Source organism: Dipteris shenzhenensis, chromosome 11 (assembly GCF_047967505.1).
Source record: "Dipteris shenzhenensis isolate YYH24624 ecotype China chromosome 11, Dip_SZ_1.0, whole genome shotgun sequence".
In the NCBI taxonomy this organism is placed as follows: Eukaryota; Viridiplantae; Streptophyta; class Polypodiopsida; order Gleicheniales; family Dipteridaceae; genus Dipteris; species Dipteris shenzhenensis.
In genome coordinates this window covers 54696775-54768863 of record NC_141606.1, presented here as the reverse complement: position 1 = coordinate 54768863, position 72089 = coordinate 54696775, and the positions used below count along the sequence as shown (strand labels likewise).

The window sequence follows — 72089 nt, the reverse complement described above, 5'->3', positions numbered from 1 at the left end:
CCCTCCCAACTTGCGATGCGCACAATAGGTTGGGAGGGGGGGGGCCCTTTAATTTAACTAAATCTTTATCCCCCATCGCCCATGCAACCGTCACCACCCTCATTGCCCTTGCCACTCCTCATGTCGTGCCACTCCAAGTAGCTACCTACCACTGCTACAAGGAGGGAGGAGAAGGAGAAGGAGGGAGAGGAAAAGGAGGAGAAGGGAGAGGAGGAAGCGGCAGCCTGTGGTGACAAAGGAGGGGTGGCAAAGGAGGGGTGATTGTAGCCCGAAGGATGGGTGGTGGATGGAAGGGAGCAGGAGGGGAGGCGGGAGGAGAGGATTAGAGGGGAGTGGAGTAGGCGGCGGCTTGAAGGAGGAGGGGGAGGAGAGAAAGAAAGAAGAGAAGGGAGGAGGAGGGGAGGCAAGAGAGGAGGAGCAAGGGAGGGAGAGAGGGAAGAGGAGGGAGGGAGAGAGTACGAAGAAGGAGGAGGAGATTGTTGTCCGTGGAGATTTGAAAAAGTGAAGAGAATAAGGAAGGAGGAGTATTATATAGAACAAGATATGAGATAATTAGGGTTAGGACACGTTTGGGGATTTTTTGAGGATAAGTATAAGTATCATAATCTTCATTAGTTTTCCTCATTCCTCAACTCTTCATTGTTCTCTCTTCATTTCAACCTACTGCTCAAATTCACAAAATTTTCCAAATGTCACAACAGGTGAATGTCTTCCCAACCTTTGCGTAGGCAGCACCTTCCAACCTATTGCACCTTTTCCTTGTATTTTAAATTATGAACTCTCTTCTAACCTATTACAACCTATTGCCCTTTCTCTCTCTCTCTTTCAAGTTTCAAAGAAAAGAGGGAGATGGATGCATTGGTTTAGGAAAATATTTTCTCATTGAGTAAAGGTGCTACTTAGGCTTCATTGAAATTTGAGTTTTTGTAAATTCAGTAAAAAGCATATCAATGTTTATATATATACATACATACACACACACACACACACACACACACACACACATATATACATATATAGAGAGAGAGAGAGCAATGTTACAAAACATGTTTTTTCCATTTGAAAGAAATGTTAAGTCTTAATTGAGATCCGATTTGAAAGAAGTTGAAGGTCGCCTTGAGTCTTGAGGCAAGTTCTAACCCATCGTACGTCGTAGATGAGTCATGCTACTTGTTATTGTAAAGTATAATAATATTTTAGTATACTAAACAATATTATATATTTTTTAAAAAGTAAAATTTTTTTTTATTCATATTCATAGACTATTTATTTTATTTAAAAAATATAAATATTCTTTTTATTAAAAAATGATAATAATCAAACCCCCAATTGGGGTGCACCTAGCCTATTGCTCAAATCAGTATTTTTAGTAATTTGAGTAGTAGGATGGGTTCACCCCCAACAACACTAGGTTGTGTGCACTCCAACCTATTACTCAAATTAGTATTTTTTACTAATTTGAGAAACAGGTGGGATGCACCCCCAACCTGTTGCTCAAGAAATAGGTTGTGTGCACTCCAACTTGTTCCTCAAATTAGTATTTTTTATTGATTTGAGAAATGGGTGGGATGCACCCCCAACTTGTTGCTCAAGCAACAGGTTGGGCATGCACCCAACCTATTGCTCAAGCAATAGGTTGTGTGCACTCTAACCTGTTGCTCAAATCATTATTTTTTATTGATTTGAGTAGCAGGTTGGGTGCACCCCCAACACCCCTTGACAACTAATCTTGCCTTGTTCACAGAACCATCTACATTGTGTTTCACCTTATTAACCCACTTGCATCCAATTGCATTCTTGTCTTTAGGCAAAGGCACCGATTCCCATGTAGCATTTGCTTCCAAGGCATCCATTTCTTCATCCATGGCTTTCTCCCTTTTTTTTTTTCCCCATGGCTTGCTCAAAAGAACTGGGTTTTGGTTCATGTATCACTTTGACCGTGTAGGCATAGTGAATGGCTGTAAATCCATCATATTCCAGCCTATCCACAGGATATCTAGCTCTAGTAGAACTGCACAAAATAGGCTCACTACCAAGTGCTCTCAAAACATCCCTTGTCTTCCTTACTCCAGGTGTAACAACAAAAGGAATACCCAACTCATCATCAAGGCTCTGTTCTGGCTCTGTTCTGAGCCACTGGATTCACCATCTGCATAAGAGTGACCTACATTCACATCAACCATGGGCTGATCTACTTTCTCTTTTCCTCTTCATGATACTTGCATACCACTATCTACATTGCTTTGAGGAGATTCTCCTGATCTCAATTTGCTTGTCCATGGTGAAATATGTGAACCACTACTAGAGGACACTACAGGTCCACTAATATTTTTTTTATTGCTACTGTGAATTCTGTGTAGCATTACCATTTTGTGCATCTACATCATCAATCACATTTACTGGTTTATACCAGTTGCTCATCTCATCAAAAACATCTCTGCTCACTGTAAACTTACGAGTAGAAGGGTTGTAGCATCTATAGCATTTCTGCTGCAGAGAATAACCAATAAAGATGCACTTCTCAGCTTTTGGATCCAACTTTGATCTCAACTCATCTGGCACATGAACACAGGCAATGCAACCGAAAACTTTCAAATGAGAAATATCTGGATTCCTAGCAGTATACCTCTCCTCTAGCATCATGCCATGTATTGCTGCTGCCTGTTCATTATGTAGACTACTGTAGCAACTTCTTCAGCCCAATAATAATCGGGCAGGACTTTTTTGTTAAGCATGGCACAAGATACTCTCCAATATGCCTGTTTTTCCTTTCTGCAAGTCCATTTTGCTGTGGGGTATGACTACATGAATATTGCTGCTTTATGCCATGCTCCTACAAGAACCTTGCAAACTCATTTGAGAGGTACTCTCTCCCTCCATTTGACCTTAGGCATTTTATTTGCAGGCCTATCTGTTTCTCAACCATAGCTTTAAAAGCTTTGAAATGCCGAAACACTGCACTTTTCTTTTTCATAAAATACACCCAAACTTTTCTACTGTAGTCATCAATAAGAGTGACAAAATGATGACAGCCTCCAATAGATGCAACTTTAGTAGTCCACACATCAGAGTGGATTAATTCCAATGGCCTCTTACTCTCTTAAACATGTCTAGGAAATGGTTTCCTTGCCTGTTTTCCGAATTGATAGGCTTCACATACCTTATGAATTTCTGTAACCTTGAACTTAGGCCATCCTGCAACAATATTTTGGGCCTACATTAATTTAAGTCGTTGTACATTAACATAACCAATGTGTTTATGCCAGATATCAATATCTACAACTACACCAATCCCATGTACACACATTGCTGCACTAAATTTAGGCATGTCCACATCCAATGTAAACATCCTGCCCTTCTTGTTCCCTTTTGCTATCAAGCGACCGTTATTTTTCTTTTCCTCAACAAAGCATCCATGAGGATTAAATTTGACCTACAAGCCCTGCTCAACCATTTGACCAATAGAAACCAGGTTCTTGGTGATATTCGGGACATGAAATACATCAGACTGGTATTTCTTTTTTCCATCCTCAATAGACAAAGAAATTTTACCAATCTGCATAATAGGATGTGCAGTATCATCGCTAGTCTCCACCAATCCTGGTCTTTCCATTTTCATTGCATCTTGTATCCATTGTGCATGACCTATCATGTGGTTTGATGCACCTGAGTCTACATACCACACATCATTGCTTTCTTCTACACTTGTCACAGAATTGGTCATGTGCTGCACCATAAACAGATAGTCATTTCTGTCATCACCCTATCTACTAGAGGATGCATAATTGCCTTGTTGCAATTTTCTAGTCATGATGTCATTCTACTTTTTATAGCAGTCTTTAACCATATGACCCAATGTTTTACCACAGTAGTAGCATTCAACATTGTTGTTTGCAATTTGGCCTCTCTGCCATCCACCGTGACCTCTTTGGCTCCCCTTGCCTCTAATGTTACCAGATCCTCCTCCATAGGACTAGATTTCTTGAATATGCTGCATATTCTAATTTCTGCCACGGCCTCCAAATTGGCTTGCTCTACCTTTGCCTCTACCTCTTCCAACATTTGAATAGAAAATAGCTACTTTTGAAGTTCCTCCTAAAGAAGATGCACCACCATTTCTCTGCTCTTCAGAAATTAGAAGAGCAATCAACTCCTCAAAATCAGGAAAATTCTCACGGATGGCAATGCATGTCCAAAATTGTGCATAATCCTTTCCTAGACCATTCAAGGTCACAGAAACTAAATCATCATCTTCCACTGGTGACCCAATAAAAGCAAGTGCATCTACAATCTTCTTCACCTTCATGTGGTAGTCATTGATGCTCATATTTTCTCTCTGCACATTATGCAACTCCTGCTTGAGCTGCATTTTCCTGGCTTGCGTATTTGTGCTATACATTTTTGTCAAAGTATCCGGCGTGCTTGGATCATGAATATGCACAATCATAGAATCTGAAATAATGATAGATAGCCAGTACATAACTTTTCTGGCTCTATCATGCTAGCCTTTAAATGCTTGCAACTCCTGTTCATTGGGAACATTAGGAATAACTAGTTCTTGTTCAGCTCTAGTAATGAACTCCCAATAGCCTTTTCCTTTAAGGAAATTTATCATTCTAAACTTCCATGCTTGGAAGTTTTTCTCATCAAGCTTTTCAGTGACAATCTGTGAAAGAGCATCAGGCGCCATTACAGAACATTGCAAATATTCTGTCACTGCAAAAAAACACAACTTTTGCCTCACAAGGGCAAATCTGCAAAACTGACGAAAGTGGTATTTGACCACATAGTCATGTCCTAGTGACGATTATGCATCAACAGGCAATAAGAATGATTTTGTCACTCCCAATATCTCTACGCACAAGCATACGATGTAATTTCTATGATAACTTTTCATCGACCTGCAAAACACTGGTCGCACAGCAAAAAACAGGGCACTTTTTTGAGTGCTTGCGGAAACTTCTGCCACCAAAACGGGCACTTTCTTGAGTGCCTGTGGAAAACTCCCGTAGCATATACTACCCTCTCACCATACTGTGAAGGGCATCCCAATTTGAGACAGTGCACTCTTGCACTTTCTGGCTGTGCTACCTGCAAAGATTTGCTCCCAAACTCGAAAAAGGAAAGGAACACTGATCCTCTTACCAAGACACCGCGAACTTGGTTTGCTCTTTTGAGATCCTTACCACGAACCGGGCTCTGATACCATGTAAAGAGAGTGGGAGAGAAGTAAGGAGTCTCACTTGCAGCTTTCTTACATACACAATGGGGGAATACACACAAAGGCAGAGGCTAAAAATAGTTTTCTTCTTCTTAGTTGTGAAAACCGAAAGAACTCTCTAAGTACGAAAGGAATAGATGAACCCTATATGTGGGTCTCAAACCAAACTCAGCTAACCTAAGTGGCATACTAACTATGCCACTAACTAGAGTACATAAAGATAGCTGTCATCCAACTATTATTCATGGGTAGTGTACCAACCACATTTTGCAGCTAACAAGTCAGTGACATAAATGCACAACGGTCACCCTGGCATATCATGAGTGGAGCTCGATATCTCAACACCAATGGGCACCTTCTCTAGAAGCACTTTATTGGGGGCAGAATGCTCCATCAATGCCAAGCTGACATCCTTTCTTAAGTGGAAGATGCTTTTGGACCCACTTATTGACAACTCCAAGAAAGCACACATGGAGCCAACAGTTTAGTTTTTCTTGGTGGTAGATCTCTCTTGACTAATTACTGAAGTGGTACCCTAGAGCCCCCCACCAAAAGTCTCCACTCTACAGTAGCCAAAAGTACATGTGGAGATCCCAACTCTCTAGTAGTAGGACAATGTCCTACTACTAGAGATTTGAGGACGAATGGGCACCTTCTTTGGAAGCACTTTATTGGGCAGAATGCTGCATCAACACCAAGCTAACATCCTTCCTTAAATGGAAGATGATTTTGGACCCACTTATTGACAACTCCAAGAAAGCACACATGGAACCAAGAGTTTAGTTTTTCTTGGTGGTAGATCCCTACCAACTAATTACTGGAGTGGTACCCCAGAACCCCCCACCAAAAGTCTCCACTCTCCAGCAACCAAAAGCATATGATTTGAATGGTGCCTAGCAATGCACTCATCAATACCTCTCTGAATTCCTCCAAATTGAAGTAGATCTCCTAGTTAGTTTTAGTTTTAGGGTGTGAATGTTTCTTGAGTATTCGTTGTTGAGAGAGAGTCTACTCATCTTCTTCCCTTGGATAAATATAGTGAGAGACATAGGTCTCTTCTATGCAAACAATCGACTCCTAGCAGTGTGAAGCTCTCCAATGTGCAATGAGCAGCAATTCTAGCAGCATCAATAGCATAGCAAAGACCTCCTACTCTTTCCTTGCTCTAACTACATCAAAGATGACCTACAATAACCTCGAGCTCACGGGCTTCATCTTTGATCGCCCAAGATGCTTAGCAATGCTCCTACCCATTCGGTATTATGAGCTCCTGACTCCTCTTCCCTACACCCATACCTCATGACTCTCTATAGTATAATAGCCTGGTTGAGCCTTCGGTGGATGTAGGAGGAGCAGTCGCCGCTGTTGCTACTCATTTTGATAGAGGTGCCCCTCAATTCCTCGATCACTTGATCACTTGTGCCATCTTCGGCCTCTGATTGGGCACCATTGCCACACATGCCATAGCTATTTGCAGCATCTGCACCATCTCCTCCTCGATGTTTTGATAATGCATCAGCTCCACATTGAACAACACCGCAGTCCATTCCTCATGCAACATTGATTGCACCCACAGTGGTAGATCGATCCCCTCCTCATTGGATGTTTGTGTGGGAGTTTTTCCAATAAGAAGCTCCAGAAGTGACCTCTTCCACCAGTCGCAACTCAGTCTCCTCCAATACCTTGCTCCACAAAATAGCAAAGCCGCCATAGCCTCTCAAAGCTCCACTGTCATACTACCCACTTCGATGGCTCCAACGATCAGTGCCTCCCGCATCAAGCTACAACCCTTTGCATCATGATGCTATCCCACTGCCATTGTAGACCTCCAGAAGCTTAAGGTTTGATAACCTTAGGCCAAGTGGAAATGCCACATGGTAGAGAGGATAGTTATCTTTAACTGTGGTTAGTTTAGATCTTATCACTTGGTTAGAAGATTGACACATGGCATAGTGCCACCTTAGCATAGTGTCTCCTAAGCACAAACACCCTTGCTAAGCACAATTTTTTATGCAGCATGTGAATCCCTGTGCCACATCATTCAGGTCCATTTCTTCATAAAGACTTTGACAAATCATAACTTTCAATCCAAAAATAATTTGCACTCTCTCCAAAAAGGAAAAGCGATCATCTTTTAGAGCTTTACACGCCTGTCAAGTTAGAATCATTGTATGCAATTAGACACTACCAAATTTGAAATTTTATTTAACTGGCAAGACCTTTGCAAGGGCAATACACACCCCAACTATTGAGAAGTTCACTGGGGAAGGATTTCACACCTGGATCTACACAAATGAGGTATCTCTTGATGCATCAGAAGCTTTGGAAGGCTGTAAAAGGAGACATACCCACTGCACAAAAAGAAGCCTAGAAGGAAAAATATGAAGCAACACTATCACTCATTGGTTTGCACTTGGGTCCAAACATAATTCATCATATAGACTCTAAGGATCATGCCAAAGATGCATGGAATGAGTTGAACACAGTGTTTGGTGCCTCAAGAGTACAACTCACTGACAATCACTTTGAAGGATCTTCCAGATCCAAAGTTTGAGGAATGTGTATCCTCTCTTATTGAGAAAGAAAGAGAGTTGAAGGCATTGACATCGACATCTACATCAACATCCAATAGCAATAATGAAGAACAAGCATTCTTTAGTAAAACATCAATGAAGTGTTACCATTGCGGAAGGATGGGTCACTATCAAAGTGATTGCAGACTGAAGAACAAACCAAAGTGCCACCATTGCAAGAAGCTGGGACACAAGAAAGAAGATTGCAGATTGAACAACCAGCAGGTCAACTACGTGGATTCATCATCAAGTCATGAGCAGAATGACAAGAACAACATGTATTGAGAAACAAAAGCCTTGCCACCTTTAGCCCACATGTTTGTAAAACAAACCTGACGAACTGAGAGTAGCTATGAAAGCACCTAGGGGAGGATTTGATCTTGTAACTCACATCTGACCACCTTGTAGTAGCCAAAGGATCATGGCACCAAGGGGAGGTATTGAGATATGGTGCCATATCCTAACCATCCAACTAACTATAGTTAGGTTAGTATTAACCTAGGTTAGTTTTAACTTAGGCTAGGTTAGATTTAACCTAGGTTAGCTAGTCTAACTCTAGGTTAGTTACTTGCAGTTAGGTTAGTTTAATTGTTAGTTAGTTACACTAATTGGATAGTTAGGTTAGTTTAATTGTACTACAATTAGTTCAACTAATTGTGATTAGTTTAATTAGAGGCTAAGGTATGGCATAGGAATGTATTAAAGTAGACACCATTATTAGATATCAATGCTCCACTCTCATGTAACTACGCAGGAACCAGCTAACTCTACTTGTAAGCCACCCATATGAGGAGAAAGCATTTGAGTAGCTCGGTTATCCGGTAGGTCCTCGTTTGGACACCAGATGGGGGCCATGTGTGGCCTGATGGCTGGACAGCTTCAGACATAGTTGGCACACTGCCAACCAGGCTACATGCAAGTGCGAGAAGGCATCCCTTGACTGACCACACTGAGGGTAGACGGAGCATTTCCTAGGGTAGCCCCCACTCTCGGGTTGCGGGGCCCATTTGGAGCCTCAGATGATCCCGGATGGCTCCAAGTCGAATGGTAACCGTAGGTTAGTTGCTCTGTTTTGCGCACCAGTTCTATCGTATGGTCAATGGCCTATTTCGGGACTGACCCCCAGTCGACCGTTTTGGGCGGACTGGGTCGGCCACCCAATTGAGCCTAACCGACTACAACTGGTGGCTATATAAGAGCAAGCCCGTGAAGCCCATTTCATTACTGGCTACAGCAACCCTGATTCCTTAGCATCCAGCCTCCATCTTCTACTGTTTCCAGCATGCCATCGAAGCTTCTTTCATAGGAGCATATGGTTGGGAGGCAGTGCCATCTATTGCATCAGTTCTACAGTTATCAAATTTTTGATTCTCCATACTATCTTGTTTTCTCTCTTGCATACGAGATCCTGTTATCTGTTGAGCACAGACGTTGTATTATTTTCTTACATGGTATCAAAGCCTGGACTCTAGCAAGAAGATTTGGTAGTGTGTTTCTATTTGCAAGCAGATTGTGAGAGATGGCCCAGCCCACAAGACTGCGAATCCCAGCGTTCAGCAAAAGCGAAAAGTTGGACAACTCTAACTATCCACTCTAGAAGTTCAAGATGAAGACCATCCTAAGTGCATACAAGCTTTGGGACACTGCTACCAGCATGGATGTGAGGCCGGTTGTGAGACCGGCGGATCCAGCCAATGTAGGACAACAGATAGTACCAACTGTGGATGAGATTCTCATGTGGACAAGAAGAAATACAGATGCGTTGTGTTCTATTGTCTGTAGTGTTAGTGATTCTGTCATGGCATTAATTCAACATGTCACCACAGCGGACGAGGCATGGATGGTCTTGAAAAATTAGTACGAGACCACGAATCAGACACGGATTCAGAATCTGGAGACTCAACTCGCGAACGAGAAGTTGTCTGAGTCTGAAGCGACAGAGAAGTTCATCACCAGGGTGAAGAATCTATGCAATCAGATGACTACAATTGGCATCACCATCACCAATGAGAATCTAGCACGAAGGTACATACGGATTCTCCTACCAAAGTACGACGGTCTTGTGACAGCGCTGAATACACACAACAAAAATTTGCCCCTCAACTTTGAGGATTTCAGCGTGAAGCTTCTGGAGGAGGAGATGCATCAAAAGACGAGGACTGGAGAAGATTCGGCTTTCTGGACCGGATTAAAGAAAGGTAAGGGTAAGGACTCTGGTAACCCATCTTCTTCTGATGATAAAAAAAGAAAGAAGAAGATCAAGTGCTTCTATTGCAACAAGGCAGGGCACAAGTAGAATGAGTGCCACAAGAAGATTGCAGATGAGAAGAATGGAGTAAAGAAAGAGTCCAGCAACAGCGCGCAGGCAGCACCAATAGAGCTTTTCATAGCAATTGAAGAGATTTGCATGGAGGCAGTTCATGTACCTGCAGATGAACCTTGGATCATTGACAGTGGTACATCGCACCACATGAATAGTTGAAAGGATTGGTATACCTCTCTATAGCCGGTATGGAATGACATCCTGGTAGCAGTCGGCAATGATGCAAAATGTCCAGGAAAAGGAAAAGGTACGATTGCTCTCAAGTCAAATGGAGTTGTAAAACAGTTGTTTGATGTTCTTTATGTGCCAGATATCAAGAGGAACTTGTTGTCCATTTCTGCGATCACAGATCGGGATCTCAAAGTTCAATTCGATAAGCATGGTGCACAGATTCTGGATCTTCAAGGGAAGGTCATTGGTAAAGGTACACATCGCAACAACATTTATGAACTCTCACCTTTCAGTGCTCGAGCGGATGTGAAGAACACTAAGCTGTGGCATGAGAGGTTTGGTCATCTAAACCTTAGTTCTTTGAAGGAGACGCATGAAAGTGGAATGATTGCATACCTACCAAAAATTTCAAATCTGCCCAATGTATGTGAAGCTTGCATGATGGGCAAGCAGCATCGGCAACGCTTTCCTAAAGAGGCCAGTAGGGCAAAGGCTCCTCTAGAGCTCGTTCACAAGGACCTCTGCGGAAAGATGGAGATGGAATCTTTGGGTGGATCCTACTACTTCATGACACTGATCGACGACTACAGTAGAAGGATATGGATATAGTTCTTGAAGACGAAAGACGAGGCTTTCAGTAGGTTCAAGAAATGGCATGTAATGGTCAAGAAAGAATCAGAGAGGAAGGTGAAGAAGCTGAGATCAGACAAAGGTGGAGAGTTCACATCGATTGAATTTGAAAGTTACTGCAAAAGTCATGGGATCAAGAGGCAGAAACCCCCGCCACATACATCACAGCAAAATGGAGTAGATAAATGCAAGATGCGCGTCATCTACGAAATGGGCTAGAGTATGATGAAAGGGAAAGATTTGCTAAAGACTTTCTGGGCTTAAGCATGTAACACTGCAGTTTACATCCTCAATCATAGCTACACGAATGCTGTAAATGGGATGACTCCACTGCAAGCCTTTTCTGGTAAGAAACCTTCACCTACACATTTCAGAGTTTTTGAATGTGACTGTTTTGTGCATGTCCCTGATGCTACCAGGACCAAATGGGAACCGAAGAGTCAGAAGTGTATTTTCTTGGGCTACAGTGAAGAGCCGAAGGGTTACCATCTCTATAACCCTGTTACCAAGAAGGTAATTGTAAGTCGCGATGTGGTCTTCTCAGAATAGCCGCATCAATTGCAGGAGGATGCTTCCTTCCCAGACAACCAGGACCAGGATATCCATACAATACCACCACCAACAGCAGACCGAACTCCCCCAATGGTGCTTAGGAGGATTCAAGACAAAGAAGATGAAGAAGAGCCTCCAGAACCACAACGGCAACGGCCATTCCCGAAGTGGGTAAAGTAACTTTTGGATGGCAGAGAACCTCCAGCCATTGAGGAGGAACCATCCGAACACCGCACGGTCGAGATTAGAGGAGCAAAGAAGGGTGCAGGACCATTTCATCACTGGCTACAGCAACCTGATTCCTTAGCATCCAGCCTCCATCTTCTACTGTTTCTAGCATGCCATCGAAGCTTCTTTCATAGGAGCACACGGTTGGGAGGTAGCGCCATCTATTGTATCAGTTCTACAGTAATCAAATTTTTGATTCTCCATACTATCTTGTTTTCTCTCTTGCCTACGAGATCCTGTTATCTGTTGAGCACAGACGACGTATTTTTTTCTTACAACCCTAGGATGTGGACTACATGATGTGAGGATGTGGATCAAGGGCATCCACAAGGAGAGATGTGGATCAGAGGATCCCATAGGTGTTGACTATTCTAAGGGCTCTCTCTATATAAGAAGCCTATCATGTATTGTTGAATACACATTGCAATAGATTGAGTGTTGCATACTTATGTCTCTCTCGTGGTGGTGCTTTGACCCTCCTTGATCATCTTTACTCAATCATCTTTGCTCGATCCTTCACTTTAACAAGTCAGATCTTGACACAATTTTTAAACCACAAGTCCAAGCCTATGTCGAGCTGATAGTTCTCAAAATGATTAATGTCCACACTTTGATGGAGCTGTTGATAGAGACCATCCAAATAGATCTCATCACAATGTGGGAGGAATAAATTGAAAAGTTACAATTAATCTCTACGTGCAAGATGGGGGTGGTCCTCCAAAAAAATGATGACGACACAATGTAGATGTAGGAAGTGCCACAGTGCACCTGTGAGCTCCATCCCACTCACCAGTCCTACAACAGAAACAACAATGGCAAAGGTAGCAAATACCATCAAAAGTATGCAACCGGCCCAACACCCAAATTACTACCATGGTCCAATGGATCCAAAAGCTGGAAACCATGGTACAAAAGGCAAAGTCCAAGGAAAGCATCTTATTATGAATCTAGAGTCAATACCAAAGGATGCCTTCATATTACTAGTGGACTTGACTGAAGGACCCTCAATGGAAGATCCACCAATCCATATCCTGAAAGATAACTTGGTTGCCCTCTAGCAAAGTGATGATGCGATGAAAGAGTAGCTGGTGGAAATGAAATTGGACTACAAGAAGAAGAACAAGGCAAATACCAAGGAGGTTGAGGATCAATGGGCAGTTGGAGATCCCAACTCTCCAATAGTAGGACACTGTCCTACTATTAGAGAGTTTGAGGACCAATGGGCAGTTTGGAGATCCAAACTCTCTAGTAGTAGGACATTGTCCTACAACCTAATATTTGGACCTAACGGAGACAGGCATTGGATGACTCAAAACCTTCAATCGCCCCTTTTGGTCTCAACATTCCACCTCTAGATTTGACTATGACACAGCATCTAAATCATGCTTTCACATCCTTGACTTCTCCAAACCAAAATCAACCTCACTCCCATGGCAAGAATATGGACACCCTAGCACAAGTTATAAATCTAATGGCAAAAAAGGTGGCACCACAAGCAAAGGTCCATGAGTTGCAATAGCACAATATGGATCTGATCACCTCCTTATAGGTGTGGATTGTTTTGGCCTTCCATTATATCAAGGTCATGGTCAATACAATCCCTTTATGTGTTGACTGCACATTGTGTGGTCCTCCCACTCCTTCCCTTGTTAAGCATTATCCTCCACTATGCACACTTCCTAGATTTTGACACCCTCAAACATGATTGGATTTCAAATCTTCTTTATCGATCCTTTGTAATAGGATGGAGCACCACATTTGATATAGTGGTTTTCTTCCATTCTCTTTGTTCCAGGTTTGTAATAGGCTAAGTTAGATGGTAGGTCACTACATCCCATCCTGACCATACTAGTGACTTTGATCCCTCTCTTACCTAAGGAAACTCTACTTGCACAAAAAAGAACATGCAATGAAAGCACAACATGGACAATAACCTAGCAATGCATGCACATAACATGCTCCTTATCTACAAATTGAGATAATCAAATCAAAAAGGTCTTTTTAGAAGGAAAGGGAATTTAGAAAGGTGGTACAAGTAGGGAAGCAAACTTAATAGTAAGCAATGAGCTTGCAACATGAGTTTCCATGATAGGACATACGCAAATGAAAGATAATAAGATTTTAGGTTGATGCATATGCTCCTAATACTATTCATGTTAGACCTTGTAGCCTCTCTCTTATAAACTTCGGAAGTAGAAAAATGAGATGTCTACAATCAAAAGAGAGGACCTTTGAATCAAGCAAACTTAACCGAACTTAATCATTTGATTTTCATTGGAGTTGGTGTTTTATCTATTTTTCAGCCCCTTCTATTCCTTTTGTTCTTTTATATATCAAAAATATTTTATTATGAAGATGGCTTCCTTTCTAGAGCAAATCCATAAGCCCCTCAATAGGTGTTCACAATATTAGGCTTGACATACAATCAGGTGGGAATTAACTGTACTATTGCATGCTACTAAACTTGTGGATTGAGAGATTGGATGATATGGAATAAACATTTCCATCAAAAGATGCATTCATTTTCTCCATGTCATTTGTTGTATGTCACATATAAAATGAAAGAGCATACAAGTGTTTAAATCAAAGAAAAATAGTTTTTCTTCATAGAACTAGCTCAAGAAAACATCATGAAAGTGGATTGGTGAATAATTGGTGGAGAGAGAGAGAGAGAGAGAGAGAGAGAGAGAGAGAGAGAGAGAGAGAGAGAGAGAGAGAGAGAGAGAGAGGGAGGGAGGGAGGGAGGGAGGGAGGGAGAGAGAGAGAGAGAGGGAGAGAGAGGGGGGGGGGCGATAGGGAGAGAGGGGGGGAGACAGGGAGAGAGGGGGGGAGAGAGAGAGAGAGAGAGAGAGAGAGAGAGAGAGAGAGAGAGAGAGAGAGAGAGAGAGAGAGAGAGAGAGGGAGGGAGGGAGGGAGGGAGGGAGGGAGGGAGGGAGAGAGAGGGAGGGAGGAAGGGAGGGAGGGAGCGAGAGAGAGAGAGAGAGAGAGAGAGAGAGAGAGAGAGAGAGAGAGAGAGAGAGAGAGAGAGAGAGAGAGGGACAGGTAGGGAGGGAGGGAGGCAGGGAGGGAGAGAGAGAGAGAGAGAGAGAGAGAGAGAGAGAGAGAGAGAGAGGAGGGAGGGAGAGAGAGAGAGAGAGAGAGAGAGAGAGAGAGAGAGAGAGCAGGGGAGGGAGTAGGGGGGTGAGAGTGAGAGAGAGAGAGAGAGAGAGGGGGGGAGAATAGAATAGAATAGAATGTTGTATTATCGTCCTCTGGGGGCCAAAAAACGACCCATGGGACCTCATTTGATCAGAGAAGATACAAAAAAGGAAGTCTCTATCCTCCAAAAGAGGAAGGGCAATAAAGTAACACAGTATCACTACTTTATAGCCTACGACATCATGCATTGTTCTCTATGCTTAAGAATCCTACCAATATATGTGCCCAAGATAGGAGGATGTACATGCATGAGTAGGCTCACAAGATTTGAGTGCCTCTCTACGACATTCTAAAAATCTTTCCTTATGTGGGCATACTGTGGGCATGTCAATAAAACATGTGCTTCTGTCTCCATGTCCTGCAAATCACACATTTGGCAAATTCGTCAATCTCTTGAAGTATCTCCCCAGGCTCCTCTCTCCACCTTTAGCATATGAGAATGGGTACGCATACTTGCAATATTACGCCTGACATTAATAGGTATGGGCATGCTTATGTATCTTTGAACATTGTCCTTTGCTTGAGCATATGTGCTCCAATAGCTGGGACTAATATGTTGGCAATAGTATTCAAACTTAGCTCTTTTCTTAGCCGATTGCCATTAATGATGCAATGCTTCAAGGAGCGCTTTTTGCAGTGCCTCCTCATCCATTTTGTCTAAGGGGCTATCTAAATATGAGGCAACTTCCCACCTTTGGAACCAGCCATGAATATCTAGCCACCATCCTGAGGATAATATCTTACTCTTATTTGTTTTTTGAAGTCTTCTACTTGCTTCCCATGCCTTTCTTGGTAGTCTGTGTATGTCCATGGCCTTGACCTTCTTGATGTATATGAAAACTCTTTCCAATGCCCTTATTTCAATTGTTTGGTGCCAGTCTCTAGAAGCATGATTGAGTAGGGTGTGGTAATTTTGATTCCCAAGTGCCTTCTGATGAATGATTTTTGCATCTTCTCAATATCATCCCATTTGATGCTGAGATACTTCCTCCTCAAACTTCCACCCCATATAACACTGTCTGTACAACATATACATCAAAAGGATTTGTCTAATACCCCATCTTATAGTGTCACTATTCCTGCAATTATTCTCAAACTGATAGTACTTACCCCCACCCTGCATCAATCCTTCTTTGAACACAATCACTCCACCTATGATTTGCTAGTATATCCACCCCTAGGTATTTGAAAGTTTGCACTCTTTCAATTTGCTGGCCATTGTACATAATATTTGGTGTGTTTGCTGGCTGTACTATTTTGACTATCATCATCTTTGTTTTGTTGACATTAACAGCAAAGCCACTTTCCACACAAAATTTATGAAGTACATGCATCATCCATCCCACCTTTTCTGATGTGTGTGAGAAGAAAACAACATCATCTGCATACAACAGTAGTAATATAGCATATCCCAAGATTTGGGGGCTGTCTATGCTCTTTTCTTGTAGTGTCTCCTCGATCGATTCTTCTAGTCTATCAATGCATTAGCCAAACAATGTAGGTGACAGTGTACATCCCTGTTTCACCCCCATATTGCTATAGAATGCTATTGATAGCCCATTTTTTCTCTTGAGTTGGCATGTTACCTTCTCATATAGCCTGAAAACTGCTATCCTGAGTTGGTGTGGTACTTCCAACTACAACATTCTCTCCCATAAACTATTTCTGGGCGCTTTCTTAAAATCTATAAAGCAACAAAAAAGGGTTTTGCCTTGTAGCCTACTCTCCTCCATTAAACTCGTATAGTGACCAGATGATCCACAGTGCTGTGAGCTTTCCTAAAGCCTACTTGTCCAATGGCCCTTTTTTTATGCAACTCTGCGCATAGGCTGAGTTCTGACTCAATTATTGTGCTAAATAGTTTTTGCCATTCTGGAGCTCACCATTATGGTTCTATAATTGGTAAGTTGATTGCAGTTCCCTCCTTTGTAAAGTGGCTTTATCCAATTCTCTTGCCATTTGGGTGGAAAACCATTGAGCATTGCATCATTGAGTAGCCCTACTAGGCATCTTCGTGTGTATTCATTTGTCCATTTTATAAGTTTCTGCACTCAATTGCACTGTGTCCGATGCTTTTCCATTAGCCATCTTCTTCAGCCCTTCATTCACATCATCCAATGAAAAGATGTTTGGGCCATTATAATGAACTATCTCTACTGTCATAGGTGGGGCTTGGGTGTGCACATACAATTGTTTGACATATTGCAGCATTTCTTCCTCTGTGAAGTCCCCTATTATGTCTCTTGGTCTACCTTTAGTGTGTCTCCATGTCCCCTTTGGGTTTTTAGCAAAATCGATAGCGTCTTCCCATTCCTTTTCCAGTAAATATTTCCTCTTCTTTCTTTGAGTGAGTGTATGGAAGAGCCTTTCTACTTTTTTACGTTCCTCATCATCTGTCATTAGTTTCAACTTTATCCTGGCCACTTTGCAATCCTTATCAAACCATTTATTTTGTGGCAGACCCTTCTTGCATGCTTTACCACTCTTTTTCTTGCCTAACACAATTTCTCCTACTGAGAGCAAAACCCTTCTTGTTTCATCCCAATTTAATTTGCATATATCCTTCATTAATTCGTCAACAACATCAGCATATTTCTCTCTTTGATCTAGGCATAGTCGGAAGGTCCAATGTTCAGCTATTTGCTTTGCAAGTTCTGCTTGATGAGGCATATGCATCTCAACATAGAGGGGGGTGTGATCTGATTCCAGGTAATTAGAACCGATTGTAAAATCAGTCACAAGATGTATTGCATCGAGCGAGATCAATGCATAATCTATTACACTAGATCCTCCACTAGGTGGGAATCATGTTGGTACCCCTGTTTGTGGGTATAAACCCGCCCCATTCATCACGATCAAACAGAGGCCATTGATCATGCTGGTTAATGCGTCACCATGTGCATTGGCCTTCTTATCATGTGAATGATGGCACCAACTATGATCTATATGCATTTCCTCTTCTTTGTTGTACTCATGCTCTGTGAGGGCTGAAATTGTGTGTCCCCTATACGCACATTCATATCACCCAGCACCATCACATGTCCTTCAAGCCTAAAATGTGCCACATCCAAGCATAGGTCTCCATATGGATCTGATGCATCATTATCAAACCTTTGATAAAATGGGGAGTCTTGATGTGGGATATAGCATCCTGCAATAAATAGTGGCATTGACTGCATTTTGACCTTGATCCATATATACCTTTTATGTGGATCATCTTTGCATATACTCACCACGTCTTCTAAGTGCTCTTTGCATAAGCATGCCACCCCTCCTTGCCCACGTTTACCAACATTTGATTGCCATAGAGAGTGCACTTTGTAACCATGAATTAGGGGGAGTTTGCATATGTCCCTTTCCCATGTCTCAGCCAGAAAGATTATATTAGCATTTTCAAGCATGTCATTAAGGCCTGCCCCTTTTTTCCAAGGGAAACCCCTGCAATTCCAAAACATTATCTTGAGACTTTGTTTGGTCCCATGGGTAGTGTACCCCTAGAGATTATTGCCTTCTCTTGCCTCTTGCCTCTTCTTACGAGCCTCATAGAGTTGACGTCTCTCTTCTTGCTGTTTGGGTGTCCTATCCTTAGTCACAAAATAAGAAGTTCCTTTTAGATACACCTTGCTACTATCCAATATAATTGCTCTCTTTCTTGTGTCCATCATTGTACACACTATTGCTCGATGGTAATCCTTGTTTTCCTGCTTCTTTCCTACCCGGTGAGCTCCAAACATAGTCACATCCTGCATAGCAAAATGCTCTTGAAAGAAATCTGTAATTTCTTTGGCTAGTGACAAGGGTGTTTCTGCATCCTTTTTTGTCATACCTCGTATGACTATATTTTGTGCTCTTTTCTCCCTTTCAATGCATTCTTTTGCATCTATCTCTTGCTCAATATGCACCTCTTTGTTATTGATTTCTTGATTGCTTCCATGCCCCTCTGTATTTGCACCCTTGGCTATCTCAGCCCAAGTAACAGAATGCATCCCTTGCTGTCGTATGATCTTGTTTTCTTCCAAGTCATGTACTCTCTGTTGCAGGTGACCAATCTCCTCAGCTTGTGTGCTCACAACTTGATCTAATTGAGCATTTTTATGCTCTAGATCTTGGCATTTTAGTGCTAGACTCTTTAACTCTTTTGCTGTTGCATCATTGCTGCCTGAATGCCTGAATGGATGCTAGAAAATTCCAAAAGTTTCCTTGTGCTGGCATAAAAGGCATTGCATTTCCATCTAAAGTGGTAAGTCCCAATTCTTCCAAAGGAGGTGGCAACATTGATGATTTTTTAGGGGTTTGTTTTACTTCTTTTGTCACCTTCTGCACCTCAATTTGTTGATGTACCATCGTTGCTTCAGTTCCTACTCTTGGCATTGCCTTGATTGGTGTAGAGTGTGAGGAGAGGCCGCTTCTGAGCTCTCTCCTATTGATCTTTGCTTCAGCCAGGTCTGATCGTGTCAACCAATGATTTATGCTCTCATATAAACCAGGCAATGTAGTCTGTTGAACAGCAGTAGAAGAAAGCCCTTTGTCAAGTCTCACCAAAGCTCTGATGGAATCTCTGCCCTTGGTAGATATGTCTCAAGCAGGAGAGCAAATAAATCACGCGACGCGCCACAGAAAAAAGAAGCAACAGTTATTGCAGCTTGGCTGAAGAGTAGTGGGGACTAAGGGATCATTACGGGCAACTGCGTTGAGGTATTACCCCCCTTTCAAAGCTAATGGTGCAATCAAATTTTGAAAAAAAGTTGAGGAACTATCTTGAAACTGTGACATGACTGCCACGCGCGACAGAAAATAGGAGCTACAGTTGAGGTGAGCAAGCCGAAACGCTGGGGGCATGAAGGGATCCTTACGAGCAACCGAGTTGGGGTTTTACCCCCCATTCGGAGCTGTTGGCGTAGTCCAAATCGCCATCTGAGCTGAACTAAGGGAGGTGGCTGAGGCGGGGGTATAGGGAGAGAGAGGGAGGGGGGGGGAGGGGAGCAGAGTTGAGGGGAGGGGGGAGAGAGAGAGAGAGAGAGAGAGAGAGAGAGAGAGAGAGAGAGGGAGGGAGGGACGAAGGGACGGAGAGAGAGAGAGAGAGAGAGAGAGAGAGAGAGAGGGGGGGGGGGGGGGGAGGGGGCCAAGGAGTGTTGAGATATCGAGATCCACTCATGATATGCCAGGGTGACTGATGTGCATTTATGTCACCGACTTGTTAGCTGTAGATGCGGTTGCTACATTGCCCATGAATAATAGTTGGATGACAGCTATCTTTATGTACTCTAATTAGTGGCTCAATTGGTATGCCACCTTAGTTAGCTGAGTTTGTTTTGAGACCCACATATAGGGTTCACCTCTTCTTTTGTACTTAGAGTTCTTTTGGCTTTGACAACTAAGAACAGGAAAACTATTTTTAGCCTCCACCTTTGTGTATATTCCCCCATTGTGTATGTGAGAAAGCCGCAAGTGAGACTCCTTCCTTCTCTCCCACTCTCTTCACATGGTATCAAAGCTCGGTTTGTGGTAAGGAGATTAAGAAAGCAAACCAAGTTCGTGGTGTCCTAGTAAGAGGATCAGTGTTGCTTTCCTTTTTTTTCAAGTTTGGGAGCAAATCTCTGCAGGTAGCACAGTCGAAAAGTGCAAGAGTGCACTGTCTTAGATTGGGACGCCCTTCGCGGTGCGGCGAGAGAGCAGTATATGCTATTTCTTTGATTTGAGGCCATCTCGGGGCCCATTTTAGTGGCAGAAGTTTTTCACAGACACTCAGGAAAGTGCCCTATTTTTGTTGTGCGACCACTGTTCCACACATCAGTGAAAAGATATCACAGAATTGACATCGTATCCCTATGCGTAGAGATATTGGGAGTGACAAAATCATTCTTGTTGCCTGTTGATGCATAATCCTCACTAGGAAGTGATTGTGTGGTCAAATACCACTTTTGTCAGTTTTGCAGATTTGCCCTTGTGAGGCAGAAGTTGTGTTTTTTTACAGTGACAGAATATTTGTAGTCTTCTGTAATGGCGTCTGATGCTCTTTCACACACTGTCACTGAAAAGCTTGATAAGAACAACTTCCAAGCATGGAAGTTTAGAATGATGAATTTTCTTAAGGGAAAAGGCTATTGGGAGTTCATTACTGGAGCTGAACAAGAACTAGTTATTCCTAATGTTCCCAATCAACAGGAGTTGCAGGCATTTAAAGGCTGGCATGAGAGAGCTAGAAAAGTTATGTACTAGCTGTCTATCAGTATTTTAGATTCTATGATCGTGCATATTCAGGATGCAAGAACGCCAAAGGAGGTGTGGGATACTTTGACAAAAATGTATAGCACAAATACGCAAGCCAGGAAAATGTAGCTCAAGCAGGAGTTGCATAATGTACAAAGAGAAAATATGAGCATCAATGACTACCACATGAAGGTGAAGAAGATTGCAGATGCACTTGCTTCTATTGGGTCACCAGTGGAAGATGATGATTTAGTTTCTATGACCTTGAATGGTCTACGAAAGGATTATGCACAAATTTGGACATGCATTGCCGTCCGTGAGAATTTTCTTGATTTTGAGGAGTTGATTGCTCTTCTAATTTTTGAAGAGCAAAGAAATGGTGGTGCATATTCTTCAAGAGGAACTTCAAAAGAAGCTGTCTTCTACTCAAATGCTGGAAAAGGTAGAGGCAGAGGTAGAGCAGGCCGATTTGGAGGCCGTGGCAGAAATCAAAATATGCAGCAAATTCAAGAAAACCAGTCCTATGGAGGAGGACGTGGTAACTTTAGAGGCAGGGCGAGCCAAAGAGGTCGTGGTGGATGCCAGAGAGGCCAAAATGCAAATAGCACTGTAGAATGCTACTACTGTGGTAAAATGGGTGACATAGTTAAAGACTACTATAAAAAGCAGAATGACATCATGACTAGAAAATTGCAGCAAGGCAATTATGCATCCTCTAGTAGACAGGGTGATGACAAAAATGAGCATCTGTTTACGGTGCAACACATGACCAATTCTATGACAAGTGCAGAAGAAAGCAATGATGTGTGGTATGTTGACTCAAGTGCATCAAACCACATGACAGGTCATGCAAAATGGATGTAGGATGCAAGGAAAATGGAGACCAGGATTTTGTGGAGACTGGTGATGATACTACACATCCTATTGTGCAGATTGGTAAGATTCCTTTGTCTATGCAGGATGGAAAAAAGAAATACTTGTCTGATGTATTTCATGTCCTGAATATCACCGAGAACCTGGTTTCTGTTGGTCAAATGGTTGAGCAGGGCTTGGAGGTCAGATTTAATCCTCATGGATGCTTTGTTGAGGATATGAAAAATAAAGGTCGCTTGATAGCAAAAGGGAAGAAGAAGGGCAGGATGTTTATGTTGGATGTGGGCATGCCTGAATTGAGTGCAGCAATGTTTGCACATGGGACCGGTGTAGTTGCAGATATTGATATCTAGCATAAACGCATTGGTCATGTTAATGTACAGCGACTTTAATTAATGCAGGCCCAAAATATTGTTGCAGGATTGCCTAAGTTCAAGGTTGTAGAAATGCTTAAGGTATGTGAAAGTCAATTTGGAAAACAGGCAAGGAAACCATTTCCTAGACATGTTCAAGAGAGTAAGAGGCCATTGGAATTAATCCACTCTGATGTGTGGACTACTAAAGCTGCATCTATTGGAGGCTATCATTTTTATGTCACTTTTATTGATGACTATAGTAGAAAAGTTTGGGTGTATTTTATGAAAAAGAAAAGTGAAGTGTTTGGGCATTTCAAAGCTTTTAAAGCTATGGTTGAAAAAGAAACATGCCTACAAATAAAATGCCTAAGGTCAGATGGAGGGGAAGAAAACCTCTCAAATGAGTTTGCAACTTTCTTGCAGTCATACTTCATAGAAAAATGGACTTGCAGAAAGGAAAAAAAGGCATATTGGAGAGGTATCTTATGCCATGCTCAAGGAAAAAGACCTGCTAGATTATTATTGGGCTGAAGCAATTGCTACAGCAGCCTACATAATGAACAAGACTCCCACTATAGCAATACATGGCATGATGCCAAAGGAGAGGTATACTGGTAGGAAACCAGATATTTCTCATTTGAAAGTTTTTAGATGCATTGCCTATGTTCATGTGCCAGATGAGTTGAGATCCAAGTTGGATCCAAAAGCTGAGAAGTGCATCTTTATCTGTTATTCTCTGCAGCAGAAAGAGTATAGATGCTATAACCTTCTACTCGTAAGTTTACAGTGAGCAGAGATGTTTTTGATGAGATGAGCAACTAGGATAAACCAGTAAATGTGATTGATGATGTAGATGCACAAAATGGTAATGCTGCATAGAATTCATAGCAACAATCACAAAATATTAGTAGACCTGTAGTGTCCTCTAGCAATGGTTCACATACTTTGCCATGGACAAGCAGATTGAGATCAACAGGCTCTCCTCAAAGCAATGCAAATAGTGGTATGCAAGTATCACAAAAAGGAAAAGAGAAAGTAGATCAGCCTATCATTGATGTGAATGCAGGTCACTCTTATGTGGATGGTGAATCCAGTGGCTCAGAACAGAGCCCAATGATGAGTTGGGTATTCCTTTTGTTGTTACACCTGGAGTAAGGAAGACAAGGGATGTTTTGAGAGCACCTGGTAGTGAGCCTATTTTGCAAAAGTCTACCAGAGCTAGGTATCCTATGTATAGGTTGAAATATGATGGATTTACAGCCATTCACTATGCCTATATGGTCAAAGTGATACATGAACTAGAACCCACTTCTTTTGAGCAAGCCATGGGAAAAGAAAAATGGGAGAAAGCCATGGATGAAGAAATGGATGCCTTGGAAGCAAATGCTACCTGGATATTGGTGCCTTTGCCTAAAGATAAGAATGCAATTGGCTGCAAGTGGGTTTATAAGGTGAAGCATGATGCAGATGGTTCTGTGAATAGATACAAGGCAAGATTAGTTGTCAAGGGGTATGCACAGACATATGGCATTGATTATGAAGAAACATTCAGTCCGGTTACAAGGATGGCAATCATAAGAGCAGCCATTTCTATGGCTACATCAAAGGGATGGTCTTTACATCAGATGGATGTAAAGAATGCTTTCTTGCATGGTGATTTGCAAGAAGAGTTCTATATGGAGTAGCCACCAGGTTATGTTGATGCTGTTCATCCTGAGTTTGTTTGCAAGTAAGAAAGCCTTGTATGGCTTGAAGCAAGCACCCAGAGCATGGTCTAACAAGATAGGATAGTATCTTGTCACTATTGGCTTTCAGATTTCCAAGGCAGATTTCTCACTTTATGTGAGAAAAATAGAGAAAGGTATTATGCTGCTTGTCATTTATGTTGATGATTTGATCATCACAGGTGATAGTGATGAAGATATCCTTCATGTCAAAATGCTATTGAAGCAGAAGTTTGAGATGAAGGATTTGGGAGAGCTGCATTACTTCTTGGGCATTGAGCTGATTAGATCCACAAGTGGGATATGGCTCTTGCAGAGGCAATATGGATTGGACATGCTATCCAAATATGGGATGACAAGCTGTAAGCCTATTTTAGTTCCTATGGAGTAGAATGTGAAGTTAAGCGCAGATGCAGGTGAGCTTCTGGAAGACCCTACTATGTACAAATGCATAGTAGGAAGTTTGATTTATATGACTATTACCAGGCCAGATTTGAGCTATGTTGTTGAGTTGGTAAGTCAGTTTATGCAGGCTCCAAGGAAACCGCATTTGGATGCGGCTTGATGCATATTGAGGTATGTGAAGTCCACATTGTAGTATGGACTATTTTATGAGACTGGGGTTCAGATACAGTTGCATGGATACACTGATGTTGATTGGGCTGGTAGTATTTCTGATAGACGATCTACAAGTGGATATGTGTTCTCTTTTGGGAGTGTTGCAGTCACTTGGAGCAGCAAGAAACAGCCTATTGTTGCCTTATCGAGAACAGAGGCTGAGTACAGGGGTGCAGCAATGGCTACATGTGAGGCAGCTTGGTTGCATAAGCTACTTTATGATATGCATCAGTCTACAGATGGGCCAGTTGTCATTTATTGTGACAACATGGGCAGTATACACTTGGCAAATAACCTAGTCTATCATGCTAGAACAAAGCACATTGAGGTGCATTATCACTATGTGTGGGAGAAGGTTCTAGTAGGTTTTATTAATCTGGTTTATGTCAGCACAAAGGATCAAGTAGCTGACATATTCATGAAGGCATTGGGTGCAAAGAAGCTGCACAAGTTCAGAGACCTACTTGGTGTGCAGAAATTGGGATTGAGCTCGAGGGGGAGTGTTGAGATATCGAGCTCCACTCATGATATGCTAGGGTGACCATTGTGCATTTATATAACCGACTTGTTAGACCGACTTGTTAGCTGCAGATGCGGTTGGTACATCGCCCATGAATAATAGCTGGATGACAGCTATCTTTATGTACTCTAGTTAGTGGCTCAATTGGTATGCCACCTGAGTTAGGTGAGTTTGGTTTGAGACCCACATATAGGGTTCACCTATTCTTTTGTACTTTTGGCTTTCACAACTAAGAAGAGGAAAACTATTTTTAGCCTCCACCTTTGTGTATATTCCCCCATTGTGTATGTGAGAAAGCCGCAAGTGAGACTCCTTCCTTCTCTCCCACTCTCTTCACAGGGAGGGGGGGAGCCAAGGATGGAGGGAGTGGGGCAGGGGGAGAGGGAGAGAGAGAGAGAGGGGGGGGGGGAGGGAGGGAGGGAGGGAGAGAGAGAGGGGGGGAGAGAGAGAGAGAGAGAGAGAGAGAGAGAGAGAGAGAGAGAGAGAGAGAGAGACCCAAAAATTCCCAACCCTTTAACTTTGAGTGTGTGAGTAGTCATATATTGTGGGATCAAATTTATTATATGTATTTCCTTATTGGAGTTGTTCAACCTTTTGTGCTTTCTTTTCTTATTTCATCTATTAAGTTGACATTAATTTGCTAAGGCTAACCATGAATGTTTTTTTGGTTGCACCACTGCAGGTCTTATTTGCACTACTTATGTCCATGGGACGATTTTGAATGATTAGATGATTAGGAATTGTGTTTGCCATTAGCGCATCAGTTCCCTTTTATCAAAATTCTTAGAAGGTAGTAATTCTTGATAGCCTAATGATAGATATGATGAGGCCTAGGAGATCAATGAATCCTTTTGCTTTGACTAGAGATGTAGACTCATTGGATGTTGAAGAGTGACAAGGCTCGACAAGCAGTGCGATTGGCTATCTCAATGATTCTCACCTATGTTGAAGAGGTGTTTTGCTTTCTATGATTTCTTGATTCAAAGTTTGAATAATTAGAGGGAGTAATCAACTTTTCCAACATCTGGAATGTTTGCCAGGAGCATGTATATCCCAAGCTAATGATCTTGTTGAATGATGAACCATCAACTCTCAGTTCCTTTCCCCTTGGAACAATTAAAGAGTTTTTTATGCACAACATGCTACTTTGCACCCTTTATCTTCAATAGTCATCCTCGCTTCAGAACCCATTGAACATCATCCCATCAAAATAGTTCACATGGATACCTCAAACCTAGATAGCTTCAGAGCCTCTGACTAAAGGAGTTATGGGCCTCATAAGAGAAGAGAAGTTATGGTGAAAAACCAAATGAAGGATTTGACATGATCGATGGAGAGGTGACCCAAGTTTTTTAAAGGACTTGAGATTCTAAGATAGGCTATTAATACATCTCCTAAGGTTGGAAACACCCTTCCTAGAAGTCTCCTAGAAGTTTGACTCATCTTACATGTTTGAGAAGGGAAATAGAACACCCCTTTTTGAATTGCACATTGACATTTTGATCAAGTTAGGAGACCAAGAGAGATAGGAAGGGAACATGGAAAAGGAAGGTAGTACATCACCACAACCTTATCTCACCAAGAACCCCCTTCTATAATTCCCTTAGTGTTTCCTATGTGGCAATTTCATCTCCAACACCTTTAGTGATGACTAGAATGCGAAATCCTCCTCAAAATACAAGTCCACTTGCAAATCCTACAAATTTGGCTATGCCTAGAGTCTTGATAGTGCTTCGTTCTATGATGCATGCATTCCCTAAGTATCTATTAGCTTAGGCACTCCATAGATCATAAAGTACTCATGTTTTGACATGGTATTAGAGTTTCCATATCTTGAGGTACTCATCTTTCGACAAGGTATCACAGCTTCCCTTCAACTTCTAGACTCCTCCTATGTGAGCTTGAGGGTGAAAGACCTTGTGGGTGTGAGGTTGTGAGTGAGTTTTGTTAAGGATTTGGTCCTAATTGCAACTACAACTATGCACGAAATTCTAATTCTACAATGCCTACTACTTCCTACTAGGCTTCTTCCATTTTTATAAATACAATCGCAAATTTAGAAAGCAATTCCATTGCCACTGTAATTAAGGAGATCCATTGCCTCTACTTTGTGAAGAGATACCTTTTGTTGATTTTCTGTTAACAACTCAAAAGCATGGTGATTGCTTCCATTGGATAGATAATAGAGAAGAGCCTTCCATCCTTTATGTCTCCTTTGGTAGCATATAGCTTTTAGTAGTCTTGGATACTGAAAAACTTCCCTTGGGATTGGAAGCTAATGAAAAATCTTTCCTCTGGGTCCTTCTATAAATAGATCCATGTCTAATTATTTATTCCCTAGCTCCTTTCGAGCATGGAATCCTAGGGTTTGATCATCTCATGGGCACCTCAAGAAATGGTATTGGATCATCCTATTATTGGTGGTTTGCTAAGTCACTATGGCTGAAGTTCCATTGTGGAATGCCTGAGTCAACAAGACTCCTCATCATTTGCTAGCTGCAATCAGCTCTACACTACAGTAAGCACACAAAGCCAAGCAAGAAGCCAGCAATAAGCATTCAATAGCAATGTCACCTATTACAAGTAAAGCAAAGCACATGCAAGTCATCAACGAGCAACAATCCCATGACTCAAAGACCAACAATAAAAGACTCAAAGGCAACCAACTAATCCTACACACATCAACCAGCATTAATACAAAAGTACAGACAACCGAACTGTGACACGGAGCAACGATTGTAGCATACAAGCACACTAAGAATACAACAACTCTATAATGATGTGATCACAGGAAAACTTGTAGTAAGATTAATCAACAACCGCAATGAGGTGGCAGAAACAGTGAACCATTCTCCAAGCATAAGAACCTCCATTCATAGTATGGGAAGAAAATAAGGCCATGTGGATAACACATGGCAAATAAGGCAAGGAGCAGAGTGACACATGGCAAATCATTTATGCAGTGCCACGTCAATAGCACACATGGCAAATAAGCTTTGCACGGTCATTAGTGCCACATGGTACACACATCACAACCAGCGCACAGTACCATCTAAGCACACTTTGAATTCATCATGTTCACATGCAGTGCCACCTCAACACCTATCCTCCACTAGCACACACCTATAGAGGCACACACAACATGTGCACCTGCATGACACATCATCATTCTAACCCTTCTTCTTGATCAAAATTTGGCACGCCATGGCTTTTGTCCAAAGGGAATTTGCATGTGGTCCAAAACCAAAAAGTGATCAATTTTTTTAGCTCTATGTGCTCATAGATCCGCACTATTGTATGCAATCAGACACTACCAATATTGAAGGAATATAATTGGCAAGGCCTTTACAAAAATGGCATTAAATACCTCATTTATCGAGAACTTTAATGGTGAAGCCACACACCGAGCAAAGTATCTCACACATGGATACATGAGGAAAAATTCACATCATAAGCATATCAAGGGTGCATCATATTAAGCATGCCAAAAGCACAATTGCATGAGATAATTGGTATTCAAAAGCAAAGAATCTACACAAAGGCACATGAGGAAATCAAGAACAAAGCATCATGCAACAAGAAGCATCAAGTTCACACCAAACGAGCTATCAAAGAGCCAAGAGTCAAAATGAAAAGAAAAAACCAAGAGCCAAGAAGCAACCCAGAAGAGCTAGGACCAGTACATCAACAAAGTAGAAAGAAGAAGCATGAAGCTAGCACCAAGGAGTATTCATCAAGCAAAGAGGAAACTTCAACCCAACACCCCTCCCCTCCCTTTTGAAATGGAACCAACCAAGAAAAGAAAAAACAGGCACATATATAAATCATGGAGAGCACTGAAAACCCATGGTAAAATACCACTCAAAGAGTTTAAACAACTGAAAAATTAGATCAAAACGAGGTCTGTGGTTCGAACCGCCATGTCATGCATATGATGGTCTCACAAAATAAAGGACAGCCTTTCCCACCTCTAAGAAAAATCATCCTCCTAGCCAAATTAGATCTAAGAGCCTTGCACTTAACCAAAGTGTCTACAATATCTATCCAGATGCTAACCAAGGTATAAGCTAGGTGGACTTGGGTGCTATCAAGAGCCTTGGTGCATTTAGGTCTCCAAATGTGCTAGGCAATGCAACTTGCTACAATCTCCTAACAAGTATCCATCGATGCATATGCATGTCTAGACTGAGAAGAAGGGACGACATGAAGCCGACAAAACTATGCATTTTAATGCTAAACCGAGATAACCTAGGAGCCCTAGCTCATAAAAATCTAAGGCTCGGTAAGTGAGAGCCAAGCCACTGGACCCAAAGTAATGCAGAAAGGGAAGGAGGAAAACTTGTGCATCAGTTGCACATGTTCTGCTATCCCAATCCAGATGATCATGGCACATCTGCACTCCCAAAAGGTGGTGTTGAATAGACTCAAATAAGCACCGGGGATCATTTCAAAAATGCTCCTCCATTGATTCATTGCAATCCCTCAATGAATAGAAAGTCAAAAGGAGAGAGTGACTTTTCTATTCCTCAGGAAGTCCAGAAAAAATATTTGTTGACCCTTCCCTCCACCTAAATCCAAAACGACTCCCATGCATGATATGAAAGCTCATCTCTCTCCAAGAGAGTTTGTTGGTGAGCCCTTGCCCACAAGGCACTTGTGGACCCAAGCATCTCAAGGTCTTTTCTGTTTTTGCTATTGCAAGACTGCCAACTATTGACAAATTTCAATCTCCTGCCTAAGGATATCTTGTCTCTTGGTCTTGAGAATGGAGAGATAAATAACATTGATATCAAAAAGAGTTTCTACCAAAGCAAGAGAAGAGCACAAACAATTTTACAAGTAGGAATCCCAACTCTATATAACTCCCATTGAAAGATCCTCCTTTGGATAAAAAGCATAGGGAACCTGAATAGTAGTACACCGAGCATGAATGTGAGGCTCAAATAATAACCATTTAGTAATCAAAAGTAGATATCCCAAAGGCAATGCAAGTAATATCACCTCATCCAAAAACAAATCATCCATATAAAATATGTCAATCTGTGCATGGAGCGTCTCCTATTTTGACTGAGAAGATAGGAGCAACGATGATAAGCCATGAAAATCATTATCAATCCAACAATCTCTACCTTTGAACCAAAAAGTAAATGTATCCCATGAAGCTCTCTCAAGAGAGTGAATACCACGTTCTCGTTCTCTCTTTTGCCTATAGGCAACTCCACCATACTGACATTACCTCCACTTATCTAGGAATCAATAATAGGGACCCAAGAGATCTGAGAGAAACAAGAGGTGACCATACCATAAGATACAAAGGATAATCAGACACAACGGCGTGTTATAGATTTTTATGCATTTGAGTCAGCTCCAAGAGAGCAGAGTGGAGAAGGAGCTAGTTGATATGCGAGCAGTCTGGATTACTGAGAGAGGGGTGTAGAGACCACCTGCGACACAGAGAGTGACCAGAGCACATTCTATTGAGGTCAGACCTATCACAGCTTTCCTCAGAGGTGACCGCCCAAGACGAGGGGTCACTCGAAACCTAGCTCAACGGGTTCACAGATCGAGGAGAGCACACCCCCCCTCCGCCACCACAGCATGAGACAGCCCGACAAACGCAAATCCGAGATATTTCACTACTCACCACAGTGCCGAGTTTCGATTTTTGAGCTCCATTCTAACACATCATCTACACTACCAGACAACTATTCATCTACAGTTGTTGCTTCGTGGTTTTTGAGGATTTAGTGAACTTGATTTAGTGGTATTACGTGCTTGTTCTTTCCATGTGGAGGCTTTCAAGCCTTATGACTTGAATGAAGCGTGAAGCAATAACCTATCCATGGTCATTGTCTATTTTTGGATTTGGTTCATCACTCAAATGACTGCGTACTATACTTACAAGAACCTTAAGAGAGACAAACTAAGTTAAAGCACTTGTGAATTGATTTCGCTATCAAGTTTGTCTTAAACAACCTACCAATCAGTGGGATGTAATCATCTACATGTTTTTACGCTCATATAGATCTCCCATATATTAATTGTCTCGTTGACATCTTTTCATATATGTCATCCACTAGCTAGCTTATTGATTTACTAGCCAAGAAGTTGGTTGGCGTGTAGATAACGTGGTGCTAATGCTGGGTGATTTTTCATCTAGTCTTCATGCTTTGACCAAAATATGGACTTGTACAACATTTTACAATGAGGTTTCATCAATACCATGCTTCGAATTAATTAAGGACCTTAGATTCCTTATTGCATTTGGGATGTCTTACAACGCTGGCGGATATTTCCCAAAGTAGGAAGAGTATGGACGTCTTGTAGTTTCCACTATTAGCCTTACCATCTCCATAACTCATCACTTGTTGGCATAACGTATTGCTTGGACCTATCTGTGCACAGAGTCCTAACCTTGGCTCAATTCACTCAATTTCCCAAGCAAGATTGCTAAATGTTAGACACTTGGTTTTGCTCTCACTTCAATGTGCTTAGTGATCGGTGTGAGCACAATTCTTGGTAGCACGATGCTCTCTCTTGCACTCGCTTGGAAAGTGTTCCTACTTAGTGCTTGGATGCAAAAGTGTGTCAATAACTAAACGTGGTTTGGGTCGTGTGGGAAAAACCAAATGAAGATGGGTGAAAATGGGAACATTTGTAAGAAGCTCCAAACATTGGGGGGGGCGGTGATAAACCTGTGGAAGGCCCAAGAACCTGACGAACTAAGAGGTGATCCGCTTGTCCTCTCTGGGTCAAAAACCAAGATATGAGGAGGAGATCTTGGAGAAGGGCTAGCCTAAAGCACCTGTGTGCTACGTCTGCCAAATCAAAAACCACCTGAAAGAAACCTCTACCCAAGAGTGGAACAGCTACTAAGTGCTTGGAGAGGTCGAGAGGTAAGGCAGAGAACATCCAATCTCAAGCCTGACTTCTTGAAGAGTGGGATTCATGAATGCAAGCAAAAAGGATAGTGGATCTTTCTTGTTCCACAGCCTTTTGTAATTGCTGCAACTCGTCTTTTGAAAATAAACCCATTCTCATGGCCAATGAGGTGGAAAAAGGATTGGGTAGCCATTCATTGATCTTGAGGTGGAAGGACAACTTGAAACCTTTCACAATTCCACAGCTGCAAGACCTGAGGGAAACGAAGAGCTAAAAGACTGAGGGCCTGCAAGCGGAGGGGAAGGCACAGAAGGAAGATGATGGGGAGAGGGAGAGGTGGAGAGAAGAAGAGACAAGGGAAGTAGAAGGGGGTGCGGGGGCTGTACAGCGCTGGACAGGCATACGCACAAGCTGTACAGGCTGTAGTATGGCGGTGCTGGAGGCAGGGGCCTGAGGATGGGGGCGAAATAGGAACGGGTAGGGTAGAAGAGCAGCGGGATGGGAAGGGAGAAGCAGGAGAGGAGCTGGTCGCGCAGGGGAACCGAGAGGGAAGGCAGAGAAGGGGAGGAGGGCGACCAGAGGTTGGCAAAGAAGAGGCAGGGAGGAGCAGGAACAGGTCGTGCACAGGGGGAGTAGCAGGACATCAACAAAAGCATGAGAATGCAATATGAGTCTAAAGCCAAACCTACGAGCTACATAGAGCAAATTTACTCAAGGCCTATATTTTTGTTTACAGCCCATCAAAAATACTGTGACAAAGTGCACTTAAATTTACAGAAAATTAAGTCTGTCTACTGCAATGGAACAATAACTTTCAATTTACCAATCAGAAAAGAGAGATATGGTGCATTAGCCGCATCATTATGGTCAGGGTTGTGCTTGCACATGGACGAGCAGCTCCTTTCGAACAGTTTCTTAGAACAATATCAGCCATTTGTACACTAGAAGATGTTGAAACATGTCTGACTCTATTTCTTTTATAACAGTTCAGCCTTTTCATATATGTCAACCTTCCGATGAAAAACTTTTCACATCGAACAAAGAATGTTAAAAGGTCATCACGCAAATCATCAGATTGCAAATTATTGGTTCAAAACAGCCAGTGTAGTGCATCCTCTACACAAGGCCCTCAGCCCATCAAATATATTGTTCCAAATCTCCATCTTTATTTTTTTGAAAACAGGTAGATACAACAAAACTAAGATATTCTGGCATATCTAAAGAAAATAAAGTACTTAAAAGATAGAAGAACGTAAATTATAACCTTCCACACCACAATTTGCACTTTGTTCAAGAAAACAGTGTGCACTAGCGGCAATAATATGGTCATGGCTGCACTTGAAAATGGATAAGCAGCTATGACAATTTCCTTTGACAACATCATATCTTTGAAACCCAAAATGTTGAAGTGATTTTCTAAATACCCTTCCGTACATGTATATACCTTTCCATTATGAAATCCATATACACTTCATATATCTTCATTGTGAAATTCATATACACTTCAGAAAAGAATGTCAACATGCCATTAAGAGAACTCTAAAATCACAAAATATCTGTGAAAATGGAGACAAATGCATAGTCATGATGCAAAATATCCTACTCGAGGCCTACTCTTGTTTGCAAATACATCAAATAATCTGTGACAGGTCTTATACTGAAAAATTTCAGGTAGTTTCTGCAAAAAATGGTTGTTGGCACCTGCTTCCAGGGTACCCAAGGCAGTGAGCTGGGACCCCCTGAAGCAGGCTGTGAGGCAGCTGCTTTCTCTCAAAGTCTCATGGAGAGCTGACTCCATTATTGTGTTCACGACTAAATAGATGGGACTTTCTTTTTTAATGGATTCTGGAAATATAAAATATTCTGGCAGATCTACATCACTTGTAGTTTTGAGTAAAACCAATATAACATATAACCTGCCACCTGGACCAAAAGAATAATTTGCAAAACACCAATGAAACATGGTGGATTGGCAGTAACAATACCCTTTTCTTTCTTTAACACTTTTTTCCACAAACTTGGGATGTTTCCATTGAAAAGCTTTGATGTCCAGTAGCTCCCACATCAAAAGTAAACTTTCTTATAGGATCTCAGAAACAGATTCCTGTATTTTGAATCATGTTGCACCATCAAGCTCCTCCATGACTTCTATATCTGTTCGTATTGTCATCTTCTGAACGTATCCTATCACCAGCAAGAATAAGGAAGTGATTACAGCTTCCAGGCTCTAGGCCAAGAAGCTAGCCATACTTTCTAGTAGCATTTCTTGCTTAAAGCTTTCAAGTTGAATTCAAGCATCAAAATTCCTGCAAGCTCCACATTACTAATTGTTATGCGCATTGCTGCTGCTTTCCAAACCCAACAACAATTGGACCTTCAAACTGGAAACCCTTCCCTCCTACGAAGTTTCAGAGAGAGACCATATACAATTGCAAAAGCCAAGGGCACCAATTCAATCTGAATTATGCTTAAGCAATCAATAGAGTTGTCAACCTCAAAAGATTTCACTCGCAGCAGACAGTATAACCACACAAAGCTGGTCAAGGCTTGTGTTTGTGTCCTACTTCCTAAAAAGAACTATGTGAGTTTGAACTAGCTCAGCTTCGCTCACTGTTTTGCATTACAGAAAACTAGAAACATAATACACTTTATCTTGAATAAAAAAGGCCATTAACTTAAATGGACAAATATATATATATATATATATATATATATATACATACCTTTGTAAGACTAGAATAAGTCCAATCATACAAATTTAGATTTTTTGTCATTCTAAAGACCAAAAATCTACACAGAAAAATAAAAGAGAAAATGAAAGAGAAGAAAAAACAGGTAAACAAAAACTTTTACAAAAAACAAAAGGAAGACATGCTTAGCAAGCAAAGCAACACTTATGTCATCATCAGTGCCCAAGCATGAGCAGCTACACTGGGTTTCTAAAGACCCGTGGAGTCTCTTGGGCAAACCCAGTGCTTACTAAATATGTCAAATAAACAAAAGAGAAAGAAAACAAGAAATAAAGAAGAAAGAAAGAAGGTGACTACGCAAAAATAAACAAGCTAGTCAAGAAACAAAATCTTCCAAAAAACTGGAATTCTCTCTCTCTCTCTCTCTCTCTCTCTCTCTCAGCCCACCTATCAGCTCACCCCACCCCTCAGCCCCTAGCCCCACGCCACACCTCGGCCCACTCTCGCTACCCCTCAGCTCCCCTACCACCAGGGGCTGTCCTGTGCCTTCGTGGGCCTCCTGAGTACTGTTGCAGGGCTATCCGGAGCCCACAGGGCTGCTGCTGCTGCGCCATACTGCTTCGAAGAGCCTCGCGCCTCTGCACCACCAAGCACAGCCGGTCGCAGGCTGTCACAGGCCCGCCCTGGGTGTCCTAGCCCCCGTCTCCCCTCCTGGTGCACAGGCACCTGCAAAACAGGCCACGGGCTAGCCCCCAGATTTCCCCCCAATCTATCTCCACTGGCCTCCAAAGACCATGAATCTGCCGCGGCATTCTCGCAGGAGCAGCTTGGGCTGCTGGTGCTGTCACGGGATAGCTCGGGGGGCTGTCTAAGCCCTCACACACCCACTGATGCCCGTGGACCAGTAAACCTGCAATTTCAAACTCAAAAGCAGGGGGAAAAAAGGCGCCAAAACCAGACCAAGAAGGATCTACAGGGGGGACGGATTAAAAAATCAGCTCCTAGGTGCATGTTTTATATTTCTGCAAATCAATCAAATGGGGACAGTAGGCAGTCCATCAGATCAGAAAACAAGAGGCGAGAAAGAGCGCAAATACAGTGTTATTTGGGAGACCTACACTGATAGAGCATGAGCCCCTTGAGAGAGGGCTGCCTACAGTGACAGGGTATGCTTGGGAGTCAGCACACAGGAAAGAAATTAGAGGGGACAGCAGAACTAGAGGTTCTGGTAGAGTGGCAGCCCTCTTCAAACTACACCTGAGACTGCTCATATCTGTAGTACGGAGAAAGGAGCATGCACGACACATGTGGATACGGCTCCATTTTGAGACATGACCTCTTTTCATTGCAGTGTGCTACTTTCCCCCAGATACCTCATCCTATGCGTACGAGGTTACCACAGAGGGTCATAGCCCGTATGAGACGATCTTCGATGACATCAAGGAGTTCTCCCAGCAGAGAGACATCCTGGTGACTTCAATGCACGCACAAGTGGCAAGCAAGTGGGTCTACTAGATTTTGCACCAGAGCTGGACCCAGCAGAGTTTGGCATAGTGAGGCACTCAGCACATACATCACATGTGACAGGGTATGGGCGACAAGGTATGGGCATCATTTGCTTGAGATGGGAGCTGTCCATGACCTGATTATATATAATGGCCTGAGAGATGGCCCTCATCTGGAGGCCACACATGTTTCCCACATGGCGGAGGGTCGAGCACAGTGGACTACCTGATAGGCCCACTAGCTTTTGTTTCACGGATACTCCATCTCTATGTGCCCGCCCCCCCTCTTGGTGCTGACCAGACGTACTTGGCCTTCGGCATCTGGGTCATCATGCAAGTTGTAGAGAGAGCTCCTCCTGCACCTACCCATGTCCAGATCCACTTTGATCGCACGCTCGACCCCCCGTCAATGTGAGCCACCTAGCCTCTGAGCTCCCAGCCCTACTTAGAGGTGACATGGACCTCACCCATGCCTCAGATACCTTGACAGCGATCAGAGCTTTCCCCACGACCCAGTCCTCCAAGGTCCCAGATGGGAAGATGCCCCAGAACTCTTGGTTTGATGAGGAGTGCAAAGAGACGACAACTCACCTCATACGTGAGCGAGCTTTGGGACACATGACACCACTCGAGGCATAGCGGGTCTCACGCCGTATGACGTGATGGAAGAAGCGAGAGCTTTTCTCACACACAGGATGGATGAGGTGATCAAATCCTTTCGAGGAGGTGATCCCACTATCGGCTGGGGGCTCCTCACATAAGGAAAGGCACCTATTCCTATCACAGACCCGGGTGTCTGGCACACATATGCATGCTCTCTTTATGATGTCCCAGGCCAGGCACTCCCAAATATGTCAGACATACCCAAGCCCACCACATGTCATCTGTTCACTACACAGAACATAACGCGAGGTGCTCCTATGACTCCATAGCCGGAGATCACCGAATCATGAGGGACTACACACTGAGCACTTTGCACATGGGCAGGAGGTCCTAGCCCCAATCCTAGCACAGATGTTCAACCATGCCGTATGCCATGGATTCCCATCTACTTGGAGCACCACCACCATTGTACTGATACATAAGGTAGGGGACGCCATGGATACTGGGAATTACCGCACTCTCATGATTGGCCACACTCTCACTGACTCTCTTCGGGCTATACATTGGTGAGATCACATCCTTTGTTGATCGCCTAGGAGGAGTGGGCTCCCTATTGGATGATTTGATGGTACAGATACTACTATACATAGTGGCATAGTCCTCATTTCGTCCTCAGTTGAGGGATTGCAAAACACTTGAAGGCCTTGGAGATGTTCTGCAGAGAAAGTGACCTGATAGTCAATCTTGGGAAAACCAAGGTTATGATCTTCAACACATCCCAAGCAGTGTTTCATCAACATCGATGTTGACATAGTTTCACTTACCAAGGGGAGCCAGTGGAGACGAGGGGAGCCAGTGGAGATAGTGCAGTCCTACACATACCTAGGGGCAGTATTCACGAGACCAGGTTTCACGATAACCCATGCTGCCAGAGCACGACTCACATGTGGGAAGGGTGCCCTGGCCCGATTAGAGAGACAGTGCTTCCACGCGCATTTCCAAGATCCACCAACAAAGGGCTGGCTCTTTGACACTCTTGTGAGACTAATTGCCATGTATCATGTATGCAGCACCTTTTGGGGGAGTGACCTTTCAGCTACTGACTGGAAGGGATTTGAGAGTCTACAGGGGATCATAGGATCTAGGATGATTCGAAGTAAGCCTTCAGTTCCCCATCAGATCATACAGGCAGAGTTCGCCATGACCCCTCTGCAGGTGGACGCCCTCTTCCAAACCGTGACCTTTCTCAACAAAGTTTGGGCCCTACCTCAGTGGAGATTACCGAGATTGGCACTCGAGTCATCCCGATGACTGGCAGAGAGAGGCTTTGATACAGCATGGTATGCGTAGGTGTCCACATGGTTTAATAGCTACGGTATCCAGATGGATAGGATAGACTCCCCCCTTACAGTCCAGTATGGATGCACCACCGGAGCTCCTTCCACATGATGAGATTGACCGTATCATACGATTAGACCTTCTCCAGCTCCACACATCTCGGGCTTGGGGGGGGGATCAGGAGTTCCCACCAAGACCCAGTTCTACCATGACCACTTTCTGAGGATATCGGAGCAGGGCTTCATCATCAGGCCCCAGTACCTCGAGGATAGGAGAGTCTCACACACCTTGCAGATTGCTATCGGACAGATACGAGTCTCGTCCCACCAATTGCAGATTAAGGCCGAGAGAGGGGTTAGCATACTAAGAGAGCAGCGGGCCTGAAGACATCCACGATGGGGGAGGTCGACACAGAGGAGCATTTTCTATGTGTCTATCCGGCCTATTATGAGATCCGAGGACTATACCATTGTCTCTTTCAAGAGAAGCTCGGCTTCCAACCACTCACATGTCTGATACATTTCCCCGACCAGGTTTGAATAGGGCTCTACCTCATTGAGATGCGGAGACATAGGGATTCCTTTGTGCGGCAGCCCAGAGATCAGCTACAGTTGATGCCTCAGGACATTGAGCTAGACCGAGCACAGACACGTCACTGGTTTTTACACATCCAAGCTAGCGCCAGATGAGATCGAGGGGGAGGAGCTCGAGGAGACGAGCACTATGGATTAGCAATGAGATCCGTCACTAGAATACGGCTGGATGAGAGACACGGAGACCACACACAACACGTGGGGCAACCAAAGCACACACGATTGAGGTCTGACCTATCTCAGCCCTCCTCAGAGGGGACCGTCAGAGACGAGGCATTACTCTCGATGTAGCCCGCCCCATCAGGGAGCCCGGTTATATGGAGCCTGCACATGAACTTGGAGCTTTGGCTCTAAGCAGAACTTGATTGCTCTTTTTCCTACTATTTTGTACTAGCTTTTTGCATTCTTAGCACTTAGTACTCAGCAAAGGCCTTAGTGTGCCCTTTGCTTTCAGCCCACACTGGCTTGTATGGGTTACATATATTTTGTACTGTCTCATAGACCAGCGAGGTCTCAAGAAGACGTCTCTCTCTCTCTCTCTCTCTCTCTCTCTTGAGATGTCATCCGGGGAAATGGATGAGAAGGCATTTCATAAAGCTTTGTTGGGAATATTGCAACAAAAATGGCAATCAGCTGAGAAAAGGGCTAAGTATGAGTACTATTGTACACATATCAATCCCATTTATTGGGACACCTACTCCAAGGAGGAAGATAATGCACAAAAGTACATAACTATACCCATACCTGCAAATGCAAGAAGAAGTATTGCACTCATCCGCACCCGATCACACACTTTGGAGGTAGAGAAAGGTGCTTGGGGAGATGTCTCAAGGGAACAAAGATTTTGCAAGTTATGTGACCAAGAACAAGTAGAGACAGAGGCACATGTCCTCCTTACATGCCCACGATATGCATGCATAAGGAGGGACTTTAACAACATTACAAAGGAACACGACACCCTCGCAAGCTTGCTTTCACATACCCATATAGCCACTCTGGGCAATTTTATTGCCAAGATTCTTCAATATCGGGAATGTTGTATTACTCAATGTATTTCAGAATAGTTGTTTTCCTACCCCTTCCATAAAAGAAGGGAGACACTTGTATTGTGATTTTCATGGGTCCCATGGGTCGGTTTCTCGGCCCCCAGAGGACGGTAATACATTCTTCTTCTTCTTCTTCTTCTTCTCTCAGCCCGCCCCCTCCCCTCTCAGCCCACTCCCCCTTCTCTCCTCTCCCTCTCAGCCCATTCCCTCCCCTCGGCTCCTCCTCCTCGCACCTCCTCAGCTCCTGCTCGCCATCCCGTCTGCAGCTCCTCCATCCGCAGCCTGTCTGGCTGCGCCTCCACATGCAGCAGCCCCCCCGTTTGGCTGCGCCTCCATCTGCCCTCCTGGCTGCGCCTCAGCCACCCCCGTTTGGCTGCTCCTCCCTCTGCTCCGCCCCTGCCCGCTGCAGCTGCTCCCTCTGCTCCACCCCGGCTCCACCCTCTGCCTGCTCCTGCTCCTCCACCTCTGCTGCTGCTCCACCCCTGCTCATCTGCCTTTGCTGCCTGCCGCCTGCTGCAGCTCCTCCCTCCGCTGCTGCAGCTCCTCCGCCCGTGGCAACTCCCTCTCCGCCCTGCCCCACTAGCCTCTCCACCCTGCCCCTCCACCTCTCGCTAGGCCGCTAGCCTCTCCGCTCCCTACCGCTAGCCTCTCCACCCTCTCGCTCTACCCCTCCGCCCTGCCCGCTAGCCTCTCCACTCCCTCCCACTAGCCTCTCCTGCTAGCCTCTCCACTCGCCCTCTCGCTAGCCTCTCCGCCCTGCCCGCTGGCCTCTCCACTCCCCACCACTAGCCTCTCCCATAGCCTCTCCCACTAGCCTCACCCGTAGCCTCTCCACTCTGCCCTGCCCCTCCGCCTCTCCGCCCTGCCCCTCGCCTCTCCGCCCTGCACCCGCTCCCCTCCGCCTTGCCCCTCCGGCCCTCTCGCTGCCCCTCCCAAGCTGCTCCTGTTTTTTGCCCCCTCCACCTGCGGCTCCGCCCTCCTGCAACCCCTCCTTTGCCCCATAATGAATGGCAAAGGGATGAGGAGGACAGGGGACTAGGCGGGAGACCCTTCCGTCCAAATTCACGTACACGAGGAGATGGGGAAGGGGAACGGTGACAAAGGAAAAACACAAAAGCAACTCAGCTTGGAGGACTTCAACAAACGTAGCAACCGGAGCGGTTTGACAGTGGACAGCACCGCGGCCCAAAAGAAAGGGGCCCACCAGAAGCCCATGCCGCTCACCACATCCTCGACCTCTATGGTTACCACCACTATTTCACCACCATCTTCCGCCTCATCATCTACGCCACCTCTCTCCTCCCCCTCTCCTGCATCATCATCACAGGTCTCCTCTCCAGTAGCCCCACCCCTAGCCCAACCGGCCACGGCTCCACCGTACTTTTCCCTCATATCCCCTATACCTCTCAGTCAGCCACCCTTCATCACCTCGTCCGGCCTCGCTACTCCTACATACCACTCCCCCACCCAAATCACGCTGTCCCCACCCCCAGTACAACCTCAGCAGCCCACCTTCATTCAACCCCTCCCGAGATCCAGTTCCCACCTGAACCAAGATTATCTTAGGCCCCCACCAGATGCTTGGGACCCCTATTGGCTGAGATACATAGCATCCGGGCCTGTTAGGCAAAGCTAACACATTACACTCAGGAGCAGGCCCGATACACTTAGGAGCAGGCCGCATTATACACGAGCAGGGCACCCCTATCCAGGGGCTCAAACACCATATCACACAGCTTCGAGAGGAGCTCGGGACCCTGAGAGCAGCGCTTGGAGGGACCCCAGTCACACAGATGGAGACATAGATAGCCACGATATAGTCGGCTATAGCAAAGACGACTAGGTGGGTGGACGTGGCGAAACGGGAGCCCGCAAAGGCAACCGTTTCAACCGCCATACAGGAGCAACAGCAGAGGGCTTCGAAGGCCCTCAACCTTTGGATACGAGGGATCACGCGAGACAGCACCAGCACCACTACGACGCCAATGGAGGAGGCGATCACCTTTGTGACCACCACCATGGGGGTCCCCGACCATGGCATAGAGGGAGCATGGCGTGTTGGGAGAGACCCTAACCGAGAGCAGCCCTTGGTCATTCACTTCAGAGATTCACATGCTCGACTAGCGACACCCCGACGTCGAGCCGCTCGACGAGAGCATCCCACCCTGTCCATGGATGAGGATTTGACACCACTACAAATTGAGGAGCGACGAGTTCTTCTCTAGCAGCGGGATGTTGCCCGCAAGGAGGGAAAATGGGCCGTGGTCCGAGATGGTAGGTTGTTGACCGACATCCGCCGGGCTCCCACCCGTACCCCCTAGGGGGACCGGGCCTATGAGACTCAGGTTTTCGTGACCCTAGCTTGCACCATTTGGAACCGTAATGGTACCTTATGGTCAGACCCAGGGAACTTCTCGGAATCTTACACAGGACGAGACATAGTCTTTTACATAGAGACACACCAGAGCCCAGAGCGTCCACTACCGATAGTCAGTGGCTACACGTGGGAGTCAGCCTTCAGGGATGAGACGAGGGATACAGGAGGAGTTTGAGGATCAGGCAGGGTCACAGTATTGTACAGGTCTTCCCTCGCTAGAGCCATCTCCATTGAGAGGAAGGACGCACACTCCCGATTCATGTGGATCCGGATTCGACGCAGAGCCACTCGTGACCTTTTCATAGCAATATGCTACTTCCCGCCAGACATATCTCACTTCGCCAGAGTGGCACGAGAGGAGGGTGAGACATCGCCATATGCACCCTTACATCAAGATATCCCAGACCTTTCAACCCGCGGGAAGTTCTCCTTGTTGGGGACTTCAACACCAGGACGAGAGCACGCGCCAGGCACCACTCCTGGACTTCCGAGATGACTCTATCATGCTACTAGACATGGACCTAGACGGAGCAGGTATGACCAGGATCTCATTGGACCGACACAGGCCTATTACACCATATGAACGCGCGCTCATCGATTTGGGCAAGATGCATGATCTCATCATCTACAACGGGCTTGACATATGGCCCTCCTCAAGTGGTTTTACTTGCTTCCCACACGGGGGGGGCACTAGTATAGTAGATTACATCATGGGATCCCCTACCTTCACCTCATGTATCACCGACTTCACCGTAGCACACTCCCTCCAGAAGCTGATCACACATACCTATTCTTCACTATCGCCACCCCACGCTTAGCCACACCACATAGGAAGCACGACACCTACCACGACATACGCTTTGATCACAGCCTCTCCCCTGCCTACTCTGGACGCCTAAATAGACTCCTACTCATAGAGGACCGTGCTGCCTTGATTAGTCGCACAGTCCACGAGGTTGTCCTCCAAATCTTTCCCCACACCACACGGTCCACTAGTCCACCATCTCTTGGTTCTGTACCTTGCAACAACTAGTACAATGCGGAGTGCAAGGCTTGTTGCCGACAACTCCAACTTGAAACCAGATGTCACCTCCCGAACACACCAGACACAGTACACAAGTACTGACGTCTAGTACGTCAGAAGAAGCAAGCAGTTCTTCGTCAAAATGAGGAGCTGCTGAACATCTTGTACAACAACAAAGGATTTTTTGCGGAGATTCCTTGAGCATAGGTCTCCATCACCCCTCACCGACACGAGAGTTTAGCACATGTATCTTGGGGCCCCTTGGGGCCTATTAAAGGAGCCCCTCTAGGGCATTCTAGGCATTCTCTGGAGCAGCAGGTTTCAACTGTTTGGAGCAGCCAAAAGGGTCTTCCTTGGGCCTACAGTCAAGAGTGACTTTGGAGCTGCAGACAAGAGCTGAGAAGCTGCCCACCTAGGCTGTACACCCAGGCAGTAAGGTGGAGAGATCAGACATAAAGACTAAGGTCTACATACGCTCATCAGGGAGCACCCAGAAGGGTCTTCCTTGGGCCTACAGTCAAGAGTGACTTTGGAGCTGCAGACAAGAGCTGAGAAGCTGCCCACCTAGGCTGTACACCCAGGCAGTAAGGTGGAGAGATCAGACATGAAGACTAAGGTCTACACACGCTCATCAGGGAGCACGGACTCAAGGATCAAGGAGTGTCTCACAGGTAGTAAGACAGCATCTTTTGGTGAGGACAAAGGACCACGGTTTGGTGAGACTTTGGCCCTCTGTTGTATTGTATCCATTTCACAGAATACATTTTGTTGGTCCTATATCTCTTTAGAGAGGAGGGTGAGACATCGCCATATGCACCCTTACATTAGGATATCCCAGACCTTTCAGCCCACGGGGAAGTTCTCCTTGTTGGGGACTTCAACGCCAGGACAAGCACGCCCCAGGCACCACTCTTGGACTTCCGAGACGACTCTATCATGCTACTAGACATGGACCTAGACGGAGCAGGTATCACCAGGACCTCATCGGACCGACACGGGCCTGTTACACCATATGGACATGCGCTCCTTGATCTGGGCAAGATGCATGATCTCATCATCTACAACGGGCTTGACCGATGGCCCTCCTCAGGTGGTTTTACTTGCTTCCCACACGGGGGGGGGCACTAGTGTAGTAGATTACATCATGGGATCCCCTACCTTCACTTCATGTATCACCGACTTCACCGTAGCACCACTCCCTCCAAGAGCTGATCACACATACCTATTCTTCACTATCACCACACACACACCACATAGGAAGCACAACGCCTACCACGACATACACTTTGATCACAGCCTCTCACCGGCCTACTCTGGGCGCCTAAACAAACTCCTAACCTACATCGATCACATACCACTCATAGAGGACCGTGCTGCCCTAATTAGTCGCACACTCCACGAGGCTGCCCTCCAAATCTTTTCCCACACCACACGGTCCACTAGACCACCACCTCGTGGTTCTGTACCTTGCAACAACTAGTACAATGCGGAGTGCAAGGCTTATCGCCAACAACTCCAACTTGAAACCATATGTCACCTCCCAAACACACCAGACACGGTACGCAAGTACCGACGTCTCGTACGTCGGAAGAAGTAGGCATTTCTTCGTCGAAATGAGGAGCTGCTGAACATCTTGTACAGCAACAACTCTAAGGATTTTTTGCGGAGATTCCTTGTGCGTAGGTCTCCATCACCCCTCACCGACACGAGAGTTTGGCACACGTATGCACAGCATCTTTATGATGTCCCACACCAGCCCACTCCAAATCTCATACACACACCTCGCCCCACCACTTGCACGTTGTTCACCAGAGGGGGAGTCAAGGACGCAACATTAAAACTGCACAATGGCCGAGCTAAGGATCACGAGGAGCTATGCACTAAGTTTATCGCATATGGGATCAACACATTAGCCCCGATCCTAGCAAAGCTATTCAATAACGTTTGCCTTGGCTTCCCCCGCACTTGGACACTCAACACCATCACCCCCATCCACAAGGGAGGGGATCCCATGGACCCGAGTAACTACAGGACTATCATGATTGGACATGTAATGTCCAAGATCTATGCAGTTGTATTGGATGCGTCGGTCAGCCTATTCGCAGAGATGAGAGGGCTCAGAGCAGAGGGTCAGGCCGGTTTCAGGCGAGACCATGGGACTATGGATCACATACTCATACTCAAGAGTGTCATTGAGGAGGCCAAATCACGAAAGGAGAAGGTATATTGCTGCTTTGTGGATTTTCGCAAAGTCTTTGACATAGTACCTCGAGCTCGTCCCATCACACGCCTACAAACACTGGGATTTGATCATGAGATCGTCTGGGCAGTCATGGCACTTTATGAGAGTCTCAAGCCGAGTTCGGACAGGCGCAGGTTGGACAGATGAGATCTTGAGTACCATAGGGGTCAAACAGGGTTGTCCCTTATCACCAAACCTGTTTGGCCTCTACATCAATGAGCTTGAGACTTTCATCGGGGCGTTCGAAGAGACTAGTTGCTCACTTGCTAGGATGATCATCAAGATTCTTCTTTATGCAGATGACGTGGCACTCTTGTCGTCCACACCCGAGGGGCTCCAGCGACACCTGGATGCACTACAAGCTTTTTGTTTATCCCATGATTTGGAGGTCAACCTTGGCAAGACCAAGGTCATGATCTTTAACACCTCTCGAGCAAAAATGCAACGGAAGCAATTCACTTTCGGTGGGTCACCAGTTGAGATCGTATCCTCATACACTTACTTGGGGGTCATCTTCTCTGGCCCGATCTTCAAGATGAGACCAGCGATGCAGGCCAGACTGAGTAGGGGATACGCCTCACTGGCTCGACTAGAGAGACAATGCTTCCACTCCCACTTCTAGGACCCTCGGACCAAGGCTCTTCTCTTCAATTCCTTGGTTCGACCAGCCAGTATGTATGGCAGTCCTTGTTCGGGACCTGACATGTCAGAGATAGATTGGACACGAGTGGAGTGCCTACTGATCCTCATGCTCTCACGAATGATCCAGGGGAAACCGTCTATACCACATCACATCATTCAGGCCGAGTTTGGTGCTTCTCCACTCCGGCTAGATGCAGCCTTTCAGACCATCACATATCTACACCGGGTTAGATCATAATGGAGACTGCACATCAGGGAGACGGAGGTTGCCATGGTTGGCTCTCGATTCCTCCATGAGGTTGGCAGCAGAGGGAGACAAGCGATGCTGGTATGCACAAACTCACAGATGGTTTGTGAGACTAGGGTTTCACATCGATAGGATACCTCCTTTTCAGTACAGTTTAGATGCCCCTCCAGTACTCCCACCCACCATCCCGATCGAGCCACACACCAACTAGGTCATTCGAGAGGATCTCCTGCAACTACACACCTTTAGGACCTGGTTGGAGCCGAGGGAGCTTCCAGTGAAGCTGAGTTTCTATGGAGATTACTGTCTTCGTATTTCGGAGGAGGGATTCATCACACCACCGAGGTACACTGAGCTTCATATGCCTCACTCACTACAGATCTCCATCGGACAGTTTCGGGTATCATCACACCGCCTCCGCATAGAGAGCGGCAGAGCAAAGGGGATTCCTAGGGAGCATCGCTTATGCATATTGTGCAACTGTCAGGAGGTTGAGTCGGAGGAGCATTTTATTTTCAGGTGCCCAGTGTACTACGAGATCTGAGGTCGCTACCACTGTCTCTTCAGAGACGGCTCCAGACTCCTTTCTAGATTCCTCGCTTACCCAGATCAGAGATGCCTCGCAGCCTTCATTCACGAGGGAGTTTGACACAGACAGTACTTACTCAGGTGACGGGGCTTGGCCACATCATCAGACACCTCTCAGAGCAGGATCACAGAGTTCTTCCCATCGAGTGACATTGATCGTCCAGTCTCTAGCCGTAGACGTGACAGAGACCCCGACCCGACGACTGCAGCACGACCCACGAGACATTAAGGGGACACAAATCACTCTGGGGAGCCTCCCGTCATTGTTTAGACCCGGGATACATCCCACGGGAGTCACAGTGGCTCTGGTCTTGCGTCGAGCCTCGTCTAGGAGACCGAGACGCACGGCACCCCTTGACATGCACCAACATCCCATCACTGGCTATGCACCAGCCAGGGCGACATGTCATACAGAGGATTCCGCTCCACTCTAGTCTTTTTCTTTTCATTGTTACATCCAGATGTATTTGAATATGTATGATCAGACTTAGGATTCAGCACGGGTGATGATGCTCGTTTCAGTAGCTCCACCCTTACTGTGATTTGTATCAGGTTTTCTTTCAGTCTCATAGACCCATCAGTCTTCCGAAGACTCTAATAAAATTTCTTTATTTCTTTCTTTCTTTCTGCACATCTATGTGAAGCACATGAAGTAAGGAAGTTTGTGATTCCACCCACACCACCACTGTGTCAGCTTTTGGGCTATTCTATCAGTCTTCCACTGTGCATACTCTCTGTTGAGTTGATTTCTAACAACTGGCCAGAAAATCATTTTTGAGGTGCTATTGGGTGGTTTTCACTATCTTGAAATATCTTAATGTGGAATCAAAGCAAATGATTGGCTGAAATAGCAAGAACTTCTTGGTTTGTGGATTTCCATGACTCATTGACAAAAACCCGTTTATCTCATCGATGAGTGGACGAAACTAGGTGGAAACCAGTTTTGAGGCACTTTCAGATGGTATTCACTATCTTGGAAGCTGTGCAAGGATGGTATTAACTATATAGATCGGACCAAGGAGCTCTCTATGCCTTTTTTAATTCAATTTTCGTTGATGCGTGTGTGTGTGTGTGTGTGTGTGTATATGTGTGTGTGTGTGTATAAATATATATATGTGTGGATGTGTGTATATATATGTATATGTGTGTGTGTGTGTATATGTGTATGTATGTATGTATGTATGTGTGAATTACCAAAAAAAAGTATGTATGTATGTGTGTGTGTGTGTGTGTGTGTGTGTGTGTGTGTGTGTGTGTATGGATGGTGTGTGTGTGTGTGTGTGTGTGTGTGTGTGGATGAATCCAGGAGCATGCCCATTGGAGATTCGCCTATTGATGGATACCCTTTCAGATTTTGGGTTGGCAGCTGGTCTTAAAATTAATTTTCAGAAATCAAAACTCATGCCTCTCAAGCTTTGTGATTGGCATGCTATTCTGTGGCCAGGCCAGATTATTCAACCGGAAAATATAGTTAGACATTTGGGTTATCCTATTGGCTGGAAAATCAGTAATAAGCAACAAATGTTATGGGTGTTCAACAAAATTCAGGACAAATTACAATATTGGAAGATTTCCACATGGCCTCTGCATGTACGGCTTCGAATTGTCCAGTCTATTGTTCTAGCTTATGTCCAGTTCTACCTTCCTCTATTACATTGGTCATCTCCAGATCTCTCATCCTTTATGTCTCAAGCCATGGAGATTTTTTGGAAAACCAAGCTTCATAAAAAAGCTTTACGGTTGCTCAAAATGGACTTGCTTTGCTCACCCAGAATGCATGGTGGTTTGAATATAATAAACATCAAATATCATGTGTTGGCAAGAAAGATCACTATGCTCAAAACATTCTTTCAACAAGAGCAGCCTTGGTCTATTATGCTAGCAATTTTGTGTGGTCAGATGCGCACACAAGCTTATGGACATTGGATAGTAGATCCATCGGAAGTAGTACTTGGAAAATTTCAAGGTAAAATCCCTGCTTGTCCATTTTCCAATTCCTTGATTCAGGATTGGAAGCAAGTACTCTCTCACATCAAATGGTCTCCTCATCCTGCTTCTCTAGCTTCATCACTCAGATTGGAGAGTATTCATTGGAGTGCTGTGTTTTGCTCTCCCCTTGCTGTCCAACAACCCATCAGAGCTTACAATCTTATGAAAATGGGTATTCGGTTCATTGATGATGTTGTAGATATGCAAGGAAATCTTCTCCTTTTTCCAGCAGCATGTAGACAATACAACCTGGCAATGCATCATAGACCTATTTGGAAAGCTATTGCTGATCTCCTACTTCCTCTGGTTCCGATTCCGACATTGAATGGCAGTGACAGGCTTCAAGATTGGCACCTTCAGTCTTCAAGTTCAAGCATTTCTTCTAAGCCTTTGCAATCATTGACATCTATACAGGCTTATAGATTAATTTTACCTCCTCCTTGGATTGCCCATCATGCTAATTCTTTATGGCATCTGAACAAATCATCAGCCTGGTGGAAAGGAAGATTGCAAATGATATGGAAGTTGAAAATGCCATTGAAGCAAAGACTATTCTTATGGAGATGTATTGTTGGTATTCTCCCAGTGGGAGTGAAATTGGCTAAACGACGAATAGCTTCACCTCTCTGTCCAAGATGTCACCTTGCATCGGAGAGCATTCCGCATTTATTGTGGTTTTGCTCATATTCCAGAGACCTTCTAGATAGAATCTCCTATTTTTTATCTCTCAGATTTCCAGCACACAGATTCTACAGGTTTTTCTGGATGTATGGCAAACTATCAGCTTCTTTGTCACAGTATTCTCTCTTCTTCCACTGGATCAGATACTGGGCCTTATGGACCCTCTGGCTGCAGCGCATTCAAGCATTCCTGAATTCTCCTCTTCAGCATCCTTATGAGTTTTTCAGAGCCTCATTAAGGCAGTCTTTATATGATGCCTTACATGAGGAAGATTTGGATGTTTCTTGTATTCAACTTTTCTTTTACTGCTTCTGATGGATAGGGCTGTAGCTCTATTTTGAGCATGGCCTGGATGTAAATGAATGTTTTATAATATAAGTATCTTGGTTTTACAAAAAAAAAAAGTGTGTGTGTGTGTGTGGATGAATCCAGGAGCATGCCCAAACTCATCCTCTAAAAACACAACAATAGTGCAGTTCAATCTCATGATAGTCACTCATAAGGTTGAAAACCATAATTTTCTAGAGGAAAAAAATTTTTGAAAACCATAAACTCCATCACGCCTAGGAGAAGTTTAGTTTTTTTGCTTTGGAATTTCAGTAAACAAGAATTGCATGTATTTTGATGGTACAAGGTAAGGGAACCTATTTACCAAGAATTTGCAGCTTTATAATTAAGGGTATGCTTGTATAGTAGTGGTTTTGGAGCTGGATTAGGCAAATTATGATCAAAGCTTTAGATAGTGCGTGCTGAAAAGAAACAAACCCAACCTTGGGACTCTATGGAAAAAGGGAAGGTTGTAGCAATGGAGGTTGAGGGTGAAGCCTCACGAGTGGATCCCGCAGCCGGCACAGAAGGTGTCCCCCCCCTTGCAGCCTATAAGTTGTCAGGTAGAATTGCGATGTTAGAGAATGCCTCACAGTAAATCATGACTCAGCAATTATAGGCTAATGTGACCAATCCAAGTTGAGAAGGATGACTCAAAGTCTATCCATGAGACCATCTAGAGAGGAGAAAGGGAAATCTCAGTGTACACACGGTCAAGACTGTGAACACAATGTACCTGATATTGCAAATTATAGACCGGAAAAGTATTATGGTCGGATGGCAGACCATAGTTCAGATGCCATTGAGGGCTGGCTACATAAATGGGAGAAGCGTTCAGCATTTGTGAGATCAGGAATGACATTATGAAAATCCGTGGGGCCACCCATATGTTGTCTAAGGCAAGAGATAGGTGGTGGATCAAACATCAAGGGGATAAAATAGCATCCACTACCTCAGAAGGGTTCAAGAAAGAATTTAAAATGCATTGCCTACCTCCTGACAAAACATCCTGAGAGCTTGGGATCAATATAGATATCTTCATTAAAAGAGTTTGTTAGTAGTTGAGTACATTGACAAGTTTAGGGAATGTGTCATGAAGATATCTAAACTTCATCAGTCAATGCATATACCTAGATGAATCCAGGAACATTCCCAAACTCATCCTCTAACAACACAACATAGTGCAGTTTCAATCTCACAATAGTCAATCATTAGATTGAAAACCATAAACTCCATCACGCATAGCAGGGACTAGCTACTATGACATCCCCATTGATGTCATCAGCGCCCAATAGTGGGTGTAGACCATAGTATAAAAATATGCTCTCACATACAAATCTACACACCCACACATACTTGAGCATCAATTTATACAAAGTCTTTGTACTGAGTTTCTGTCGGCACTCCGGATCTCACATACAAATCTACACACCCACACATACTTGAGCATCAATTTATACAAAGTCTTTGTACTGAGTTTCTGTCGGCACTCCGGAGGTGAAGGGCAAACTCAGCCATAATGAAGGCTAGCACTAAAGGACTATTTTGGACTGAATGACAGAATCAAGTGGAAATTCGGGCCAAGCATGCGAACACACTACATGAAGCAATAGCTGACGCCTGAACTAATGTCATGCCCTTGATCGAGATTCGTTGTATATCAACTGCATTCTGCCAATCAAGCATGCTGCACTTCATCATTTGTATTCATCTTCATCATTTTTCTATCAAGCCTAGCGACAAGGTAGATGAATGAAGAAGATGAATATACACGATGAATCGCAGCGTGGTTATGCGAGGGACTGCTTGATTGTTTTCTGAGACATTGGTAGGATCTAGTCAATCTGCAATTGAGCTCGCTCTGGAGTGAGTCTATCACCCATTGATCTTCGGAATCATTCGTCTCCACCATAAAGGCTCTGGCAAGGCCATCATCTGGTCCTTCCAACATCATGCAACTGGTCCTGTTTGGAGAAGCCTCCTGATCACCTCCATCAATCAGCTGTACACGAACTTGTCAATCGAACTTGTCAAAGTCGTCGCCACTAAACTCAAGGACAATCTTGCAACAAGCATCGAAAGCCTCCGCCATGAGAGATTGTCTGCAGAGAAGGCGTTCACCCTCCACTCTCTATTGGACTGAGCGCACCTATGTAAATATTGACCCAAAGCAAACTACTGAAATCTCCAGAAAAACTTAATGAAAACACATACCCTTGAGTTTCAATCTAGTGATGCTTGCCATTGGAGCAAGCCAAGTACTTCCAAGAGGTACCATGATCCTCCGTACCTGTGCCTAACCCTATAGGTATACTCCCTCTAGTGAGCTCTTGTCATCAAGCTCCATTTCTAGGTGTACCCTCCGTTTCTAGCCTGGGCTCATTCTCTGATCCCATGACTGAGCAACATTCTCCATCCTCCACCATAGAGTCTGAATCTGTGTACCACTGTTTGATGTCTGCTATGGACACTGTCACTCATGGGTCTGCAAGCTCTATCTCAATGGGACATGATGTCATCACTAAGAAGAGTTCCTCAGTTACCACATTGGCAGATGCCGTGTCTGAACAGTAGTCCCCTTCTTTTGCTTGGTCAGCATTCTTCTTCCTGCAGTCTTTAGCAAAGTATCCAGGCATGTCACAATAGAAGCACTTATTTTGGTTCACCATCAGAAGCGTCCTCATCTTCATTCTTGCCATCCTTTTTTTGTGGCTTCCATTTGTCACCCTTGCTTTTGGCTATGAGAGCCTTCTCGTCGCCCATCGTTATCATATTTTCTGCGGTACCACTTCCTTTGAGCTGCTCTTGCAGCAACAGAGACCGAGCTCCTCAAACGTGACCTGGCCTCGTCCATCCTCCAGCGTGAGTCGTCACCATCCCTCAGAAGCTCCTCAGAAGCTTACTCACCAGAAGCATAGATAATTAATTACTCTCCACCTTGTGACCAACTGCTCCAAGGACTCACCAACTGGCCAGTCTGTAGATTTCTCCAACATTACCAACACCTTGACCCCAAATGCAACAGCATCAAGCAAGGAGCCAGAGTGAGTTTTTGAGAAAAAATTGTCTGGCCATTGCCTCCCACAGCAGCATGTCTTTCCTGAAAATTTCAGTGACACAGTCCTCACCTTATCATTCAAATGCATGAATAACAGAACTTGTGGAACCTGGTTAAGGTGAGACAACCCATCTTAGGGTAAAAAAGAAGCATTAGTCTTTTTAAAAAAAGACTCCCATCTTCTACAAGGAGGGAACATGCGTATGGGGAGTTGTTAAGCCAAACTGACAAGGCCAGGAGGACCATGGCGGATGGGAAGTTGTTAAGCCAAACCGACAAGTACAGGCATTCCAAAGAACAGAAGTCAGGGCTGGCCTATCTCCTCCATCACGATAGAATATAAACGCATAGTGTCAAGTAACTAGGAAACTGAGACTGGGCGCATAAGCATGGAATTTGAGTTTGTGCTCACTCGTGAAGTGTTCCACAGTGTGTGGTGTTACTGTGAATGAAGAGAGGAAGAGGCAAGATGCCCAAAAGAACCACTGGGAAAGCAGGGCGAGAGACAGAGAGAGAGAGAGAGAGAGAGAGAGAGAGAGAGAGAGAGACCTAAACCCAAACAAGGAATGCACTTGCTGATGACTTCCCTGCCCCTCTTTCGAAAGAAGCTTACTTCACCAGTGCCTTGGCACCTCGTGCACTTTCCTGTCCACTGATACAGAACATCCTTGCAATCCTACATGAATAATTAAATACTAGGTTAGCACTAAGCAAGTACCATACAAGTCACGTGTACTGCCAAGACATGTTCACAAGAATGTATAATTGTTCTGAATCAGAAAATTCAATGCGAAATGAGTAACATGACTAGGATGTCCAAATCAGGATCAGGATCAGGGCGTCCTCCATTGCTTTGCTCTTTGCGTATTTCAAATCCATAGGCATGTTAGACGCATGCATAAAGTTTGCCAGAGAGAAATAGAAACCTTCACTTCGGGATCGCAGTTCTTCATTTTCTCCACCTCTTCAGGGATTGGCGTCGAGCCTGGATACATCATTGGTAGCGGGAGAGGTTCGTTCTTGCTAAGTGCGCTTTCGTTCTCCTTCCGCCACTTCTCGTTTGCATACACTCTCCACTCCTTATTACGAATGTTCGAGACTCCATTCGCATTTTGACTAGCACCCCCAAGATTAACTTGCCGCTGCGAGGGCGGCAGCTCGGGAATGGCCGGGATAAAGGCCCCACTGATTGAAAAGCTCCGGAAAGGCTCCCTCACCGGGATGAGCGAGAGCTGCCTCCATTCGAGAGCAGGGGCAGGAGCTGAGCCAAACAAATTGGAGCCTCCATGGAGCATTCTACGAGGCTAGAAAGAAGAACCCAAATGTCATTCTCTTCCAAGAACAAGCAGAGGAGACTGGGAGAGAGGACCCAGTGCGTAATTTGAGCTCTGCAGAGTTCCTAGAGTGGTTGATCATCCAAATTCGCTAGTGATGGGAAGGGCCATGTTCTGAGCGTGAATCGATAGAGACCCAACTGTTGGAAAGCATGGGAGCCGCTCGACCAACTTACATAGTGACTTGAGGACGCTCCACCCGTCTCTCCCTGCTCTAGAAAAGAGCACAGCCTTTGGAGGTCCGGGTGGCGTTCTATTAACAACAGGATCACTTGTGGTTTCCCCTTGCCATCTTACCCAACCTTACTCCCCCTTCCCTTTACCCTCCCGCCATCCTCCACATGCTCTTGTTTTGACGGGCCAATAGGAGGGACTCGTTCTGCGGACACTCATACCCAGCCCATGACGGCCAACTCCTCCAACCATTCTATCTCCTCCAATTGCTACATCTATCACACACTTGTGACATAAATCAGCAATATGAGCCCACACACCTTAGGCAGGTGGGTTGAACCATCCTGCGGCGCGTTTGGGTCCAAGGATGATGATCAAGCTCAGCTTCCGCCCTGTACCTTTTTTGGTCCAAGGATGACCATCAAGCAGCTTCCGCATGGGATGCATAGGAGCTTGTGCATAATGATGTCAGCTAAAGGTATAAAGGTGGGGTAGGGAGGTCTCTATCCTAACATTGAATGCCAGAATACCGTGGCACACGAGGACATCCTAGAAAAGCGTCCATCTGCGTGGTGATGACTAACGCATCACTCTCTCCTCCCTGATGGAGGCCTAGGGGGTACCCTCTAGGGCACCCTTAGCAAGTCTCCTCGCCACATGGTGTTTGCTATGGGGATGGCCCATTAAATGCCACCCTCATCCAAAGCTGGTCTGGGGCGCGGGGCGGCCTAATGCAAGGCTCCCACCCCCAACCTTGTGGTCCTCCATCACGTGACTTGCCCTGTACGATGCTAACCATCATGACCTTATTGGCCCTGCTCACAAACCATGGGAAGATGGTTGGTATTTGTGTTCCAAAATAGGCCTTATGAGTTTTCCTATGTAGTTGATCAAGCTAACCTTTAAGGACGTCATCAATGTCTTAAATGACTTTAAAATGTTAAATTAGCTTAGTCTTCTTCCTATCTAATACTCTTCCTTTTAGTTGCAGCATTGCCAAAAAAGGAAAAGTGCCTGCATTGGAAGGAACGAGAGAAAGTGTGCACAAGAGTCCTAAAAGAGATCCAGAAGATTCAAGGAGCTAGCGAAGCATGGTGACCACTTAGGATGGAGCCACTAGAACGAAAACTAGATCCTTTCAAAAGTAATTTAATCTAGCTAGAGTAGCTTGAGGTAATTCCAAAAAGTTGCCCTGACATTGTGAGTTCTATTTAGGAGAGTCTTTCAACAAAATTGTTTGTAGTCCTAAAAAGGGTGCAAGTGTAGTATACAGTCAACCATTTGTTGCGGATGGTCCCGGAAGTCAAGAAGAAGCTGGTAGGAGAGCTTGGAAGAACTGGTTATGTGCCAAGCAAAATTAGAAGATGTGGATTATAGAGTGCCAGTGCTAAAAGTTCAGTATCAAGCTCAGAGCTTAGCTGACGTATTGGTCGATGTAGATCAGGGGTCAACATTTTGCAGCAATACATGTTTAAAAGATGGGTTTGGAACCCACATCATTTTAAGTGAGAATGGCAGATCAAAGATGTAGCCAACCAGTAGGCATCCTCTAGAATTAGTTGATCCATATTCAAGACATGGTGTTTTGGGTTAACTTTGTAGCCTTACAAATGGAGGAGGAGGATTTTCGATACCCAACATTGTTGGGTCTTGGTTTAAGGGAGCTAGAGTAAAGCAGGATTGGTGGGACTCATCAACTATCACCATAAGAAGTGGGAAGAAGAAACTGAAAATGCAGATGATCACCACCATGGCCCTAAAGAAAAGAGAACAACTAGTTATGGCACAAGGAATTAATATGGGGATTGAATTGGATGATGATGAGGAGCAGAAATTCTTGGATGCTAATCCATTTGTGATTTTAATTTTTGAAGTCGATGTCTCACAAATTCTCAAGCAATATAAGTGGAACGGCCACGCCACACCAACTATCTGTGCAGTGTCTGTTGTGGATACGACACGGGTAGAGCAAAACTATCAAGTATATTTACAAGTCATTGATCTAGACTTAGAACTAATTGAGGGGGACGTCTCCCTATATCAGAAATGTGGAGAAGAGTTAATTCTAAAGATAGGATCAGCCTATGAAGAACAAACGTGAAGAGTTAATTCTAAAGGTAGGATCAGCCTATGAAGAATAGATGTGGAGGACCTCTCAAGTAAAAGAAGATGATCTCGAGGAATTGAATCTTGGAACCGCGGATGACCCAAAGCTGGTGAAAATTAGTGTCATTTCGTGATGACTTGGTTGCTCTATTGAAGGAGTACCAAGAAATTTTTGCATGGGAGGACACGGATATGAAGGGGGTTGATCCGAGTCTTTGTGTGCATTGGGTCAATATGAAGAAAGATGCTAAATCGGTGATTCAACAACGTTACCGCATGAATCTAAACTTTGCCAAGTTGGTAAAAACGAGATTGATGAGCTGCTAAGAATGGGGTTCATTTATCCGATTGATAAGATAACCTGGCTGTCTCCCATTGTCATTGTCCCAAAAAAGAACGATAAGCTTCAGATTATATGGATTATCATAAATTGAATGCTGCAACAATTATAGATCCATTTCCCCTCCTGTTTTGTGATACTTTCCTAGATGATGTTGTAGATCTTGAGATGAATTGTTTCCTAGATGGATTCAGCGGCGGCTATAACCAAATTTAGATGGCGGAGGAGGGCAAAGACAAGATGGCATTTGTAACAAAATGGGGTGTGTTTGCAAGTAATGTGATGACTTTTGGGTTAAAGAATGCACCACTAGCATTCAATTGTGGAAACGACAAGTATTTACACCATACCTTACTAGTTTTATGTGGGTTTTCCTAGATGATTTCAACACACACACGCACGTGCACACACACACACATGCACACGTGCACGCACGCACGCACACACACACACACACAAATTGAATAAACACTCACCATGTGAAGGAAAGCGAGCTTGATCAAAAGCATATGATTGCATGTCACAAGCCATGTACACATTTTGTACCCTTGCCTTGATGCCATTTTTGGTGTTCAAGAGACAACGATGTGACCTTTCCCATGCTTCTATTTGTTGGCTCTCTCCTTCCTAGAAACTTTGTGTGGACCTATTGCAAATGGTTGCATCGTAACCCAAGACATGATCTTGGACTCTTGAGGAGTTCAAACACCATTAACATCCATCAAGTTGTGGCAAATACAAGATTGAAGACATACCTTTGGTTTAGGAGATGGGGAATGCTTCACCATGTTGAAATGGAGAGGATACCAAGTCGAGAAATAGGCCCTTTGTTAAATATCAATGCTCCACTCTCGTGTAACTACGCGGGAACCAGCTAGCTCTACTTGTAAGCCCCCCATATGAGGAGAAGGCATTTGAGTAGCTCGGTTATCCGGTATGTCCTGGTTTGGACACCAGATGGGGGCCATGTGTGGCCTGATGGCTTTAGATAAAATTGGCACACTGCCAACTAGGCTACATGCAAGTGTGGGAAGGCATCCTATGACTGACCGCACTGAGGGCAAATGGAGCATTTCCCGGGGCAGCCCACTCTCGAGTTGTGGGGCCCGTTTGGAGCCCCAAATGATCTCGGATGGCTATGGACCGAACGGAGACTGTAGGTAAGTTGCTCTATTCTGCGCCACGGTTCTATCATGTGGTCGGTGGCCTATTTCGAGACCGATCTCCAGTCGGCCGGTTTGGGCGGCGGACTGGGTCGGTCTCCCAATTGAGTCTAACCGACTACGACTAGTGGCTATATAAGAGCAAGCCCGTGAAGCCCATAATAATCACTGGCTATAGCAACCCTAATTCCTTAGCATCCAGCCTCCGTCCTCTACTGTTTCCAGCATGCCATCGAAGCTTCTCTCACAAGAGCGCATGGTTGGGAGGCAGTGCCATCTATTGTATCAGTTTTACAGTAATCAAATTTTTTATTCTCCATACTATCTGCTTTTCTCTCTTGCATACAAGATCCTGTTATCTATTGAGCACAGATGTTGTATTGTTTTCTTACACCCTTCAGACCTACACACTTTGGAAGAGGAGAAGTCTTCACCTTGTAAGATGGCTTGGGTGCGTGGGAATGGTTTGGAAGAGCTTTTGGAAGAGTTTTGGGTGTTTTGGATAATTTTTTCAAAAACTCATATTTTCGGAGGGAAAAAGTAACGCGATTAACTAAGAGAGGGGAGTGGTTGACCAAGAGAGAGGGTGGGGGAGAGGGTGGGCACAAAAAGACAAATGAGGTGGGGCACAAAAGGACAAGTGAGGCATGTGTGTGTGTGTTTTGGGGGGGGGACAAGATGGGGCCTAGTGGTAGAGTGTGGGACTAGGGGAAATCTCTCCACCAATGAGAGCCCTTTGTGGTTTTCTAGAGATATTAAATGTTGGAGCCTCCTCATCAGTGGGTTGATAAATTTTTGATTAGATCATGGATTGTCTCCTTAAGAAAAGGGCCCTTTTTAATCCCAAATCTCCCCTAATGGGAATATCATGTCCAATGCGGGAATGTCCATTGACCCACATAAAATCGAGGCTATTCAAAACACCAAGGTTCCTTAAAATTTCAAAGAGTTGCAACATTTTGTGGGTTAATCAAAGTGGCACAATTAGTTTCTACAATATTTGTCATACGTTTGCCAACCACTCACTAGACTTACAAAAAAGGATGTTCCATTTGTCTAGAAGGATGAGCAAGAAAGAGCATTCTGGATGCTTATGAAGGTACTAGTCATAGCTCAGGTATTATAGCCATTGGATTGGAGTCTGTGTTTTCACGTATTTGTGGCTTGTGGATGCCTCAGATATAGCTATTGTTGCAATCTTGATGCAAAAAAGGCAAAAAGGTTGGTACCACAGTGTACTATGCAAGCTGCTTATTGACCAAAGCAAAACAAAATTACTTCTTAATAGAACAGAAGTGTCTCAGCATGATTTATCCAGTGGGCAAATTCCTTCATTAGCTATTGGTGTAATAAGGCGGTTTTCCTATGGATCATCAAGCTTCATTGTATTTTATAAACAAAGCACAATTGACATGCAAATTGGCCAAATGGATATTGCTACTGTAGGAATTCGAGTACACATTATCTAATGAATATACTCTCTCTCTCCATCTATATTTGTTGTTATTTCTGAGTGTGTGTTTGTTGCATCTGTGATCATCTATCTGAGTTGAGTGTGTAAGAGTTGGAGAGATCTTGGGTGGAGGATTGAGTGATTCATTCCCTCTTCATTTCTAACATCTGGGTCCAGAGATCTGAGCTGATCGTCGGCTCGAACCAGCCTACCTTCTTCATCGGCAGCCTTTCCCTTCTTCTGTCATCTCCTCACTAGCCAGCTTTCACCTCGTCCCTACCTCCTAGCTCCACCGATCCCACCTAATTGTTTCTCCTCTAGTCTATCTTCTTCTTCAGATTAGATTTCAGTCATGGCTGATTCCGTAGACTCCGGGCTTGCGATGGGAGACCAAGATATGAATTACCATGCAGATGATGACCAAGGCCTCTACGATGATTTGCTTACGAAGACTGCCTTTAGTGAATTCACCACTACTCTCGATGAAAAGTTCGAGCGAGTTAATGCCATCTATCCAAATGTCTGAGGCTTACGTTCTGTACATATGGGGCCAAGAGTATAGTTGCAATAGGTCCAACAATTGAGAGAATTTTTGAAATCCACATTACTGGTAATGAGTAACCTCTTAATCGTAGCTTCTTGCTATATTATTCCATGTACACGATCCTTCAAATGGAGTCGGCAGAACTTTGAACGGATGTTGCAAGCCACATTACTGGTACCTACCTTCCTCTTATGTGGTCTTTCCTCCACACAATTCCACCTGCATACTCCTATAGCAGGCACAATCGTGGCTCTAGATATGCAAATCTCCATCATTAAACACAACAACTTGATATCAAGCTACTTTGCATCGATGATCTTGTAACCTCTCAAAGTCCTTTGTGCTCAAATCAATGGCCCAATCCATCTCATTGTCCCACAACCAATGAAGGTGCAAGCAGCCAAATCTTCCAGTTTGCAAACATCTATAAGAACAATAGAAATCATTAAAAAAATGATGCCCAAGATGGAATCACTCGAGCCACCTTGTGAATGCAAAAAGTGCTTGATTGAGAGATACACATTCATGAGTGACATTCTCTGTTGTGATGTCTTGCTTGACTTCAGAGGCCTAAGAGTTCGTAGATGTGGGGGGATTTACGCAAAATCTAGGCTGCTCTACACTGCTAAACATAGCCAGCAAACAAAGAAAGCCTTTGCAAAGCCAACCTGGTATGACTCTCGTCAAGCAGCATCAAGAGTAGCTCCAACAGAAAGAAGTGCAAGTTCTTCCTTAGTGACTACAATCATCTGCTTCAATAGCTGTGGATGGTTAGTGACATTGCCTTCTCATTTCTTTATAATGGTTTTATCATTTCTAAATGATGCTGTCCCAGCTAAAGCCTTGCGACCAAAATAGAGCCAAGTTGTCATGTTGACCAATCATTTGTCTAGTTTCTGAAATCCATAAACATCATTTGTTCAATGTTATCAACACACATTTCATTAATTTTGGACTGTGCACTCCCCGAAATCATTTGTATACATATTTTGGATTACTTTAAGATGTAATTTAAAAAAAATTCCACTCTTTAATAAACAAATTAAAACAACAAACTAATATAATTTTGTAAGTTTTTGAAAGTGCAAAAAATGAAAAATTGTAAAATTTAACATAACATCTTATAGAGACTAAGACTTAGCTTTTTCTTAATTTATTAACAATTTAAATTAATAAAAATAATTTAAATGCATGAAAATTATATATATATGTATGTGTGTATGTATGTATGGCCCATGCATGACATTAATTTACCATAAGAGTCCTCTCAAATCTTCAAGATATCATAACGGTATTAATAAACACCTTTTGAGAGTTTAAAAACTCTAAAATCGAGTAGATATGGCATCACAAGATGTTGCACATGCACGCATGGTACGAACATGCCTTTGGTTCATCGATGGAAGGCCATTGGTACATATGGTAGGACCGGAGCATTGCACTTAACAACATGGCACAGACATGCCCACGTGGCTTTTAGTTCATCCGTGTCTGTGTGGGATTCACATTGAGGTTGTTGATGGAGGGGAGGGAGGGAGAAAGAGAGAGAAAGGGAGGGGGTAAGAGAGGGAGAGGAAGGGGAAAGGGAAGGGGAGGGGGAAGGGAGGGAAGGGAAGGGAAGGGGAAGGGAGGGAAGGGAAGGGAACGGAAGGGGAAGGGGGGAAGGGAAGGAAGGGGGAAGGGAGGGGGGAAGAAAGGGGGAAGGGAAGGGGAGGGGAGGGGGAAGGGAAGGGGAGGGGAAGGGAAGGAAGGGGGAAGGGAAGGGAAGGGGAAAGGGGAGAGGAGGGGGAGGAGCCCTCCCTAGAATTCAAACTTCCCACTCTCTCTCCTCCCCTTTCTCCCCCTTTCCTCCCCTACAATTCATACTTCCCACTCCCCTCCCTTACCTTTCTCCAAGTGGTGCATGATAATATGGCACTGATGAAAAACCCCTCGCCTACAATGTGTGCAAGGACAAGGCAATCTCTCACGAAGCCACTCCACACTCTCGAGAGTTGGCCCACCATCCAATGAGCTATCACTACGCATACTCTCCACCTAAACACATCCAAAACCATCCCTCCTAGTCAAGTTAAACACCCAAATCCCCCAGACACCCCCAAACTCCTTTGCCAAAACCCAGAGACCTCCAAATACCTTCTCCAAAACCCAAAACCTTAAACCCAAAACCCTCAACCCTAAATCCCCTTAAACCCCGAATACACCCTAAACCCCTCCAAACCCCTTAAACCCATCCAAATTACCTAAACCCCCCAAACCCTAAACACTAAACCTCCTTAAACCCCGAACACCTCCTAAATCCCCCTAAACCCTCCTTAAATCCCCCCTAAATCCCTCATACACCTTAAATGCCCAACACCCCCTAAACCCCCTCTAAATTCCCTCAAACTCCCTTAAACCCCTTAAACTTGTCCAAATTTCCAAAACCCACCCAAATCCCCCAAACTCTAAACCCCCTTAAACCCCAAACACCCCCTAAACCCCTCTTAAATCCCTCAAACACCCTTAAATGCCCCAAGCCTCAAACACCCTTAAAGCCTTAAATCCCTCAAACACCCTTAAACCCCCCAAGCCTCCCAAAAAACCTAAATCCTAAATGCCTAGAACCCAAAATCCCTATTTTGCTGATATAAGCATCGATATATACCGACCCCTATACTGACTATGTCTCCACTATATATACCGACGTTAATACTGATGGCATCGGGGACAAAACCCGCACCTTCCCTTCCCATGATGCCATTTGTGTTTTTGTTTTCTTACATTCTCCTTCCTTGCTTTCAACTCGCGATCGCTCTCAATCCTTGCCTCCTCCGTCCTCCCTCCTCCCTCTCCCTCCCACCTCTCTACTCCTACATTCTCTCCACCTACAAGACTTTGAAGAGCTTCCCCTCCACCTCAAGGTAAGAATTTCTCTCATCTACTTCTATTTCAAGTTTTTTGTGTTTCTTTGTCTTTTGTTCTTCCTCCCTCTGGTTTTCCTTTCTTTCTCTTAAGTTTCTCTCCTCCTTTCCTTTTCTTTCTCTCATGGAAAAAACAATACATGAAAAAAAATCATGAAAATGTGAAGTATGAAAGATCTACCTCTTGTTTTAGTGCTTTCTCCTTGTTTGTAGGCTTCTCTTTATCTCTTGTCTCTGCTCCTTTGGTATGTTGTTTCTCCAAACTCCTGCTTTTACTAACTAGTTTTCTTTAAAATGGTATAATTCCTCTCTTTAATAGGGGAAAAAATATGAAACTTTAAGCGGGATCATCCATGGTCGTGTCTAAGACACAATTTTTAGGTAAGAACATTCTCTCTCTCTCTCTCTCTCTCTCCTGTTTTTCTTTTCGTGCATACATTGGCCTGCATCTAGTGCCTTGAGCGCTAGCTGCAATGATGGGCATAGGAACTCTCCACTCTTTTCCTCTCTTTTTTTCTCTCTTTCTCTCCTTTTCTTATTCTCTTCTCTTTATCTTTTCTCCTTCTCCTTTTCTTTCTTTCTCTATTCTTCTTCTACTTATTCCCTTATTCCTTTCTTTCCTCTCTTTCTCTCCTTCTCTCATTCTTTCTCTTCTCTCTTTGTACTCTTATTCTCTCTTCTTCCTACTCTTATTCTCATCTTATTCCTACTCTCCTCTGTTTCTCTTCCTCTTTCTCTCCTTTCTTCCTACTCCTATTCCCTTCTTATTCCTCTTTCTTTCCTACTCTTCTTTCACTTTTTCTCTCTTTTGCTCCCTCTTCTCTTTCCTCTCGCTTTCTCTTCTCTTCTTCTTTCTCTTCTCTCTTCCTCCTATTATTTCCTTTTTATTCTCTTCTTATTCCTAGTCTCCTCTCTTTCTCTTATTCTTTCTCTCCTCTCTTCCTACTCTTTTTCCCTCCTTATTCTCTTCTTTCTTTCTCTCTTCCCTCTTTTCCTCTCTTCCTCTCCACTATTTTCCTCTTTTTCTTTCTCTCTTTCTCTCATTCTCTCCTCTTCTTATTCTCTCCTCTTCCTCTTTTTCTCTCCTATTTCTTTCCTCTCTTCTCCTCTCTTTTCTCTCCTCTCTTTCTCTCTTTTTTTCTATCTTTCTCTCCTTTCTTGCTCTTCCTCTTTTTCTCCTCCCTCTACTCTTTTCTCTATTCCTTTTCCTCATTCTCTCTTCCCTCTTTTCCTCTCTTCCTCTCCACTCTTTTCCTCTCTTTCCATTACAAAAGTTTTGGAGAATTACTAAAACATTAGAGGCTTGGATAAGGGAATATGGTATCCATGAAGGAGATTATGCCATGTGGCCTTCTCTGTAATAGAGGCTCCCCAAATCTAAGGGAAATTTTAGATTTTTTTCAAAATACCCCAAAAAACGTCATTGGTGGTTCACAAAAAAAATTATCTTTGGTAGGCCTGCCCTGACCATGTCAGGCCTCCTTGTTTTTCTCCCAGGGCAAACTATCCCCTAGCTAGAACTATGCTCACGTTTTCCATTTGGCTCAACCATTTGGCCCAAAATTTGACTTCCTAACTAGCTCTCCCCCTATTCTCTCTCTTCTAAAACATTTTAAACATTCATTCCCACCACTTTCTAGCAACTGGTTTCAAAATATCTTCTTTCCACTCTTGCTTAGTGATTCTCTCTCCTCTTTGCTCATGTTTTTCTTCCACATTCAAAAATCTCTCAAAGAAACTTCTGTCCAAGCTCTGTTCATCCCTCTTCTCTTCCATTCATCCTCTACTTATTTCACTCTCTCTTAGAAATCAAAGTTGCGACCTAAATCTTCTTGGAAGGAGTTAGAAAAATGGGTATTCTCTCATTTTCGGTTCTTTCCTCACCTTTTGGGAGTATAGAGAGTCACCTCCTGAAGTTGCGACCTAAATCTGCTTGGAAGGAGTGAGAAAAGTGGGTGTTCTACCATTTTTGACTCTTTCTCTACCTTTTTGGAGTATATAGAGTCAACTCCGGAAGAAGGAACACATACTTTCCAGGTAATGAAGTGATTTCTCCTTGAAAGTTTTGTTTGTATTAAGTAGATACATTTTTGTATCACACTTTGTCTATATGTTTGTTACATGAGACAGGGAAGAGGGAGAGATTGAGGTAGATGATATGTAAAACTACAACATGGTTTTGACTTTTTTTTCTTCACTGGTATAGGAGGGATAGATAGAGAGAGAGAGAGAGAGAGAGAGAGAGAGAGAGAGAGAGAGAGAGAGAGAGAGAGAGAGAGAGAGAGATTATTTCAAACTACTATGCTATTTTCTACTTGAGGAGATGAGTGAGGGAGAGAGAGACATAAAATAGTCATTTTTTTCTTCATTAGTATAGGAGGGATAGATACAGGAAGGGAGAGAGAGAGAGAGAGAGAGAGAGAGAGAGAGAGAGAGAGAGAGAGAGAGATTATATTTGAAAATGCTACGTTTTTTTATCTGTTTGAGGGGATGAGTGAGGGAGAGAGATAGAAAATAGTCGTTTTTTATTTGCTAGTATAGGAGGGGTAGATAGAGGAAGGGAAAAGAGAGAAAGAGATTATATTTTGAATTGCTATGTTTTCTTTTGTTGAGGGGATGATTGAGGGAGAGAGATAGAGATTGTATTTCAAACTCCTAGGTTTTAGAAGTATTTGAGAAAGAAGGAAGAAAAAGAGATCCTAGTCAAAGAGTTTGAGGAGGGAGAGAGAGAGTGATATGATATTGATAATGCTTTCTTTGTTTGTGGAGAAATAGAGCAAGAAGAGAGCATATCGTAAACTAAGTATGTCAAAAAAAATTGATGTTTGTTTGTGTGAGGGGCACCTTGGAAGACACACTGAGAGAGAGAAGTATTCTATGTTTTTTGTAATAATATTTTATTTGTTTTTATGAGAGGTTTAGTTAAAGGAGAGAGGGAAGGAGAGAGAGAAAGAGAGAGAGAGAGAGAGAGAGAGAGAGAGAGAGAGAGAGAGAGAGAGAGAGAGAGAGAGAGAGAGAGAGAGACTTGCAAAGAAAGAGAAAGAGAGAATAGAACACATAAATTTGGAGGGTCTTTGGAAGTAGAAAGATCTAATTTTAATCATATGGTACAGGGGCAGAAACTATGGAAGTAGAAAATGATAGATACAGAAGTAGTTTACAGTCTGTTGTATTGAAGAATGTTAAGGATGAGCATGGGGAATGGATTCCTCAGCTCTACATGAAATATTCTTGGATCACAATGCAACCCACTAATCATGGGTGCTACAAAGTGGGTCAAAAGTATGCAATGGACATCTCCAAACATTGGAAGGGAAGGATCTTAGATTTTGAAATTTCTCTTGGGAGTAACACAGTGACACATGTATATATTCAGCATGTCTTTACCCATGCAAACATATATGTGCATCCGAATGCACGACTTTCATATCGTAGGCCCAATTGTAAGTTTTTCAAAGTGTACTAGTACTTCATTTTCTTTTTAGAGTATTTGCATTTATTTGGGGACTTTGACACAAATGTCTTATGCCTTGTATTTGTTTTATAGACTTATATCCATCTACTTATTACAAAGAGTGGGAGCCTACAGCATGCATAACTGGGGTGTTGCATGTCCTCCATGTTGAGATCGGGAGTCTTCAATATGAAGGTTGCACACTATCAGAATGAAAAAAGGATGGGATCTTCTTCTATGACTCAATGTTCATTGTTCTAGAAAAAGGATAGTACGGTAGATTAGAATCTCTTCATATAGAAATAGAATGTTTAATGATGTGAGAAATGCTATAAAGCCAACTACTGGTGGAACAGTGTAACATCTATTTTAGGTATGTAACATTGGTACCCATTTTAAGATTCCCTAAAAAATTCATTAAAATTTAAAAAAAGCTATATTTTGCATAGTCAAAAACTAAAAACTTACAGAATTCATACATTTTTCAAACATCATGCTTATAAATTAAAAAGAGCCTCCACTATATCGCAAAATATCTTTCGATTTTCTATATTCTCAAAGTCTTAAAGATTTTACCTTCTCGTGCCCTTTGTATTTTTATCAAAAAATAACATTTATTATCTTAACTTGTTGCACCTAATAGCACATTCTACTCATTATAGTCCAAAAGAGACTTTTCACCCACTTTTTAAATCACATATAGAAAGAATGGAAAACTTTTATTCGAGTGAGACAAAACCTTTAAATTATTTGAGAAAAAGGTAAATTTTTTGTAGATTCATATTTTGGTACTTTTGACATCAGAAATGAGCTCAAAAGGCCCCTAAACCCTGAAAACAACTGCAAGCACGGATACCTTCCAATGATTTTTGAAAATGCTAGAGGGAAAAGCATGCGTCCATGTGCTAGGTCAATGACATTCTTAGTTGCAAAGGAATTGTAATTTGTTTGAAGGTGAGTTTTTGGATGCAAATTAACTCACTTTGACATGGTGGAACACAGGCTTGAAGTGAAAATTTGGAATGCTATGACTAGCTAGTACATCAAGTGCATGATTGCCTTTAGAAGGATGTAGCATTGGCCAAAAGACATGTGGAACTACCCTACATGAAATCTACTTATTTGAGATGCTCCCTGAGACGTCTTCAATAGTACCACTTCAGGAGAATGAGGTGAGACCCTAGCAACTACCAAATCAGTCCTTAATTCTCCAGAATGTTTCAACTCTCAAGGATATTGGTCTCCAAGATAGATTCCCATAGCTAGTTGTCCCAAAGCTTGAAGAAGCATAGTTGTTTACTTTTGATGTGTTTGTGTTCTATTGTGAAGAACTTAAAATGTTCTCAAACTATTTTGAAAATCTCCCCTACCTTTTTATACAGGGTAGAGATGTTTGTTGTAAATACAATTAACTTTTGATACACCCACAATTTCCCCAAAAAAATAATAGTAGGCACTAAGAGAAACCAATGAGGTAATAACAAAGCAAGGATTAAACTTACAAGTAGATTGTATATTCTTAGATACGAACGATAAGGGCTTGAATATCTCAAAAAGGGGGACAACGATATGAATAAAAGAGAAAATGTGTCAATTCCATTCCAAGTTTCTTAATTCAATTCCATTCTGAATTTCTCAGAGTGTTACTTCGTATTGAAGGTGAACATCAAGTTAAGCACTTATCTCACCTATCTATTAAGAAAAATACATGTAACTAGGCATCCTTGTTTTTGCCTAATAGGATGATTATTCACACATTGATATATGCCTACCAACAATAACAAGCCAAAAGCCCCTCATGGTGGTACCCAACTCACAATCAACCTCCATCACATACATGTATGACATCCAACAATCAAAGAATATTCAAAGGTGGGAGTGCAAACGGGCCAACAACATTTGTTCCCATTCCCACTTCCCACCAAATGAGTCCATCACCCCCTTGTCTTCCCCCCTTTCTCCCTCCCTTGGTTCCAACTCTGAGGATATAATGTTCTCTAACCACTTGTGCACTATTGTTTCTTCGTCTGTTGCTAAATTTCAAACTCCTAGGGCATTATTCTTTATGAGTTTTTCTATAGTGAGTTTGAGTTTTTTGTCCTCGTTAAGTTCCAAATGTAAATAGCATTCACATTTCACTACTATTTTGGACACTCATGGATAGAGGTTCTCAAACCTATGTCATGAAATGTTAATCTACAAATGGAGGCTATGTTCTACAAGAATAGCCACCTCTTCAATGGTGTGCGGCACCACACACGGCTCCCTCGCACTACGGTGCTCTACAAATTCATTTTGAAAAAGCGTGATGGCCATTTCAAGCTCCACAAAGATGTGGAGGAGCCTAATACATTTGCTGCCCTCATCATTCGATTGCCCATGAAATTTTTCCATCAAATTCAAGCTCTTGAAATGAGAACCTGGCACGTTTTCTATTGTGTGATGGTTTTTTCTAGCCTCTTCTTACTTCAATAAGTCTTAGAGGAGTAACACTATATCGATAGCAACCAATACATACACATCAAGTGCAAGAAAGCTAGCATGAAACTCTTTGCTTGTTGCATTTAATGGATACAAAGAGACGAGGTTTCTTAGTTTGTCCTTGAGGATTGCAAGTATGCACACCCGTCAAGGACATAGTCAAATATGATCAACAAAATCGCCTCTAGATCTAGACCCACAAGATCCCCAGATTCAACCTGATGAGCATACTCTCAACAAGTATGTATTTTGCTTGTCTATTAGCATAAGTTGGAGCTAAAGCAACAAGGCCACTTCAACGATATGTGATGTTGCACTGGGACTCCCTTGTCTCCATTGGCACTCTCACAAGCTCTGTAAACATGGTATGCTATGATCGAAAACCCATTTACTTAAAACCCATTAGGTAGGCCTCTATCATGAGAGCATGCTATTACCTTGAAGCTAAAAACTATGAAACTAAAACCCAAAACCCATTTCTTAGAGCCCAAACCCTGGAACCTATAACTCGCCTTTAGGATTCCCAAAGGGTAGCAAATGAGTAGATAACAACCAGAAAAAACTCAATTTATAGCGAGTTAGAACTTTCTACAGCAAACCAAATCAACTTAGAACACAACACCCGAGAGCTAGATTGTCCCTGTTGGCCCTAAGCTTAGCACGCCCCTTTTGGTAATTCATTATCTTTTATTCAAACGACATGCAAATACAAGAATCACACCACAGTGCATCAGTCCATAGATAGCCAACCAAATAATCTGATCACAAGCACTTCCATTCTTCTATGCAATCACAAAAAAAGGCATCCCAATCGAGTGCAACATTCCCATGATAGCCCTTCTTCTAGATCTCGCTAAGGGTTCTAACCTGGCAGCTTTGATACCCATTAGGGGAGTCCTGGCAGGAAAGAAATTAGCCCAATTTGTCTTGGTAACTCTGAATACTTGTCAAGGGGGTCCTAGCAAGACAAAGGCAAGCAAAACAGCCACACCTAGGTATTCTCAGCAAACAGAAAGGCCAGCTGTGCAAAGCAAAAGGATTTCAAGGTTCTGAGGCATTAGGAAAGTTCTTAGAAAGGAATAAACCGATAGGAAAGCTCTCGAAACCCTCGAAAAAACAACCAACAAGGAATTCCCTGGCAATATCTTTGGCACCCTAGCAGATGAAAATCAACAATAGTAACCCTAGAAGACCTGCAGGAGAAGAATCGCCAACTCTGGAAGTCTCTTAGTGAAATTTGTAGTTCTTGGAAGCACGTGGCTAGCCTACTAGATGAAGAAAACTTGAAAGCAGAGTGCGAGAGACCATCGGAGCAGCCCAGAATAGAGAAAAACTGAAAGTGATTTGCTAGAAGAGCTCTCTAGCAAATTACAAAACCTGGAACATGCTAGGGAGCTCTTCTAAACTACGAAATGGTCTGGAACAGCCCCGTGAACACCTAGAACACTGAATCATTCAATCTGGAAGTAGAAAATATGTTGGAATAGCACGCAAACTGGAAACACATGCCTTGGCCACACTTGGATGAATGGCGATTTCTGAAATCAATTCCCGAAAGAGCTCTGATGAAGTGCGAATTCCTGTAGCATCCCTTGGGAAGTGCGATTTTGTTGTCTTGGACCTGGAACCTACCTTCCCAAGACCTCCCAATTTCTTTGCAAGAATACATAATTTCCATTGAAATTTGGCAATCTTCCGCTTACCAAGATTGCGGGGAAAATAAGTAATTTATTAAATTTCAAAAAATAAGAAGAACCAGCATAAAAAGTTGAAATTACATAGCTTCTTTAACAGCTCGAGCAGCCAGACTCAATGTTTGGAACCTATGACTAAAATAGTCTAGAGCATCTACAAATCTTGAAATGGTTGTGAGGAGGCCTGCAATGATGAAATACTGCAACATTTCAATACTTCCATATATCCCTGATAACAATACCACGACCAATGATCCAAAGTTGAAGCTACCCTTTATTTAGTCTTCCTTTATCTCCTAAGAGAGCCATTTTGAGCTAGATAAAAATTTGCACTCTTGCAAGCCACCCTCATACTTTCCCCCATAAAGCCCTTGTGAGGACTCATTACCAGAATATACGAAAATTTCGAGTCCAACACTACAAAAAAGGGATAGCATGGTGAGAAATTCTTCCAATTACAGAGCCTGTCACTTTGTGTATAACTTACCAACTATGACACACCACATAACAAAATTCAATCTCTGGGAGGGAGATGCATTCCAAACCAATCTCACCCTGTGTTCCCATGCTGGCAAAGAGTCCCAAGGAGCCCACTTCTTACAAGCCTTTTGCGCCGCCAGAGGTAATGTTTGACGAATATTGAAGCAAAAAATCCTAGAGATCGAGTTTTTTGCAGATCATTACCTATGCTGTTAGTCCATCCTTGTAGCCCTTGTGAAAGGCTGCTAGCTGAGCTCGTTGGCCAGCTTGGCTTCGATCTAAGGTAGCTCGAATGAATTCTTCCTCACGACATGAAAGCTAAAAGTTGTCAGCCAGATCGCGTATGGTCCACCATTTATGAGTTTGAGGGTTCCATAAATCTAACCAGGAGCATATCCCTCTATCATTCATCCATTTAGCCAATCGCGGCCAAGTTTTCCTCCCCACAATAAAGTTTTGAAAAGAGAGTTCATTTGCTCAAAACCCTTCTTTGAGGAATACTGCCGTGAGATAAAGCAGATAAGCAAGGGGTTAGATAAAATGGTTGAGCACAAATTTTCATCTGGCTAGTGAGGGCTAGGAGCCTTGCCATTTAGCTATCTTTTCTTTGATCCTTTGTACTACCCATTCCCACAGATTCTTGGTCCATTTGAAACCCATGGATATTCCCAATAATCTAAAGATATCTCCCTCTTTTATTAACTTACACCCTTTATATAACAAAATATTTGGTGGAGGTATTGTTGTGATTTGTTATCTTGATGTTGTGCAAAAGTCATCCAAGCACTCTAGATTGATACCCACTGAATAAGTAGTCATTTTGTGGAGCCAAGTTAGTGTCATCAACAAATTGTTGGCCTACAATTTGCTTACCCCCATCCAATTTGATCCCCTTAGTCATCCCCTTGTCCATATTGCCTTGTGTCAACCAACC

The 72089-nt window shown here is 43.6% G+C and overlaps 1 protein-coding gene across 2 annotated transcripts; it reads right to left on the bottom strand.

Annotated features, from left to right (window-relative positions):
- Positions 1-33687: 33687 nt before the first annotated feature.
- On the bottom strand, positions 33688-54714 carry SCO2 (protein disulfide isomerase). Of its 2 annotated transcripts, XR_015541785.1 has the most exons (4): positions 53956-54714; positions 53579-53705; positions 34003-34263; positions 33688-33959 (listed from the first exon to the last, which is right to left on the bottom strand). XR_015541785.1 is itself a non-coding variant. In XM_087381755.1 (3 exons), the coding sequence occupies exons 1-3, from the start codon at positions 54322-54324 to the stop codon at positions 34196-34198; spliced, it is 564 nt and encodes a 187-aa protein (XP_087237881.1). In that variant the 5' UTR covers positions 54325-54714; the 3' UTR covers positions 33688-34195. The 2 variants fall into 2 exon arrangements, 1 of the variants encoding a protein (XP_087237881.1); XM_087381755.1 differs by having other exon boundaries at positions 33688-34263.
- Positions 54715-72089: the final 17375 nt, after the last annotated feature.

Bases quoted from the DNA above. Each gene is read 5' to 3' on its own strand.
- SCO2 (XM_087381755.1), bottom strand. From the start codon at position 54,324: ATGCTCCATGGAGGCTCCAATTTGTTTGGCTCAGCTCCTGCCCCTGCT. The intron at 53,706-53,955 runs GTTTCTATTTCT...TTATTCATGTAG, and splicing joins ACTGCGATCCCGAAGTGAAG to GATTGCAAGGATGTTCTGTA. The intron at 34,264-53,578 runs GTCTCTCTCTCT...TGCTGGTGATAG, and splicing joins CATTCCTTGTTTGGGTTTAG to GATACGTTCAGAAGATGACA.